General features: G+C 40.0%; 1 protein-coding gene across 2 annotated transcripts; it reads right to left on the bottom strand.

Annotated features, from left to right (window-relative positions):
• Positions 1 to 38695: 38695 nt before the first annotated feature.
• LOC147426676 (transcription factor TGA10-like) lies at positions 38696 to 42337 on the bottom strand. Of its 2 annotated transcripts, XM_086498537.1 has the most exons (4): positions 41257 to 42337; positions 40599 to 40852; positions 39677 to 39761; positions 39000 to 39136 (listed from the first exon to the last, which is right to left on the bottom strand). In XM_086498537.1, the coding sequence occupies exons 1-3, from the start codon at positions 41447 to 41449 to the stop codon at positions 39708 to 39710; spliced, it is 501 nt and encodes a 166-aa protein (XP_086354663.1). In that variant the 5' UTR covers positions 41450 to 42337; the 3' UTR covers positions 39000 to 39136; positions 39677 to 39707. The 2 variants fall into 2 exon arrangements, with proteins under 2 accessions (XP_086354662.1, XP_086354663.1); XM_086498536.1 differs by lacking the exon at positions 39677 to 39761 and having other exon boundaries at positions 38696 to 39136; positions 41257 to 42323.
• Positions 42338 to 72089: the final 29752 nt, after the last annotated feature.

The raw sequence follows: 72089 nt of genomic DNA, 5'->3' as shown, positions 1-72089 counted from the left end.
ACACACACACACACACACACACACACAGAGGGAGAGGGAATGTATGATATGGGTATGATACTGGGAAATGACTGGTATGATACTGTATCATACCGGTATGATACTGGGAATTGACTGGTATGCTACCGGTATGATACTGAGAAATGACTGGTATGATACAGAAATGATACTGAGAAGTGACACACACACACACACACACAGAGAGAGAGAGAGAGAGAGAGAGAGAGGGAGAGAGGGAGAGGGAGACAGTTCAGTTTACAGTAATAGGCAGATATACACAAAATTATACATTATGCATTTCTTAAGATGGTTACAGCTCAAAAGGCATACTATTGTAGATAGACTCACTGACATCAAGTGATATTGTATATAGTTTTGAGTTGCTGGGATGGGGTATCATGGGGATTTTGATTGCCCGAACAAGATGTGAATATATGAACACCTCTGGCTTTTTGTCCAAAAGCTCGTAGGTCTGCTCATTTATCATACGATAGTAAAACCCTTTGATAGCATAGGATCCTCGCCCAATGATATTGCCCCAGTCATCTTCAGCGTCTGAATGAAACTCTTGAATAGTTGTTGTGCATTTCACTATATAGAAATCCACTTTTTCTTCATTGTCATTTGGTGCGGGAACAACAAAATTATCACCAACAATAAGAGCTTGACTGAGGGTGTCATAGTGTCCTTCATATGCTGCATCCTCATTTATTTCGTCGTCATCGTCTTCCCCTTCTTCTGTAGGCTCCAAAATAAGGTATGTCCAGAAAGGAACGTGTGACTTGCTCACACATCTCTTCCACTTTTCCTGTTTACATGCACTACAGAAACAAGACAGTGAACGTGTTCTCAAAGCAGTTGTATCATGCTCTGAATATGCAGAAACAGAGTGCATTGAGCGGGTATTTTTTACACCCTTCACATCCCAATTTTTTCCCCTTTCGACATCTCCCAATTCAATCACCCAAAAAATCCTGCTTACATAACAGGCCTGGGATGCATAGGTGGCTGTAGCACCATCTGACAAGGTCCGTCTCAATAATGCCACAACATCTGTAGCACAGTCTATCTTTGGGCAGTTTGGCTGCAATTGGTATTGAGTTAAAGACCTTTTTATCACTCCTCCCGCACCGTCGTGTTCTCCCTTACCATGTCCGGATCCAAAAAAGTTCCAAGACATTTTCCATCCCGTAAAAACACTGTATCTGCAATTTATTCAATGGATAGAAGAAGATTAATATTCTTGGCACGATAAAATTACTAAAAAAAACACGTATTATAATATTACTGATGTTAGACAAGCATTTTATTACAACTTTACTGCCACTATTATAGGTCTCTATATTAAAACCACCTTCAAATAATGTTTGTTAGAACATGGTATACCTGGCAAGGAAATAGAATGGTCTTCTTGCTTTGAATTGTGAAGCTGGTCCATCAGACCATACCCAATGACGTTTTATATTTAGACCAAATTGCTTTAGCCATTCCGCATGTTTCAGAAAACAATGTTGAACAAAATGTGTGTCATGTTGCTTGTCATCTGAAATGAAGAAGTGAATTGTCTTGTGGATGTCACCTGCATAATATAAAAATCAGAAATTATTGAAGGCTTAATACAAAAGAAATAATATTGATCTAGGGTGATGTCGTTACCTGCAATTCGGAAATATGTTATGTGCACAAAAATAGTTACTTGATTTGAATACCAGTGCATGGACTGAATCTCATTTTGTTCTTTGAAACTATAATTTTCAGCAAAGTCAACAACTGACACAACAACATCTTCTGGAAAGCTTTGTATACATTCCTTATATTGTTCTGCTTGCCATCTATACACAAAATTATGCATTATGTATTTCTTAAGATGGTCTTTGAACATGACTGAGATATCCTGGCATGATAAATTTTCCTTATGCGACAAGACTTTCCTTTTCTTCTTCGGACCGTCATGCGCAGTTCCTACTTCTAGGTCCTCAAAAATCTTCACCACAATCTTTTTAGCAATAAATGCAGCCTCTGCAGCACAAAAGTCAAACTTATCCGGGCCACACCTTTTACATTGACCACTCAAGCAGGCAAGGGCATGGAAGGTGGACATATCTGATTTAGGACACAGTATAGAGTCCAATAAGGCTGTTACACTCTTGATAGGGTTTTTTGGTGCCTTGCATCCACCATTGTCTTTGCATATGTTGCATTGACAATGGCAAGCTTTTCCATGCAGACCGAATACAGAACTTCGCATGTGATTTATGGCATCTTTTAGGAAGGACATTTGAACATGTGAAATGCAACAGCAAGTATATCGGTCTCTCAATTTCCGCACAAAATATGGCTTCATGTACTCAAACGCCCGCTGCCTTATTACAATTTCAGGGTATTGTTCTTTGAAGTTGAGAAGAGCTCTACCTACAATAAAAGACATATATGGTTAAAGAACATTGAAGAAAACTGCAGGTTTTGAGGAAAACTGTTACATTACTATAAACCAGTATTTTTATTTCAAACCACTATGTTTTTTCACTTAATTGGTTAGGTAAACCAGTATATATGAACACATGTCCTTGGTACGTACCAGTGGTATATAAGTGTCAACCAGTGCAAATGTTCTTACTGCTGATGTAAACCAGTCTTTTCATTTATAACTGGTATGTTATTTACCTAACCAGTACAAGTGAGCACTTAACCACGATGTATACCAGTGATAAATAAGTGTTAAAAAGAATGAACACATGCCCTTGGTACGTACCAGTGGTATATAAGTGTCAACCAGTTCAAATGTTCTTACTGCTGATGTAAACCAATTTTTTCATTTAAAACCGGTATGTTATTTACCTAACCAGTACATGTGAGCACTTACCCATGATGTGTACCAGTGAAAAATAAGGGTTAAAAAAATGAAAACATGTCCTTGGTACGTACCATTGGTACGTACCAGTGGTATATAAGTGTCAACCAGTGCAAATGTTCTTACTGCTGATGTAACCAAGTCTTTTCATTTAAAACCGGTATATTATTTACCTAACCAGTACATGTGAGCACTTACCCATGATGTGTACCAGTGAAAAATAAGGGTTAAAAAAATGAACACATGTCCTTGGTACGTTCCAGTGGTATATAAGTGTCAACCAGTGCAAATGTTCTTACTGCTGATGTAAACAAGTCTTTTCATTTAAAACTGGTATGTTATTTACCTAACCAGTACAAATGAGCACTTAACCACGATGTATACCAGTGAGAAATTAGTGTTAAAAGAAATTAACACATGTCCTTGGTACATACCAGTGGTATATAAGTGTCAACTTGTTCAAATATTCTTACTGCTGATGTAAATGAGTCTTTTCATTTAAAACCGCTATGTTATTTACTAACCAGTACATGTAAGCACTTAACCACGATGTATACCATTGAGAAGAATGTGTTAAAAAAAATGAACACATGTCCTTGGTACGTTCCAGTGGTATATAAGTGTCAACCAGTTCAAATGTTCTGACTGCTAATGTAAACCAGTCTTTTCATTTAAAACCGGTATGTTATTTACCTAACCAGTACATGTGAGGACTTAATCACGATGTATACCAGTGAGAAATAAGTGTACAAAAAAATTTACTGGATATGTAAACCACTATTTTCCTTTCAAACAGATATGTTTTTTACCTATCTGACATGACAAACAGTACATGTGAACACTTAACCACTATGTATACCAGTGAGAAATAGGTGTTAAAAGATTTTTACTGGTTATGTAAACCAGTTTTTTACCTAACCAGTTTATACATATCATACGCGTGTGAAAGTATGCGTCTGCAAACGTATGTTTCAACAAACATACGCGTATGATAAAAACTATGTTTCCATTTATATACTCCTTCACATCCAATATTTATCTACTCTTAGTCTAGGACCAAATACAGATTCCCCTTATTTCCATTTATAACTTCCTTCATATTCGATTTCATATCTACTCTTATCAACCCATTTATAGAGAATATAGGTCATGAATGCAAATATTAGAAAACAAAAATGGATATAGTGAAGCAAGTTATTACCTGAGATTGTTCAAGAAGATGCACAGGATGTTTGACATATGAATTTCTTCCAATACGCTTTCTGCACACATCCTTCTTATTGGGTGAAACACGAGTGTTAGACATCCAAAAAGAGAAGATCAACTCTTTCTCATCAAGTGTTATGAAGCCACGATCCATGGGCTGTCGAGCACACAAAGAGATTGGCAAATTGCCATCACCTGCTGCCCTCAACCGATTCTTTGCAGCTATGAAGTTCCTCTTGTGCAAATTTAGCAACTTAGATGCAGCTGAAACATTCACTTTTGAGGTAGATGTACACTCAACATTCATAAGCATTGTGGTGATGAACCTTTTAAGAAAGAGCTCCTGTCCGCTCTTGGGTAATTTGATTGCATCTATTGTGTTGCGTATGGCTTCAACGAAGGTTGTTTGTGCCCTGGGCATTTCAAGGTCTCCAAGAGAAGGATGATTGACAAACTTGCACAAAATATCTGAGCGTGATGCAACATCGAGGGCCTTTGTACGCCGATTGAAGAGCATAACAAGGTCATTGCAAAGTCTTTGACGCTTTGCATCGTCAGCACCATTTTGATCATTATCTTCCTCACGTGCTACCTGCTCAAGCTTGTTCTTAGCATGTTGCTCCCTCTTTCTCCTAGCATGATATTCCTTGACCGCATCAACAGCATACCTAGCACACAGTTCACAGTGAGGCTGAGAGCAGTCACATACAATGTGAGATTCTTGCTCCATGCTAGAGAGGGAGAGATTGAGCGAGGTGATAGGCCTACAGAGAGCAAGAGCAGTATATGACAGCAATAGATGTGTGATAGGCCTACAAAGTAAAACAGCAATCTGTGCTCCTACACAGAGAGTTAGAGAGAGACAGGAAAACGAGAGAGCGGGAAGACAAAGAGCTAGCTGACGTGCATAGTTAAGAGCTACAGAGCCATCTTCTATATTTGAAAAAGAGACGTGGAAATAGTAATGGTGTAAAGAGCTGGCTGACGTGCATAGTTAAGAGGTACAGAGCCGTCTTCTATATTTAACAAAAAGCTGTGGAAATTCTATATTTAATTAAAAATCTGTTCAAAAGAATATATCGAATTGAACTAATAGAGATAGTTTTATGTACCGGTTATAAAACCTCTGTCCGGGACAAGGTTTTTGGTCCACCTATTCATGCATCCACCCAATACATAGCTACGGTATGCTGGAACAACCTCTCCAAAATCTTCTCCCCACTCTCTCTGTCGTAGCTGGGCACAGCTTGACCAACACGATGCCAAAGACACATTATAAGATCAAGCACCTATTTGAATATACAAATTGTAAATATGATGTCGATATGCCTTGGAGTCACACACAAGCGTCCAAGTACGATGAAGCACAATCCCCACTCTTGATGCATCCACAAGGAAATCCCCTATGTGCTCAGCTAAGCACATGGTGACCAAGAAGCCCTCATCGGCCAAATACTCGCAAGCAAGATCCATGCAACCCCTTACTAAACCCGACGAGAAAGTATTCCACTTGGGAATAGTCATGCCCTCTAAAAAATCAAAATGTTAATAAAACAAGTTACTTTCTTGTTACCCTTTAAAATAATAAAATTTTACTTACCCCAAGGGATAGGACCAAGGGCCTCCACCAATAAACTCATAGGAAAATCTGCAAATATCGATCGAGCTACTTCTCGACATGGCACTCCATCTTTGCTATAAAGATGCATCTTTTGAGTGGCAAAAAACTTGTTGATGCTATTTAAAAAACATTTTATAGTCATATATTGGAAAACATACTAAATTTAATGTTTCATGGACATTGCATTTACCTAATTAGAGCAAATCTATCAATTTGGGTCACATCAACAAGTAGAGCATCAACGAAAGTCTGGTACTAGAATCCTGCAACCATTATTTATAGTGGCAACTTTCTAACAATCTTTACATGCAAGTAACTTTAGATTCAAATTCATTTGAGACAACTTACCAACAGAACGTGTCATAGGTCGTCTCTCCCAACTCTCTCGACCTAGAGAGGACTGCAACAAAGGAGGTAGTAGGTGCTAAAGAGACCTCAACCGCATTCATCCACTTTGGATCACTTGAGGTGCTAGGAGGTTCCATAACCCCTTTACCTTTCTTGTCCAAAATGCCAACAAAAGGAGAAGAAGTAGCTCCTGTGGTTGTTTGAGTAGTCCTCACATTGGACTTTGTACCTTGGGTAGCTTTTGTGGCATTCTTACTAGCTTCAATCTCGTCACTTCCTTCGCTTACATGATGCTCCATAGAAGAGGGTGTAGTAAGTGCGTCCAATTCTTTATTACTATGGATCTCTTGCTTGAATCCTACAAGCATCATTGTTTCTATCATCATATGCATGCCTTTAAAGTACACACATACATTCATAAATTAATCTTTCACATGGTTTTAAGAACTTACTCTTATGAATATCCTTCTCTTGCTTTGGGATTACACCAATCAGATAATCTAGCCACCAAGGACGTAATCGTGCTTCCCATGGACCATGGACTCCGCATTGTGACCATGAAGGAAATGAACACTATCTGATTGATGGTCCTTTATCAACCAAATATCTAGTATTGCACACCATAGAGTGTGTTTATGTATCGGACAATGAGAGCTTGGAGATAAACTGTGCAAAGGACACAACAACAAAGCTAGATGATATGAGACCTGCAGATGGAGAAGCGTGTGTGGAAGTATTGCAACTTGATGGTGAATCTGAAGAAATGGAAGGTAGGCCATCTATGTCAATTGTTCATTGGATACAAAATGGAGAAGGGGCACCTCAACTTAAGAAGCTGTTAAAGATGTACAACAATCCTCTACAGGTAGCTGAACTTCCCACCACCTATAATGGTTGTTTGTGTTTTGAGTTTCCTGCAACTTTTGGGAAAATGAAGAGAATGGAAGAGATGGAGCAAAAACACGATAGTGATATCTGGACACGACCATCCCAAACAAATATGACAATAGCTTGTATAGTGAGGCTAAGTTATTGCCTTGGGAATCTACAATGTCACCGCCTCTCTTGTCCATTTTACATGAATGAGAAGAAGTTCAATGACAACTATTTTCATGGTCACTTGGATAGGCAGGTAAGCAAGGGATATCCTACCGGTGAGGGTAAATCAAAAATTTACTATCACTATTGCCAAAAAACCGTGACATGCATTGATGTATGCAAGGCTATGATCTATTATGTTTTCCCTTTGGATGAGAGTATGACTCGAATGGTACATATTGGCAATCATGAGCATAGTGTTCAACCAGGCACATCAAGATCCAATATAGCAAAAGTGCAGAACTTGGTTAGCACAGTTCTTAAAATAGAGAAAGGTGGACCATCAAATGTTAGTAGCTCGACAAATGTTGTTTGAATCTTTAATAAGAGAGGGTGAATAAGTCACAACTAATCGAGGTTTACTTGGTTTTTTGGAGGAGATGATGCCACTACTGCAAAACAACGGGTATGCATGGATTCATGTGTTTTATGTTTCTTTTTTTGGTATGTTATGTCATTCACATTAATATGGATATTGCATGTAGATTTAAAGGTCTAATAACTAAAGAAAAGGCGAAGCAATCTGTTCAAATGGGTGAAGGATATGACAATATTTTGCAGCTACAACGACATTGTATGTTTCCCTTTTCCCATGGCAATAGATTCCTAGGACAAGGCAATGGAAGAGAAAAATGTTACCTTTTCAAGATGCGTACAAAAGTTCATGCATCAGGTGTGGACCTAGTAAACCGAATGAGACAAACTGGGCAAGGACTTGAGGAATGCTTGGGTTCACTTTGATCATACACATAGGATAGATGGATGGGCAACAATGTTGTGTTCTGTGTATGATCCGGGGTAAGTTTTTTTCTAATTATAAATATGAATTATTTATCCTTCAAAAGGTTTGTCCTAACATTTGCATCATATTTGTCAAGAATGCGAGCGTTGCAGGTTATTGCAATTTGTGAAGCAAAAGAGGAGGACGAGGAGTCTCAAGTATTGTTTTGGGAAAGTTTGAATGCTACCATGGCTCAATGTGGGCAAGAACTGCCTGATTGTACAGGGTTCATGTCAAATAAGGCAGGGGCAAACTGGTTGGCAATAAGGACAGTGTACAATGGAGGCCCGGTAATATTATGGAAGGTAGAGAGCGCTCTTGCCTTTTCCATTGGGAGCAGAGCTTGCAAAAGTACACAAGAAAATTTGTGCCTGCACCAAATCAAAATGAGCACATTGGAATGTGTGAAGCATGGAGACTCTCAAAAATTGTAGAAGAGGCTACAATTAACGCAAGGCATACCAAAGCTTGGTAGTTGATTCATGTTCCAAAAGAGAACTTAGAGGCGCTTCAATGATGGTTTAAATGGTGGGAATAACGAATTGAGCATTGGGGAAACATCAACAAGAATGTGAGTTTATATTTTAATTCTTTGTTATCCAGAAAAACCATGTTCAATTACTCAACTACAATTATTTGGATAGGCTAATAAAAGTCCATGGGAGTAGCACAAATTCCAAGTATAAACTTGTCTGAGAGCATTCATGCTAGCTGGTTGGCTGCTGAAGGGGGAAGAAGAAAGATTTCATTATATGATGTGTGTGTTGGCGATGTCTTAAACTCGTATATACAATGTGCAAAGTGTTTGGGGTTCTTGACAGATCGTTATATAGGCACGGGTCCCACACTTGGATCTATGCTCTCAAGAGTCGAGAGACAACAAACTCCAAGTCTAGCTGTCATCGCAAGGGTGGTGCAAGGAGTTGTCGTAGGCACCCCAATGTATGAAGAGCCCACATTGCATGGTGACAAGGAAACCGTGCAACGAAAGAAGAAAGAGACAAGAATAGCTATTAGTTCTCATCGTCCAGAATATGTCATGGAGTCAAAACAACGCAAAGTTCGTGGTCGTCCACGTCATATCAGATTTGAAACCATGGAGTCAAGCAATAGTGAAGAAGAAGAGATTGGAAAAGACTACATGCCTGAAAATGAACATTCGACATTCAACACACAGCAGTCAATCTATGTAGAGGAACATGATGTTCCACGTGAACAATGGGCCTTGCGCAGAATGCCCATTCATTGTAATAGGAAGTGTTTTGGTGTTGTGGGTAGGAAAAGTTATGGTAACACTCTTAATAGTCATGGTAAAGGTTTGGTCGCGCAATGCTTTCGGTCAGAAAGATGCTACAAAGACAAAACCATAGAGCAATATGGTTTTGCAATCATGATGTGGATCACACAAAGTCAGTTAAAAATCAGGTGGAGGAGGTACCAATAGCCCCTATGATCGGGCCCATTGCAAGGGGGGAAAAAGTCTCAAGATAAGAGCTCGCTAGTCTTACAATAGCAGGTTTTCAAGTGGCTGGTATTAACACACCAAAGTACAAGGAAAATAGGGTTTCTTCATTATGTGGAGAAGGAGGTTCAAGTAGTAGGCGACGAAAGTGGAGGCTTGGTATTTCAAAAGAAGCACAAAAAAGGGTTGAAGCAACTGCAGTGATGGCTGGAACCTTCTTAGAGGAAGTCTCTATAATTCAAAAGAAACATATTGTGTTTTGTATACTTACTGAAAGCTGTTATGATGTTCATATCAAAGGCGAGCGAGGCTGTCAATGTCCAGATTTCCAAAAAAGGGTGATACCTCAAAAGTCATTCATTGCTTGCAAGCACATGTATTATGTGTATGTGCATATCTTGGGTCTGCAACCTAAGGAGCACATGGTAATACATCAACCCACACTGACTGCAATGGATGTTGCCTTCATACTTAGTCAACCCCGTATTTCAATCCCCGTGCTATGAACCCTTTACTTTCTACATCAAAAATAGGCAACCCCATTTTGCCCCTCCTCTATTTAGTGAAGTAGTACGCTCTCAGGTTTTTTATCGCACACTGTTGGCATGGTAATGTTTATTTTGTTTAATGATGCAACAACTTATGTGTGACACTTTTCGTGTTGATAATCTGTTGTTCTTTTGTGTATAAACTTACCGGGTGGTTTTGGACATTTTTCAGAACATGTATATTTGCTCTAGAAAATGACTCTAAAAAGCACTAAAAATTGTGCATTGTTTAAAAATCACGAAAATAAAAGCTCATTAAAAAACTGCACTCGACTTTTATATGTAAATATTTAAAAAATTGGCATATAAATGCAACCCAGATTGAAGCTTGACTCACCACCATGGAGAACTGCAAGAAAGAAGAGATGGAATAGATGGACATCAAGCTCGATAAAACAAAGGTGGAAGTAGAGACCATCCTCACAAAGGAGGTCAAGACTCAAGTGCAGGATGTCATCTCTCACAAGGTTGAAGATAATGTGCCATACATGCTACGCGAATAACAACCCCAAAAGGATATTACCCTCAATGTTTGCATTGGTGGGCTTCCAAGCAACTAGAAAGGGGGACCTCAAGCTCAACAAGTATTTTTCTCGCATCCAAACAACAATCCACATGGTACAATGAGATCCATCAACAATCACCTCCCTCACACACGAACATTGCACCAACCATGCAATCCTCACTTGCAAGACCAAGGAAAATCAAATCAAACTCCTTGAGTAGTCGAGGCTTCTCAAGGACCAGGGAAATGGGTAGTTTATCAAGGAGGTAAATCCATTATCTCAACTCCCAAACTAGCTCCCTCCTCACCTACCCCTCCTTAGATTTTGTTCACTTTATCTTATCTTCTCTTGTCCACCACTTGCTAGACCCTTAGTCCATAACTCAGATGTATCTAATAACCCTTCACTCAGAAGGAACTCTCTGTAATGTTTTGTTTTCAGTCCCGTAGGTCATATCTGGCCTCCGCGGACAATAATTCAATCTCTCTCTCTCTCTCTCTCTCTCTCTCTCTCTCTCTCTCTCTCTCTCTCTCTCTCTCTCTCTCTCTCTCTCTCTCTCTCTCTCTCTCTCTCTCTCTCTCTATCTATCTATCTATCTATCTATCTATCTATCTATCTCTTTCTCTCTCTCTCATGTTTTTTATGCATGTTGCTAAATATGCATGTTTTTCATAAGGAGCACACACCATGAAGACTTCCTCACAAAAACTGAGTGGTGCAAACAAGTCATTGGTGGATGTATCATCCATGTCCACTACCTTGTGTTCTAGAAGGAACAAGCCAAAGAGTGGTGCATTATTATCTTCCAAGGACATTGTGCACATGAAGACAAAAAATGAGGACGAGAAGAGAATTGGTAAAGTACTTACCTTGAGATTAATGGATGTTCATGTATTAAAGTTTAATCCAAATATTAACTGTTATCTAAAATTTTAGAGTTTGAAATGATGCATTCATAGTTTCATATGTCTAAGGATATGTTTTTTATTGATTATTTTCCCTTTGATATTTTCCCCCCCAACATTACCTAGTTGAAGGTCTCATTATCCCAAGTATCCATGATTCTATTTTACAAGATATGAGCTTCACAAAGAGTACGGTTTGAGCTTGGAAGTCTGTGCAATATTTAATGCATCTAGCTCAGGATTGGAACGGGCTTCATTGTAGATACGAATGTTCTGAGGGGTGGGCGTCTTCTTCTTCTACAATTGGTCATAATTATGGTTGTGCTCATGCTAAAAATGAACTCTTCTCCCTGTGATGGCACATATGCTTTCTTCACCAACATGGCATCTGATTGGATAACGCTGTGAGCGGGATGAAAATACACACAGCGCCTCTATAATGACCCGACACACACTCTTGGGAAGATACAGACACACACTATGGGACACCACTCGGCTTACACAACACACCTGGCCAAGACAGGGAACACACCTCTGGAGTGAGAGGAGAGAGACTATCCACTTGCCCACTCCACACAAACACACACACACACACACACCCAAAAAAATCAGCTCAAAAGAGGAGAATTTCTGATGTTTAGATACAAATGAGCTTGGGCCAACACCAATGGGGCAAACAGCTCACACAATATGGGTAAAATATGCCAGATACAATCACAAATTGGAGAAGAAGCTTCATTCATAGGAGAAACTTACACAGCAAAAACAGCAAAAAAAGGGTGAGGAATTTGGCAAAATGGACAGCGCCATCGCGGCCGGAACAGCCCAAAACCCCAGTCTACAATGTCAAAGTGCTCAAATCCGACCTCGGATGAGCAATTTACGGCCAAAACAGGCTCCAAAATGAGCAAAAACACACCTGTGGCTGTTCCTCCTCTCTTCTCCACGTTTTTTCTGGTTTTCTCTCTGTTTTTTCAGTTCCCACACTTAGCTTTATTAGTTGGGCACCATTGGCCTTTTAGATGACCTCAAACGGACCCCGAACAGGCCAAAAATTGACCTCGCAGTGCATAGTTGTCACCTTTTTGCATCATCCGCACACCTGACACTCAGCTTTTTTCAATAATGCATCCCGCCACCACGTGAAGTGGCCCCAAAGTATGGTCCTCATGATGACCTTTATGCATAATTATCACAAGAAAACATCCACGTTGTGTCCGTACTCATCCACGTGCAAGTATTGACCCCGTTCGGCCTCCTGACGCCAGTAGATGCCATCTGACGCACCTGCTTACCTCATGTCGTCGGCCCGCGGATAGCTTCCTCGAGAAGTTTTACACGCTACCAACTCCTCCTTATTGTAGAAAAAACACACTGGTACTGGTAATATTGAAAATCGATGCATTATGTACACCTTGTCCTACTTGTACACATGTGGGCCCCACGTAACCACCTGGCTCTGGAAAATGGGCAATTCTTTATTTGATGCACCATGCATGTATATGTACATATGCGCAATCCCTTGCTCCAAAAAACTCCTGACATAATTTGCCCACCCCCTAGCCTGCTAGAGCATTCATGCTCAGCAGCAGCACTAGTAGATGCTCATTCCACCTGGATCAAAAGGCCAAAGGCATATCGCCTGATTCACAAGAAGCATCATAACACCACACCTACATTTGTCAACAATCAACCAAAATGCACCATAGTCATATTCAACTAACACATCCGCCCTGTCTGGAGTTCCAAAAGCATAAATATTGCATGCCACATTCAACCCAACCGATAGAGACAACTCAAGTGACTCATCACCTGGCATCTTGGCTTCACCAGCCATAGAAACAACCTGCAAATCATGCACCCAAGTAGCTAAAAGCATTGTGTGAAGGTAAAGTTGTTGATATCCAAAGCACAAAAGTATCCCCGCAGCACACATATCCCTAGCATAGGCATCCACATAGCTGAGATTGGACTCATATATGCCAAACCCCTTCTCATCATCATAAGCATACTCATCATCACACATAACTTCATCCACATCATAATCATGGCTATCACCACTATCCATAGCTTCTATCATGGGTTCATCAGTCTCCAAGAATACAGATCCCTGCTCTAAACCACAATCATGCTCACAAATTGGTTCAATCACTGCACATACATCAAAATATGGCTTCAAAACAGGCTCCACATCCAACAAATCCACAAAATGGCTCTCAACCTTGCCCTCTTCCCTAATTTCCAAGGAACTAGTATCCAAAGATACGTGCTCATCATCAATAACACATTATGGGCGTAGACCTTCACCAATTTCAAAATGAATATACTCAAGAGATAGAACAAGAGGAGAGAAACACAATGCATTTAAAAGCACTTAATGTGGATTACCAAATTGCAAGATATGTCAATTATAAGAGCAGTTATGCTCACTTTGTCAATTACAAAGTGATTCTGGTCACTTTGTTGCTTCACTGGACAAAGAATTATTTCTTATTCATCTAACAATTGACTTTTATACCTAGGGCTTCTAAAAAATTATTTCTTGGGTCAATTCCCATGGACAATATGTAGTTACAATAAAACTAAGGGATATGAATCCAATTACATCATTATTTGTGAGCTTCATCTATATTTACAATTTGTAGAATCAGAATAGGATTACACATGAGGACTTTAGCAAAATTTGGCTAGACAGGGTATCCATCGTCAACATCTCCAAACACTACCCACTTCCTATCTTGTATCATCCGTTGACATATGGTCATGTCATCCCTTGACATTACCATATGCACATTGGTCTTTGGGCTGGTTGTCTTTAGGTGACATGATTCAAGATCTTCCATCTAATCAAGACATTTTCATTGTTCTCCACATACATTGGTTGTTCATATGTTTGTAATGATGATGGTCTTCTGTGGTTGATGCACCCTGTAAGATATCACAAAACTACCTAGTAACTAGGTGATTGAAATCCACATTTTCTTTTTTATGACAATAGCTACACCATAAACAAAATAGACATAACTATATCATGATCGATCATTTCAAAAAAAAGTGACTGAAATCCATATTTTCTTTTTTATGACAGTAGAGCTACACCATAAAACAAAACTAGATATAACTGGCTTGAGGTAAATGGATTGTGATCCATCATTTCTAGAAAAATTAAAATTTGATTCTATGGTTTGTATCAAGATGATAATTAGATCATTCTTCCATGATCTTTTGGGATTTGGATCACTCGTTTGGATTTTAGGTTAGATTTTAAACATGTTAGATCTCTAAGTCATGGTTTGGATTTTGGCTAGGGTTTTGGCTTCCAAACTTGAAAATATCATAGGGTTGGCTTATCTTGACACACTAGATCCGGTCTATGTATTCAGCATTTACAAACGTTTAAAAACATGGATTGTGATCCATCATTGGTCACGATTGGGGAGGATGAGACTTGTACACATAACTCTAGGTACTATTCTAAGCCTAACGGCGGTGAAGTTCAATACAAATTCAAATAAAAAGAACACGAGTTGGTACAAATTTTGACTATATGACCATAGCTTTGAGTTTTTTGCACTATCTCCTTTTCCTTGACACTTACTGCAAGTGAAATTACTATCAATGATGCATGTCTCTTTGATTACTAATCCCTTGTAGGTAGTTGAATTTTTGTAATGAGCTTGTACTCAAATTTTGTTGCAATCTAATTTTCATTGTTGCTAATTACAAGCTATAAAATCTCACGAACTTGAAGCATTTTATTACCTCATTGTTCCTAATTTTGAGGTCTTAACAACTTTGTTAGATCTCCTCCTTGACTTGTCAATACTTGACAAATGTGGAGATATACATCACACTTGATGTATCTCTTGAGCTTTTTTTCTTCTAGTGTGTGGAGGTACATGGATCACGATCCATGTGCTAAAGCTATGCTAATTTTGATGATGCAACCTAATAGAAAAACATTGAGATGATCCCCTGATGTCAAAATTTTGTATATTTGAGCCTTTGGTCCTATGATCTATGATGATAGTTGTGAGCCTACATATCTACTAGCTCATTGAAATTCCTTCCTTAGCGTGGTAGTCAGCTCATAAATTCTCTCAAAATCAACTCCTGCTGCTGGCATTGATGTAAAAAATCCATGTAGATCTACTCTTTCCAAGTGATTTATGATGCCTTCCTTGCTTGCATATTCAATGAGTTCTCTTGGAATCATTGGCACATCGGCTGTATTTCCTTGTGGATCCTAGAATGTCCCTTGGTATAGCTTTATGCCCTCCGTTTCTAGAGCTTCTTTGTGCATCCATGCTTTGGTCAACTTCAATGTCTCATTGGGAATTGTGGATGGCTTTGCCGCTGCAATGATGTCTTTCAAGGCGAGCCTTTTCTTCTTTATTGGTGATTTATTCGCTTCCATTGATCCTCTCATATTTGACACCGATCGGTGTGTTGTGGGCATCGTACAAAGCCGTAGAAGATCCGCGCGCTCTAGGTCTCTCAAGCTCTCTCTAAGTGTGAATAGTGAAAATGAGCTAGTAAGTGGGGTCAAGATTTTTTATATCAAGGGTCTCAAAACCATTTGCCACAAAATTTTACATGCGCTTCTATCTCATCACAAAACGCACTCTAGGCTCCAAAATTACTCAATTTGGACTCTGTTTGCCCAACTTTCAAAAAAATTGTCATTTTCCCCAAAAACTCTTCCAAATTGGACTTTTTGCAACATTCTCATAATTGCACCCCGAGTTCACCATAAGTTACCCTTGACTTGTTGATCACCCTTGTTATTTTCTTTTGTTGTTGCATCACCATCTCACGTGATTTTTCTATTTTTCTTTGTTTTTATCTTTAGAAAATTACAAAAATAAAAGAAAAATAGCAAATCAATTTTGAAAAATATCATTAAGTCAAAGTAATTTAAAAACAACACGATAATCCACTATGTAAATTTTTTTGTAATATTTTTGGTTGGAATTCTCCATTTTATCATATTCTAGCTTGAAAAACTGTAATTTTTACATTTATACACACACCTAGAGGCTCATGTTTGGCATTTGTCCTTAGATATCTATATAATCAAGTTAAATAAGGGCATAGCTACTCGGGTTCACCAAAAATTTCCGCAATCAAACACAAAAACCCAAAAACATAGAAAACACTGCCCTTTTTTGCACTCTTTTATCCCTAGGGTATGTGTTGTGCATGGGTATCAACATTGTGCTAATGCAGGCCATGTATGCATACTCAGTCAATGCATGGAAAAAATTAATGATGTGAGAGAGGAGGGTATAAGCAATATGCTTATTGGCATTCGATGTTGAGGTTTATTGTTTTTGCATAACCTATTTTAGAAAGGTGAAAGAATAAGCATTCTAATTGTGCTACTTTTTGTGTAATTGACATTGTATGATCTTGTACTGTTGGATCGTCTTGCATCATGGGGTTGCATACGTGTTGAAATCCAAAGACCGAATATGCCGTATGCATGGTCTTTTGTTTAGGAATCCACATATGAGGCTGACTCCCAAGTTGAGCTACTACTTTAGGTAACCATATCTGAGAGGTACCCTCATAGAATTCTTATGATTCAAGTAGCTTTCCTGGAGAAATGTGTTCACTTGATTTGTTGTGTAGTCTGGTAGAATTTTGACTTTGATACCCATAATTAACGTGTTTCTTGTTTCTTTTAAGGTCTTTTCTTTTATTTTTTGTAATTATTATTTTTCCTTATTGAGGTGTTTGTCTTACGCTCATGGTTCTGCTTGTTCTTTGTTGCTAGGGTATCTCCAAGCTATTACCTTTGGTTTTCGACCCAAAAATTAGTGTTTCCATGAAAATAGCCTTGAGGAATGATTGAATCATTAGATGTTACTCACCTTATTATCTTTGGTTATTGAGGTTGTTCTTGTGAATGTATCCAAACTAAACCTTTGCTTTGGATACTAGAACCCGCTTGATTCTTTTTGGCTTTCTTTGAAGGCTTTGTTATCCTGATGGAAATTTTGATAGATAAACTTTTTGGTTAAGTTTCCATTACATTATTGATGGTTTAGGTTTTAATAAGAGGGTTTGTATGGGATTTCATGTGTAGTGCATGATGTGTCAGGGTACTTTTTTTTGGACTGTAATTAAGATCTTACTTTTAAACCTTAGGGGCATGTTTACACAAGTGCCTAATGCTTAGGTAGTTTGAAATACCCAAATTGTCTTATGACTTGTAGAAGTTTTTGGATGTAACCAACGAGCAGTTTACAGTCTTTCTATAGTTGTACTATTGTTTTGGGTCTATAGTTTGATGATGATGATGACTACACAGTGAAGCAGTACCTTGTTTGTCTCAATCATGGTGTTTCTTATTCATATACTTTGCACTTTTGTAACTTAATGTGCAGTCTCTTATAGTCGTTTTCCTTTATATTGCATGTTTCTTGTATAATACCTGTTAGGGTTGTGAGCCCCTAACACTTTGGCAATTCTACAATTGGTTTGAATTCAGCCTGAACCATATGGCACTCAGGAATGCTGTGAGGTGTTGACATGTTGGTTGACATAGACCACGTGCCCGGGGCGGTCACTTATCAAAAGCTTCCTATATCACGTGCATTCAAGAGGTTATTAATAATACCTCAATATATATACTATATTTACACTACGCGCCTATTTAAAAAAACCCCACCCCCCTCTGTATGTATACATTTTGATACATTTTGATCTTTTAATAATCCTCTCCGGTTAACTCACGTGATAGCATACACATTCTAAAAGGTGACCGCCCCGGGACCACGGGCAGGAATTCTCAAATTGGGTAACCCTGCAGGAAGAGTCTGAGGAATATGCAACAAAGATTTCTTCCCGAATCTGATAGGGAAAATCAAAATTGCAGTTGTTGATAAGGTAGTTACATCATTTTTACCTTTTAGTGCTTGCAATTTTCCTTCATGTTATAGTTTGTATAAAAGGAAAGTGTTGGCACGGTATTAAGGCAGAAGAGAAGAAACAATGCATGAGTGGGTCAAGGCAAGGGTCCAATTTACCACAACACTCATATGGCACAAGTTTTAGACTGAGGAGAGAGTTCTCTATAAGGGGAAGACACAAAGAAGAGTCTGGTAGTGATAACCAAGAAGAACATGTAGTAAGGGGGGTTGCTGCAGGATTTAGAAACTATTAAGACAGGTTCCGAACTGCAAGAACTTGAACACAGGCTGCATGAGACCCCACCTGCAACCATGGAGGCCAACAAACAACTCCTCCCACAACAGACCCACTTTTGGGACAATTGATTAATGTACTTCTAACTCAAACAATCTTAAGGGCAAGAAGAAAATTATAGTTTGTAGCATCAAGGATAGGTACTTTACCTTTCAATCCACTCCCAGTAAGAGTACTCAAAACACTTCCAATACCTCCAATGGCTTCACCAAATCCCAAAGTAGGAGCAGCAAAGTTCAGCGGGAAAAAGTCCCAAGATGCGTACAGCCATGTTAGTCAGTTTCAAACAAGGTGTTCTGCAAGTAGATATGAGGAATTACATCCGCATGCAGTGAAGAAAGAGCATTTTGCAGCAACACTGTAGGGTAAGGTCATGGATTGGTCCTTGCAGTATGGCATGGTAGCATTTGCTGATTATAATGATTTGAATCAGAGATTTTTATTAAGGTTCAGGGAGGATAAAACACCTGATGGCATTTTGAATAAGTTGAGGAAATTGAAGCAGAAAGACTTGTTGGTTGAAGATTATGCACAAAAATTTAGAATTTGAATAATAGACTACAAGCAACACATTAGCCTTCTATGGATCAATTGGGGGATTACTTTTGTAAAGGACTCAAAAAGAGTTCAGAATTGCAGTAGCATGGAGACCCCCATTAGCAAATGCACACGATTTTATTGATTTGGTTGAAGCAACTACAACAGCTGAAAAAAGATATGGAGGTAAAGCAGAACTAAAGGTAAAGAAGAAGAAGAAGACTGAGGATTTAGATTCACATTCAGATGAGTGAGAATCAAGAGATGAAGATTCAAATCAGGTTACTAAGGAGGAAGCTGATACTGATGATGAAGATTGGTCAGAAAAGAAGAAGAAAAAGAAGAAGAAGTAAGAAAAGAAAAAGCAAAAGAAGGATAAGGGAGGGTAAGCAAAACAAGGAAAAGAAGCAGGGAAAGCAAGTAGTAACTGCAGATGTAGTCAAAGAAATTTAGACAATTGGAATAAGCCAGTTTGGAATGTCAAAAAAACCAGGGTACAGTTTTATCAGGAGGAATAGAAACTTAATCAAAAAGTACAAGAGTGTTAGTATACTCAGGGAATGGGTAAGCATTACAATTTTGATTGTGTAGCATGTATCCAAATTGAGGATATTCTTGAAAACAGTGGATGCATTGAAGTCATGGTTGTAACAAGATCAAAATCAAAGCCAGGAAAGGCAATCATGCAGGAAAAACAAGATCAGGGTACTATGAATTGGAAGGAGCAAAAAGCAATGAGAACAGAAGCACTCATGGAAGTACGAGAGTCCCAAGAAGGGAATATGCCACCTAAAGAATGGGAGTTTGTTGCAAGATCCTTGGATGACCAAGGAAAAGTACATTAGACAAGGGTAAGACTGTACTGAAAGAGCTCGATAGTGGTGATGAATTTTTTGAAGCTTTGTTGTCAACTTCAATAGCATTTAGTGTAAAGAAAATGTTGAGGTTGGTATCTATATTTTCCCAACAGTTGTTGAAAAGATTGACTAATGAAGTGGAAGGTAGAAATCAGGCAATAGGTAGGGAAACTAAAGAAAAATTTTGTGGAGAAGCATGTGAAGTCCTACCAATGGATGTTGATTACAAGGTACCAGTAGTGGGGGTATCTATTGGAAAGGTGTTTGTTCCAAGAGTATTCTTGGATGGTGGTTCAAGAGTTAATATTCTCCTAGAGTCAACCTACAAATGTTTGAATCTCTTGAAATGGGATCCAACACCTTTTCAGGTGAAGATGGCAAGACGGGTTCAATCTTTGGGGATTCTGAGGAATTTGCAAATCTTAGTTGGGAGACTGCAGTTTGTAGCCAACTTTGTGGTTCTCAGGTTGTAAGAATCTACTTGCTCTTATCGAATGATGTTGGGGGGGGGGGGGGGGGGCTGGTTAAGATAAGTAAGAGTAAATCACCTATGGGGAGCAGACTCTATAGTGATCAAAAGAGGAAAGAAGAAAGTGAGAATGCAAATGGATGCAAAAAAGGTGATACCACCTAGTTTCAGGGCACTACATGTTGAAGGACTACATATGGTAGGAGAAATTGGAGAGGATGCAGAGGAAGAATTTCTTAGAACAAATTCATCAATTGTAACTATTTTTGAAGTGGATGTGCAAAAGATAGCAACCAAATATGTGCTACAGCCAGAAGATGATGGAATACATTCAATAGCGTAGAAACCGGTAATTACTTAGGGGAGTAAACAATCAACTAACAAGATAGGTAATGAGTTGTTGAAGAATCTAAAGATTGAAAATAAAGAAGAGGAGGAAGCCATTGAAGCAGTGAAGCAAGCAAAGAGAGCCTTTGAACATCAAATGGCAAGAATTGCTAGAGTGACTCAGGATGAACTGCAGGAACTGAACCTGAACACTCAAGAGGAACCACAGACAATGAAGGTATTAGTAGATATGGATGAGGAATTTAAACTAAAACCGAGGGAATTGTTGTTAGAATTCAAAGATGTTTTTGCATGGAATTACACAGGTATGAAAGGAGTAGATGCTAGCTTTTGTCAACAAAAATTAATTTACAAGTATGTGAAGTTCCAATTGTACAACAAAGGTACATGATAAATCCTAATTATGCTAAATAGATTAAAGAAGAGATTGACAAACTGTTGGTTGTGGGTTTCATTTATCCTTTGGAGGAAGTTACTTGGTTGTCACCAATTGTTGTAGTTCCAAAGAAAAATGGAAAGATTAGGGTGTGTGTGGATTATAGGAAACTCAATGCTGCTACAATAACTAATCCATTTCCATCAACTTTTTGTGATAATACTGGATGCAGTAGCTGGACATGATATTTATAGTTTTCTAGATGGTTTTAGTGGTTACAACCAAATCTCAATGGCATTTGAAGACAGAGAAAAAACATTTGTGATTTGAATGGGGAGTTTATTCTAGCAATGTGATGACATTTGTCTTGAAAAATGCTCCACCAACATTTCAAAAAGCAATAAAACATGTGTTTTTTGAATTCCTTACAACATTTATGAGGGTCTTCTTGGATGATTTTAGGGCATAACAGATTCTTGAGGTATTTGGCTCATGTGTGCACACCATTAGCAAAGCTTACAAAGAAGGATGATGTTAACTGAGTCAACGTCAGTTAACAGAAGCTGCTAAAGACCAAGACGTACGAATGCACATTGAAGATCAACATGAAGAAGCAGTAAAGATTGGAGTTATACATTTTCCACGTTTTTCCAAAATGATCATGTATTGTAACTTCCCAATTTATTTCAAGCCATTGTAATATTTTAGTGTGTTACGGGCTCAATGGGAGTTCCAAGTCATAAAGAATAGATCAGTTATTGTGCTTAGGTTGCAGATTCAGTAAGTGGTGGCGCCCAGACATTGCATATTTTTACACTAGGTATATGAGGCAGTGTGTAAAAGAAATTAGGGTTCTCAAGCTCATTTTTTGAGAGCACTCTTTGGTGAGATATCTTGAGGTGTGTGGCTATGGAGTCCTTGAGCTTCTCCTTGCTCATGAGACTTGATTAACACTAATCAATGATTCATTCTCTTTCGCTATGCCTCTCTCATGCTTTTTATGATTGCCTATGATGTTTAGATTAACTAGATCTTAACTAATTAGTGGTTAATCCCTCTCTAATCTTGTGTGATTGCCCTCTCTTGCTTGTGTGTGCATGTAGGTTTGATTGGAGTGTGGTTCTTGATAGATCTATGTGTGTGTGCTTGCCATTAGTGTGTTGCATGATAGAATTAGTGTTGTGTACGTCTTGCAATTGTAGTGTGTGTGATTGGGTTGATTAGAGGTGAAGAGAAGTGGATGTGGAGATTGCCCTTCATTGCGGCTTAGCTTCTCCATAGGTCGAGAAGCTCAACCTTGTAGAGTTAACCATTTGTGTTGCCACAATTAGCTCACTAACCGTGTGAGTGTTTCCATGCCCTAGCCGGGTAGCTCATCCCTCCGTATTGACAATTTTGTTGGTCATTGGATCTATTGCAACGATGGGACCCCCAACATTTGGCGTCGTTGCCGGGGGTGATGGCCTACGCTAGTGTAATTGTGGCATAATCGAATGCGTTCCCTCACTAATTTCACTTATGTGTTTATGTTTTTGTGGATTTTGAATGTGTGTGTATGAACCAATGTGTTCATAATTCCCTAATGTGTCACCGTATCTTGTCAATTGTGTGCTTACACACTCTAATTTCACACTAACCCCCTGCTAATTTGACTAATTTTTGCTAACTTACTAATTTGTTATGAAGGATTGGAGCATTCGACCATTCAATTGATCTTGAATGGAAAGGTAATCAAGGTGGTATTCTCAACCTCCCTAGAATCAAGAGATGTGTAGAATTGTGTAGAGATCACACCATGATGATGTAATGTAATGCAATGCTATGTTGATGCAATGTAATGTTGACGCAATGCTATGTTCATGCAATGTGGATTGAAATTTTTTCGATTTTTCGTTTTCACGCCGTCGTAATGCCGAAATTTTTAAGATTTGGTGGCGCATGAATTTGACAAGTTTCAATTGCTAATTGATGATTTTGGATTGCTAATTGGGTGCTTAATTGAGTTAATTGCATGTTTGGATGGTCGATTTCAAGTGTGTGTGCACTAAGATCAAGTGTGTGTGCATTCTAATTGAGTGCGTGTATGCCTAATTTTAGGTGTGTGTGTGTACTATTTGCCCATGTTTGTGCACCTAAAAATCAATGTGTGCGTTATGATTTTTCAATTGTGATTTGTGTTGAGCTCATGACCAACTATTGATTTGTGAAGTCATATTGCAAATTCGACAAATTTAACCCTTTTGTGTGCACACCTAAAGATTGGTAAAAACTGCCATTTTTTTTGTGTGTGTGTACCTAACCTAAAAAGTGTTTAATTTACATGATTATTCAAATTTTGATTGCATAATTGATGTGAGTAATGATTAATTTCTGCACTTTGTGCTCAAAACAGGGATTTACACACTCTAATTGCGTCAAGTTTTGACCTAATTTTGTCGGTAATTTTGTTGGTTTAATTGCCTAAACTTGATTTTATTGATGAAATTAATTGGCAATTGAATTGATGTGATTTTGGCAATTTTATTTGGCTGCACTATTCCCCAAGGTGTGAAGAATTTGTAGAAATTTTTTTGGATATTTTTGCATTAATTTTTGGTTAAGTCCATAAAAATTGATATTTTGTGATCTTTACGAGCCATTTTGTGTGTGCGTATTTACGGCATCATTTTGTTCGCATGTGTGCCCTCTGTGGTAGTCGAGTTTTGAGCGTTTTGCTATTTCCGAGGACCGGGTTGACGATTGTGTTGCAAATCACGTTTTCGGTAAAATCTGCTATTTTTGGTGTGCTTTTGCATACCGGAAATGCTCGGTTCTGAATGACGATGATTTTCTAAGATTTCTAGAATTTTTTGGGAATTTTTTTTATTTTTCTAGCAAATTTTGGTATTTTCTGGCAACTTTTTGGAGTTTCGGCTAATTTTTTGTCTATTTTTGGCCTTTTTGGAAATTTGAAAATAAAAAACTAATAAAAAGGCCGGTTCAAGTTGCGAGGTCTGTGCCTTGCGGTGCATAAGAATTCTTTATCGGATGGATCTTTACGGTCGTTGGGATAATTATCACCGACAATAAAATCCTTTTCTTCTTCTTCTTCTCTCCGGGTGAACACCACCGATCACATACACACACACACACTGCCATCCACTCACTCTCTCTCTCTAATAACTCACTCTCTCTCTCTCTCTCTTCTCTAACTTCCCCTCTCTCCAGTGTTAAATCATAAAATCCCAGTTAGATTTTGAGCTTGCCTTGAAGAAAACCGGCAAATTTTCACAAGTTTTAGTGTAATTACCGGCAAAAGCTTCAAATTTTGACCTAAAAACCGGGAGAATTTTAAGATTGCCCTTATTTTCTTCGATTAGGAAAAATGTTTTTTTCTAGCGCTGTCCCAATGTGATCCCCCTCTTACTCTCTCTTTGTCCCATTATCTCTAACCCCCTCTTATTCTCTTCCTCTTTCTTAACTCTCTCTCTCTCTCTCTTACTCTCTCTCTCTCTCTCTTAACTCTCTCTCCCACGAGCGTACTCTCTCTTTGCACCCTGCCAAGTCAGCTGCCGCAGGACCCGTTGAGCACACACACACGTCCTAGTGTTCCACTACAGCCGGGCCATCGTGTCCTTTCTCCTACTCTAACTCCGCAAGTCCACTGCCTGCAGTGTGCGCCAAGCCAGGCCCATCTTCTCGCTTCTCTCTCTGATGCCCGCCAGTTACGACGCCAGGCTGTCCCACTCCCCCTCTCGTGCCTCGCGCGCCGTGCGCAGTGCTATCAACGAAGGTCAGCGCTTCCCGCCTCTGCCAGGTAACCCACCAGCCTCCATGTAAGCATTTAGTTAGCGTAGGTTAGTTTAGGTTAGTTCGGTTAGTAAAAATTCACATAAAAACCATAAAAACAATAAAAAACAAAAAGAAAATCTTAAAAAACACTTTTAAAAAATTAAAAACGATAATAAAAAAATAAAAAAGGGTTTTTTTTTAATCACAAAAAAAAATTAAAATTAAGAAAAGATAATAAAAACTAAAGAAATCCACAAAAAAATAAAAACTTCTTAGAAAATTTTTATTAAAAAAAGCAAAAAAAATCACCAAAATTTTTGAAAATTCACAAAAAAATTCATAGATTCACAAAAAAATTGTAAAAATTTAAAATTTTTCTAAAAATATTATAAAAAAGATTTAAAATTTTAGAAAATTCAAAATTCCACAAGTAATTAGGAAAAATAAAAAGAGCGTGGTCGTAAGCACAAAAATAGCCCAAAAAAAGTCAGGAAGTGCTAGAAAAAGACAAAAAGTGCAAAAAAAAAAGACAGAAAGTGCCAAAAAAAGACAGAACGAGCCCAAAAAAGCACCCAAAAAGCAAAAAGCAAAGCCAGAAAGTGTACCACGCACACCGCAAAAAGAGAAACAAACTGTGCCAAAGCAAATCCGAATAGCCGAAAAAAAGCTGAAAACGATCAATCCGAAGCCGTGAGGGACAAACAAATTTCTAAATTTGTCAAAATCAAGCTGAAAATCGACAAATCACGGTGGATTGCAGATTAACCTGTTAAAGGCCCAGTTTTTTATCGTGTCACAGTTTTTCATCGTTTCAAAAGGTTGCAATCAATTTTGAAACTTTCGAGTGAGATTGAAGAGAAGTCAACTGCAAAAGTGCTTTGACACAAGCAATTTTATCAAGCCGGGCAGGAGAAATCCTGTTAATCAATACGAAAATCTGCTAGGAGATAGTTTTTACAGAACCCGCCAACATGGACTCAAATCGAGCCGAGAGTCCAAGTATAACAGAGCAAGCTAATAGCAGTGGCAGCACAAGTGCAACTGCAACCGACCAAATTTTGCAGCTACATGGCTACAATGGGGATAATTTTTTGTACACAGATGCAGAAGGTCATAGGTATCTAATGAGCAATAAAAGCAGCACAGGAGCCAAGATCCTGTTGATCATAGTAAAGACAAATTTAGAAAACTCCCAGATGTTCACAGACATCAGTGGCACCAGGTATTGCAAGCTTAAAGATGAAGTGCAGATAGAAGTGCAAAAAGTTGACCCAAGTGTTTATCCAGAAATTTGCACAAGCCATCAAAACATACACTTGGTGCATATGCAATCAGGGTCATTGTACATGGATTACAGTGGTCAAATCTACAGTCAAGAGCCAGAATTGCAAGATCCAATAGATCAACCAACTGAAGCCAATCCAATTGGAGAACCAAGCCAAAGACGGTACAAAGGTCAAGATGAAGCATTCTACAACTTGATGCTCAGTGTTTTAAAAGAAGATGCCGACAACTTGGTTAGCATAGAAACAGAAACTTCTTAGCAAGAGCTTGACATGACAGAACCAAATGAAATACCACCAATCATGGCGTATTGCTCAGATTGTGGACAAAAAGGTGGACATTTTGCTGAAGATTGTCCAAGAAATCCTAACAACAGGGATACATCAACCGCCAAGCAAAGTACAAAGAAAATTGGAAATGTGAATCTCGATGTAAGTGCATCTACCTCGATACTTTTAATGCAATCGAATGATTCTACATTACCATTAGAAGCACCAATAAAAGCACTGCAAGTTCAAAATCAGCATAAAGATGCACAGGCACCTAAAAAGCTTAAAATTGATTCTTTGAACAACAAACTCTTGCATGAATTTAGTCAAGGTGTCGAGATATCACCGAAAGTTGAAAAGACTGTTAGGTTTGCAAATGTTTTTGCATCCAATGTCACAAGTGTGCAATCATTCACGAGTCTAAAGGGCACATCAAACAGAATTATGTTAGCTTTGTATGGTACACATAATTCATATGCACACTATGTAATGGAAATGGCCTATGACTTTGAGAGTAGCAGAATTAAGAATTAGGTGAAGCACTTTTGTGAGATTACTTTGTGAGCATAGTGGGTGGCCTTAATTGATGGTAGCAACATTAACATGGTACTTAGTTAACCTGGCATGAACAATACTTTTGCAAGAGAGAGAGAGAGTTTAGAGAACATGACAATAGTTGAGGACCGAATTCATACAGAGCCGGTCCCCCCTCCAATAGTCATTTGAATTATAGTTTCTCCCACTAAGAGAGACTTGGTACAATACAATCTTTGTGTTCCTTGTGACCTAGGTGATGCAATGAAGATGGAAAGCTTCATGCATCACAAACATAACATAAACTTTGCAGAACACATTAACTATCCCAAGCCTCAGTCCCAAGACCTCAAACACCTTCGAAGGTGCAGAGAGCTAGCGGGGAATGAGGGTAGGGAAGAGGAAGAAGAAACATTCCATAAGAGAAAAAAATAGTTCCTCACTTATCATCACTCTTCTTGCTAGAATACATAATAGCATAGTAATGAAGATGGAGAAGATGGAAAGCTTAAGCATTGAAGCATAGATCTGGGTTGTATTTGCATTCCATAGCTAAGAGTGTTGGTGTAGGCTCTTACTTCTCACAAGCTTGGAGAAGGAGGTGGAGTTTCTCTACTTTCACCAAGTGAGAATGAATCCCCAAAATGAGTGTGTTTGTATGGTGTATATCCCCCTACACCCCCCTTGCTTGCTTGGGGCGAGTTGAAACTTTTCCACATGCTGCAAGTTCATTGGACCCCTCTCCCCCTAGCCAATCACATGCAGCATGCAGTCAAGTACATGGGTAGTCTTTTGACAAGTGTCCTCCTTAACCCTTAGAGAGAGAGAGAGCTTGAAAATATCTAGATATTTGTTGGATGGAACTAGAATCTCATTGGACCCCTCTTTAGCCCAACCAATAGCATTCAAGCACACCATGTGGTTAAGCTTAGTGAGAGTCTGACATGTGTCCCATGTGCCCTTTTAGAAAAGAGGTGCCCTTTGGGTAAGTGAAAGGTTAGGTCAAATATTCCCCTAACTTTGGGACTTTCATGCATAGGAAGCTTCTTAAGAAACTTCCTCATTAAGTTTGTAGGGTCTCTTTTTTACTCAAGCACATTACCCCCCATGCATAGGAAGGTTCTCAAGCAACTTTCTCGTTACGTTTGTAGGGTCTCTTTTTTACTCAAGCACCTTACCTCCCATATTAAGTATGACAAGTACCTCAAGTATCTTAGTCATCAAGCATGACAAGCACCTTAGGTGGAGTTCAGCCCTAGCTTGCCTAAGGTCTTGCCTAAGGTCAAAGGCAAGTTTAGGTCTCAAGCTCAGTTCTAGCTTGCCTAAGTTCAAAGGTAAGTTTAGGTTGGGTTCCCACCTCAAGCTCAGTCCTAGCTTGCCTAAGTTCAAAGGACTTTTAACACACTAACCATTGGAGGTCTTTAATGAAGCTAACCCTAAGGTATTTTAAGCTCCATTAGATGCACATTGCTCTTTGATAGACTACCTCCTTTTGGACCCCTATTGAGATGTAACCATATCTCCTCTTGGTCCCCTTTTGAGGTAAGTCTAGAAGAACTTATTTCACATTTCTCTTTGATAGGCCATCTCATATTGGACCCCTATTGAGATGCAACCATCTCTCCTTTTGGACCCGTATTGAGATGCAACCATCTCTCCTTTTGGTCCCCTGTTGAAATAGGTCTATAAGCACATGTCTCTATTCTATCTCTTGTTCCCGATTATTCTCCCACATTAAATGATCAGTTTAATATGAGAAAATCATTTGGTAAAGTTAGATATTAGATTTATGACATTACCTCTCTCTTGAAATCATAATCGTCCTCGACTATGAGGTAGAGAAGATAAAGCCTAGTCATTAGTCCATGTTTCTTAGCGGGTAGAGGATCCCTTTTTACCCTACGACATCATTTCAAGATGGATGACTAGTCCATTTGGTGCTTGGGAGACGTAGCTGCCGCAAGCATGTCTTCTCCTTAGTCCATATCATACTTCCAAAGTAGAGTGATATGTTCTACTTGGTGTTTGGGAGACGTCGTCACCACAAACATGATTCTAAGCATGCATACTATTTAAATTTGTGCACAATAAAAAGAGAACTAGTCTTATGAGACAAAAACATTTTTCATTTAAAATGCATTTTCATATGCTTACTCTAGTGCAGCATTGTAAGCATCGAGAAGGTTCATATTATCCTTAAGCTAGGTTCCTTGCATCCATTTAGCATTTAAAAGGATAATTCTTTAACTTAATAAGATATCATCAGATAATCTTATTGTTTCTTAATACCTTGTCTTCATGTCATAGGATGGACTTAGATTGAAGTACTTCTTCTTGATCTTCAATTTGTGGAGGGTCTGCAACTATTGGTTCTTTTGATGGTGCTCCTTTGTAAGACTTACGTAGGCTCTCATGGAAATCATTGTGTATGAGCCAATGGTTGGGCAACTTTAATTGATAAGCCATCTCATTGATTGGCTTAAGAATTTAAAAAGGACCATAGTATCTTTTTGCTAGTTTAGCATAATACTCTTCGTGGCTCGAAGGATTCGTGCCTGTAGTATGCCTTAGATGAGCCTTGATAAACTTTAGCAAGATCCAATCATTTTTTGTAAAGGCTAAGGCTCTTCTATGCTTATTATCAGCATCCCTTTTTGCCTTTGCTTTGAGATGGATATAACCTCTTTAATCTTTGGAAAAGATTCTTGTGAGTCTTGGCTATATTCATCAGTAGGCGAAGATCTTCCCATGTACTTTAAGTAGTAAGGGACTTTTGGATCTTCCCTCTCTAACCTCGAAAGGTGATTTCTCCATAGAAGTATGTACAATGTCATTGTACGCATACTCTATAAGAGGTAGGTACTTCTATCATTGAGAACGTTGATCTACTTCCATGACATAGGATTTTAGTAGATTCAAAAATCGTTAGATTAGTTGTTTCACTTTGGTCATCCATTTGTGGATGATAGCCCAAAAGAGAAATTTAATCTACTTCCTAGATTCCAAAAGAGACCCTTCTAGAAATTACTGGCATTCTAGGATCTTTGTCCGACACTATGGATGTTGGAAATCCATGATGTTTGAAAATTTGAGATTTGAAGAGGTTTGCCATTTGATGTGCCTTAATAGTCTTTTTGACAGGCATAGAGTGTCTTTTCTTGATAAGCCTGTCGACTGAAACAATCCAAGTTGCTTTCCTTGATCAAATTTCAACTTTTTGTATACCATGTATTTTGAAACATACTCGTGTATGTTTGCTTTTCATGATAGAGCAACAAAAATACATTTCTTCTCCTTGAAGAGTAGACTATGGAATCCCTGTTTTCCCCGCACAAGAAGAAGTATGGGATTCATACATGACTTTCTTATTGTATGGGTGGTTAACACATAGCCTATTGCCATCTGAAAGATAACCATCCTTCAAGGTGAATGGTTCTTTTTTCTTCCCTATTGCATTAAATTCCTTGCAGAAAAAGCATTTATTATAACCAAATATGTAGCTATGAGTCCTATTCTTTTGCATAAGTTGGAATTTGATCAATGTAGGAGATAATTGATCTATCGCATTCTATTTCTTATTTTGTTGATCTTGACTTTGTTAAACATCTTGTGCAAAACTTGGCAGCATTGCTTCTTCGTGCGCTATTAGTTGTGCATAATTTGGATCTAGAAAACAATGTTGCTGATTCTTCACATATGTTGATGATGGAATCTTTATGTTGGTGCTCTTCTCCCATGCTTTGTTCTTTTGAAGCATGATCCATGCAATAGTTGTTTGTCCTAGTTTCTCTACTCTCAAAATCATTCAAAACTCTAAGCATAAAGTTGGGAAAAACTATGTCATAGCCTTCTTTGTTGTCATCTCGACTCCCCTCAATTTATTCTAGCTAGTTGGAGAAAAAAATGTTGCATCCATCATCGTCAAAAAACTTGGTAGGGGTTATTTTATTTACATAGACATCCAATGTAGTCAGTATTTGAGTCCACCCAAGAGGTTCAAAAAGATGCTTGGGGATGGGTTACAATACATATGTATCATCCCTTGCTGTCCTCTCTAACTTTGAATCTTGATTGAGCAGGTCACCACAATGAGATGCCCCATACATCCAGAAGTATTATATAGAAATGATCTTTGAGGCCTACTCTTGTAGTCATTTTGTCTTGCTAAGTAGATGTGGTCATAACCCCAATAATGAACCATTTTGATCTATTGCATGAATGTACATCCCAAAATGACATTCAAATTGTTGTCCTTTCCAAAATCCAATAATTCAAATGTATGTTCAAATTCGGCTCCACCCCATAATGTGACTACTAATTTCTCTAGCACCCCCATAGGCTTTTCAACATAGCTGTAATCGAGTTGTAATTTCATGCCGATTTTCTTTGAGTCTACTTTTTCCAAATTTCCTTGGTAGCTATGGCTACACCCAGTCCACTATCAAGAATAGCTAATGCTTTGTCAAGTTTTTGTATTCCAAAGGAAATATTGTGTTTTCTTTCTCTCCTTTACAATAATCACCCACTTTGTTTAAAGTCATTGGCTCTGTGTTCTTTTGTCTTTTGTGTTTTGTTTCCTTCAGCTCCAATTCCATATTTTTGAATGGAAAATTGATTCCCAATTTTTCTAATTTCTACCTACTTTGGCCCACACATGTGGTCTAATCTTAAGCAATTTTGCTAGCATTATTGTACATTGGATAGGAGTAGACAATGATTCTTATAAACTCCTCAAATTGATTAGATATGGCATTGCTTTCCATTTTGAGGTTACAACTGTCACTTTTGATTTGGATTCATGCTCTCCCATGTATGATGGTAGGGTTTTAAATAAGTGTAGTTTATTCTCTTTGGATGCCGCATATCCAATGCATGGTACCATAAAATTACCGAATGTTTAGGTTTTGATATTCATGTTCTAGTTTTATCTCAAGAATAGGAGCATATTTGTACATTATGCTTTCTTCCTCAAAGCATATTTTTACATTATGCTTCCTTCCTTAAATCTTCTTATCACTTCCCATAACTCATTTGGCCATGGATCCTCTATTTCTAGGATAGGTGCGATAAAATGTGATCTCAAGTTAGTATTTGCAACCACTCGATCATCTAGTTGACATCTAGTTCATTGATTCTTTGTGGTTGAGTATTTATTTCTGCTTTTTTTGTGGTTTTGTTTTGATTTTTGTTTGAGGGGATGTTCCAACCATCTTTGCCTTAGGTGTTTCAAGCTCAACTCTCTACTATTTTTTTCTAGAGACTAGAGGGATGATAGATGCTCTTTCAATGCTTGGGAAGTCTTGATTAGTTTCTTACACAATTTCTAACTTTGTCTCTCAACTTTCGGATAAAGATAGGTCAATCATCTCTACTCCAATGTTTTTATCTAGCCTTATATACTTGTTGCAATAAAGCATCTAACAGCCCTAGGACTTTGTGGCCCGAGGGCTTGCAGAGAGTTGTGCGTGCAGATCCTGGAGTAGTGTTTGTTTTGGGTTTGGTGTCCAAGAGTTGAGGGATGAGCCTGGGATGCTGAGAGAGCATCTTGTACATGTGGTTTTGAGTGTGACCAAGCTTCCATAGCCATTTCTCGAGCATCATTTCCCCTGTCCCCTTCTCTACTTCTTCTGCTTTCATGTTGTGGTGCCGATGTGTGTGAGCAAGTGTGCCCCTTGGGCCATTTTCTACGCGCATAAAGAGAGTGAGAGAAAAGTGTTGTCTGTGGGCAGCGGTCCGTGGTCTAAAATGAGCTATGAAATGTATGTGGGTTGTTGATCTTGACAAATGTGGATGTATGGTGCCGACTATGTACAACAGAGTTCAAGTCATCTCGTAGAGAGAGAGAGAGAGAGAGAGTTGGTTTGTGTGCAAACAGTGGTTTGCTAGTGTAATTTGTCTCTTGGGAAGGTGTTTTTGAGGGGACATGGGTGTTGTGAATGCCCTGAGTGGCAGTCTTTGTGTGTTTTGGGTGTGTTCCCCATTCCCCCTCTCCAATGTACATGACAACGAGTACGTAAATCATGGTAGTCAAGAATGCACTCAGGTTCATGCGGCTAGGGGGGAGGTTCAATGAAATCAACCCAAACATGTTGGCAACATTGCCATGCCTATGCAAGAATTTATGTAAACAACTTACATGACAAAAATTATGAATAGGAGAGTGTGCAAGTAAAGAAAGTTTATAGTCCATATCCAACTCGCTTGAGTCTTTTAAATCACAATATCTAGGAGATAACTTAGATGTTATGATGAGTTTTTAGACTTTCTCAAAGGTTCTAGAACATGTAAGAATACCTATGCAAGAATTTATGTAAACAACTTACATGAAAAATCGTATGAATAGGAGAGTGTGCAGGTAAAAAAAAGTTTGTAGGCCATATCCAACTTGCTTGAGTATTTTGAATCACAATATCTAGGAGATAACTTAGATGTTATGACGATTTTAGGCTTTCTCAAAGATTCTAGAGCATGTAAGAATACCTATGCAAGAATTTATGTAAAGAACTTACATGAAAAATCGTATGAATAGGAGAGTGTGCAAATGATAGGCACAAATGTTATGTATGGTTGAAAATTATGACACCAAAAAGGGCACCCATTTTTGTAGCTGTTTGCATCATTCCCCGTTTTATGCTTGCATGGATAGAGATCGGCCATTTTTTAATTTAGAGGAGGACATTGCTTATATTAAAGGCAAAGATGTTATTGTCTTTGGGGATATGAATGCTTGCACAAAAGCATTGCAACATGATACTCAAAAATTTGATATGCCATACATTTCAAGGGATTTGGAGGAAGTTCACTTATATCGTCATATTTCAATGGATGAGGAAGAGCCATATCACTATAAAAGCTACTTTTACACATGTGCGGTAGCATGAGTATGCTCATTTCCAATGGTATATCTTTGTGGAGTGGAACTGATGGATTTACATGTAGAAGACACAATGGGGATAGTGTGATTGACTATATACTAATCTCAGAAGCCATTATGTATTGTATAAAGAGTTTTATGCTTGGACAATGGAGAAATGACTAAGCATGATAATCTCGGACAAAGGGAAGAGAAGTTATCTCTTCGTATGGATTTTAAATGGGTACTGATGATATAGAAACGGTTGAGCAAAAGTTATCGATGACAAATCTACAATATGACCACCATTGAAAACTAATGGGAAGCTTTCAAAAAAGTTATTTGTTCTTGTGTCAAAGAATGCTTTGCCATATAGCATATCTAGGGTATCAACAAAGGTAGATCATGCAAAAGGTGGTTTGATAAAGAATGTCAAGATGCTCGAAAGTCCTTGATAAAGCTAGATGCAACTATGGATAAAGACAACTATCAAAGTCATTGGCATACAAAGAAGACATTGATTCAAAAGAAGAGAAGAACATGGGAAGTCAAGAATCAATTTTTTCAAGTCCAAGAAAAGGCACGCGCATGTGAAAGATTTTAGAAAAACTTGAAGAACAAGCGGGTTGAGAGTTTTGCTGACTTGAGTCTTATGGATACGTACACACATTGTAGCATCAATATGAGAAATCAAATGCTAGAAAGATATTGTTTTATGGTTCACTTTCACTCACATGTATGTCCTCTTTTTTTCATTGTTGAGGATGTGTGCGGTGGGCTCAAAAAGTTGGACACTCGCAAAGGGGAACATTTTCAAGGTATCAAGCCAGAAATAATTAAATGAACAGGAGATTTTACACATGAGTGGATGTGTAATATATTAAACCTTGCACTTCAACATGGTATGCCTTGTGATTAAAGTACTAATTAGATCAAGTCTTTGCATAAAGGAGAGGATGTAAAGAATGTAAACAACTATCAGACTATAATGATTGGGTCTCTTATGGAAAAGTTATTTGGGTGCATAATGGAGATAGAATTGTGTGATTGGTTTGAAGAAGATGGTAAGCATGCAAGAGGACAAGCGGGTTTTTGTCGATGCCATAGCACCATTGATCATCTTGTCACTCTTTGTGTTCTCATGGAGGAAAGTAGGTTAAAAGGCAAGCGATTGTATTGTTGCTTTGTGGACTTCAAAAAAGTCTTTGATATGATTCCATGTAGCAATTTAAGAATGGAAGAACTCCAAGTGTTAAGTGAATTTATGCTTGTGATTTCTCAAATCTATGAGAAGGTGATGTGTCAATTGCACATGATAAGATGTCCGTTGTCACCAACTCTCTTTGGTCTATGCATCGATCAATTGGAACAAATGATACTTGACTTTATGCAAGAAGAAGACATTGAAGAGGTCACTATTTGCAATGCAGTAATCATGTTGTTGTTGTATGCATATGATGTAGTGCTTCTAGCACACACTTTAGAGGATGCACAAAAGCTTATCGTTGTCCTTGAGAACTTTTGCTTACATAGTGGACTAATTGTGAATGAATCCAAAACAAAGGTTATGCTTGTGAAAATCAACCATATATAGAAGCCATGCATTGTGTACAACAATGAGACACTTGAAGTGCCTTGGCATTGAGATTTTGGCCAATCACAAGTGGCATGATTGTGCTTTGCTAAAGATGCCTCACATCAACTTCCTGCGGTTGCATGGAAAGCAAGCAAAAAAGTTCAAAAGATGCATAAAAGCAAGATCTTGAGCATGGGATGGATGCAAGACATAAAGAAGTGGTTTGGGAGATGGGATGCATTACACTTTCTACATGATGCCTCAATAGACTCCCAAGTGAATGAAGCTTTTCTACAACGCCAATGTATTGCAACTTGAGAGGAATCCGGTGGGTCACATTTCATACATTACTCCATCCATCCAATTACAAAAGCATGTTCTTCGCTATCCCCTTGTCAAAGATACGGACTCTCGCAATCATTCGGCTTAGCTCCCCCACCCTTCAATGTGAGATAGGGCGTTGAGACGATGGATAAAAGTCAAATCGATTGTGCACATTATGGTCACTGCAAGTTTGAGAGTTTGAGTACCACACACTACTAGAGTGCTCAGCTTTTGGTCACATCCGAACTTGCTTCCCTCACATTTTCAACCATGACTTAGACCTACACACTTTCCTCTCCTAGCCACAGTGTGGGCTCTCCATTGCGACTCTCATCACCACAATTTAAGAGCATCGAGAATCACTCATCAACTGCACACATACTACATCGCATGTAACCTTGGTCCCATAGGTCATGTTTGACCTCCGAGGACGATAATAAAATCTCTCTCTCTCTCTCTCTCTCTCTCTCTCTCTCTCTCTCTCTCTCAACATGCATCATCTATGCACATTCACACTTAAGAGACACTATTGGAAAAGGACAATAAGCTCTACCGTTCTCAAGCATTTCCCAAATTAAATATTTTCTCTTTAAACAAATACATTTTTAAAATAAACTTAATCAAGAAGAAATGAGCTCCACCTCTCAATGCCATTTTTTTCAAAGTAGTCAGCTATGTTTGCATCCTTTTATAGGGTAGACTACCCAATACTATATTTTGAAGAGAGGCTCTACCAAAAGGCCATACAACCCTATGAAAAAATGACCATAGGAAACTCTCTGCAAAGCATCTTCCAAGGATATATTGTAGACCTTGGAAAATACCTGTTGGCCAAACTCATCTTGCAACTCACATAAAAAAATATGCATCCATCATTAAACTTCCCTCGTCAAACATTACAACACCCATAGGAATATATGCATATGTATGCATCCTAGTGCCAAACTCACCCTATCAAGTATTACAACACACCTCCTTTAATGAAACCCCTTATTAGACATTACAACACACACAAAAATCTATGCATAGGAAAGTATCTTATGGCCAAATGAACATAGAGTTTTTCTCATTTACCTCTTATTATCATAGACTACATTAAGCCTAAATTATTATATTTTTAGAGAATATACGACTAAAGTGCCACAGGATCCCCTTTGGAAGATTCTTGTAGCTAGGCTCATATTTGATCTTCATTGTAGGTGCTCTAAAGGGCTCTGTGTACAATCAGTCACCGATACACCTCCCAAATTATTTTTCTATTTATTATAATCATAACAAGAGTTTTAACTAGCTCTTAGGAAGCACCCTATGACCATATAGCCACACGACCTGGACTCACTCTAAAGCAGAGTTTTGGATAGAACAATAGTTCAAAGGTCGAACTTGTAAAGTTCAAAGATCTAGCCTAGTTACACAAAGTGTCAAATTATACAACCAATGTGGTTGTTAAGAAAAGGAAGGCTTGAAAGTTTCTATTATGCAAATTCTATGCAAGTAGAAAGCATGGAGAACAAGGTCAAGGCAGAAGCTAATGCAATAGTTTGTGAACAGATAAGTGACATGGTAGCCACCTTACCATTAAAAATTAGTGAAATTGGTGTGCAAATTGTCTATACTAGATGTGAGAGAAGCTCGAGACATGTGTATGCGGAGCATAGTGAGCAAGGCATCAATTAGTCACTTTAGTTAAGAAAATTGCTAGGGAGATGGATGATACTAGAATTTCTCATAATTTAAAGGAAAACATTGTTTAATTTTCACAAGTAGCATGAGTATAGGATGACATAGACTATGCTAGCACTTACACTTGATCTATTTGCTATTCCTTAAGTTGCTTACAAACATCCCCAAAACATAAAAGCTTGAAGCTTTCTGCTTGGTACTCTGTTCATTTACGACATTGACTGATTTCTTGAGATTATTGTTAGAAAGGCTCTAAATTGAAATTCAGCCACTTGCAAGTGGCGATGATGTACTGGATATAATAAAGGAGACACAAATGTCTTACTTTGATTTTTTATTGACCTAGAGATACAATGGATGCTAGCCATGTAAGAAGCAAAATCTGCCATTCAAATAATCCAAGTACAGTAGCCTTATTCAAGCACCTAGCCCTTGCCACAAAGGCATCTCAATTTGATTGACATTTTTGTTGATGATACTCTATATGAGAGTTGTGTAAACCCTTCGAACTATTGTTCCACCCTCGATTGATGCCAATGAGAAGACAATTCTTTCATGGGTCAGCTGCTACCTTACTTGGAAATCTTCGAACATTTTGGCATGTATGTGATGTAATAAAATTCACACAATATTGACAGCTTCAACACTAGTAAATCCCCCCTCCCCCCTTCTTTTGGGTGATATGTGACATTCCCCAACTGGCAAAAGCTTTACAATTTGCATTCAACCCCTTTGCTAGGGCCCTTAACAGCCAGAACAGTAACTAGATGTTCAATTTTGTAGATAGAAAAACAAGTACAAAATGCAAAGCACAATCTCTAGCTACAGAAGAAGCCCCTTCATTTTGTACATGTATAGAAGCAACATATCTCTATCGACAATGGGAGGGCAAATGATGAAAATTTTCAGCATTTATAAACAAGGTGAAGGTTCACATTGGCATTATCAAGAATAAAATGAAAGGAAAATCGAGCCATCTAAGGCTGTGAAATGAAAAGATCCATCAATTGACAAACTAAACAAAACGAGTTTTCGTCCAATCAATAAGTAAAATAATAAAGGGTACCCTCAAGATAAACCCTTTTTTAGCCTGGCTTAATTGATCACATCATCATTAATATACCTGGCCTCTGCTGCAACGACAGATAGATTTATATGTACTTGGATCTTCGTTTCAATAAGATTTAAGCAACACATCAATTCACCGATAACCCGCAGATTACAAGAGATTTTATGAAGATTTTGAAACCTTGAATCCTTAAGAGACACATTTGCAAGACAGGCACCAATCAAACCCTCATTGAAAAACTTACAGCAGAGTGTCTCCTTTGCACTCACACACAAACCTTTTATTACTCTGATGGGCCGTTTACACTTGGAATCTATTTTGATTAAAGGACCAAATTATTTTCTGTGTCAGTATTTCAACTCCGATGTTAGCCAACAGAAAAAGTTACATATATGCAGTTAGAGATCGTAATGAAAACACAAGCTCAAAAGCTCTAACAAGGCAAAATGCACCTTGAGCTGGAGTAAGAAGATCCAAAAGCCCTCTCAATGTATGTAACCGAAGATCATCAGCCTTTAGTAGAAGACTCTGCAGATCCAGAAGTCTTGCATCTACCAGCTTTTGAAAATCTGACAAATCGTTCATATGATCACTCTTCGGTTGTTCTATGTGTAGCAAAGTCACGGCATTCTGCTCTACCAAACGCATCTACATCCGAACAGACAATTAACAAGCGCACAAGACCAGAAAGAAACCATAAAAATCAATAGACATTCCGCTAAAAACTAGTGAAAACCAGTCAGACAGATCACGTGCAAAGACCAGCTCATGGTGTTTAGTGAATTTGAAACGAGCATGCCATGTAAAAGCAGAAAAATCCACTTGACTAAAGTGGGTGTAGCATGTATGTATTTACACACATACATATGTATAAATACATCTTCGCATGGCCTCTTCACTTATTTGTCAGAAGTGATGCATTTCACCTCCTTGCATATACTCATTTTCAAGAAACAAGCCTTTGCATATTTCACATCCTTGCATATACTCATTGGTATGAAAAAAAGTTTATGCCCTTATGGCCATTGGCACTCACGGATGGAGAAAACATGATTGACCACGAATATGCGGTTGGCTTTTTTGCTGATGGGGAGCCAGCAAACACACAGCAGGTGCCAATGTGGAGAGCCTCTTTGAACACCATCCTCTTCAAGTATTTAGACAACCACTTTGCCTCCAACTACTTACCACGATTGTGAGATTGCACTTTGCATGCCCTTCATCGATGAGGCATATTCTCTCGCAATGTAATTGCAGTGGCACGTCCGGACACCTGAGAGTACTTGAGTAAATATAGAAACTACACAGCATTGTCAATGTAGAGAAACATCGACGACTACAAAACAATGAACATGTATTCAATGTAGAGCTAGAGATGGTGGATGGAGAATAATGTTGCCTCCAACAAGATAGACAATGAGGTTTATACTCTTAAGTATCTCCTTGTGGTTGCAACAGTCTTGCATTTTATGAACGGTGCAAGAATTAAGGTTGGGTTCACGTCAAGCGGCGGAAGCTCCGCTGTGAAGGTTCCAACCAATCACAGCTTAGGAAAAGGAATGGGGTTCACATAAGGCGGTGGAAGAAACAAAAGTTTCTGCCACGTCATGGAAGAAAGAGCTCTTCTTTCTCCCACACCAAACCCCCCCCCCCCCCTTCACTCTTCCGGCCTCCCGCCCTAGCCCAAACTCTCTTCCACCCCTGACACAGCAAAAAGGAGCCAATGGGATTGCCTCCACCATCTCTGGCCCACCATTAAGAGCATCTCCTTCCTCCACCCTTATGTGAACACTAGGGTGGAAGAAAGAGATCTCATGGCCTTCCGCCTAGAAGAGGCTCCAGCTGTGCTTTCTTCCACCCAATTGATGTGAACCCGGCCTAAAAGACATCATGAGCCGCTAGAGGCAGCCAAGCAAGCCCAAAAAGCCAAACTTTGGCGCCAACAAGTTAACTGACACACATTGCACTGACAAAGACAAAGATGAAATTCACCAGCACCAAAAGGCAGTAAATGGACTCATACAGCTGAAGCGGAAACTCAAATAAAGACTGATGCAATTGTGGACAGAATGTGGCATTACCATAATGCAAAGCAAGCAGTGTGCCTTACCTGGACCACAGCTAGTTGCTTCGATAACGTTGACTCAGCCTGGAAATTATGCGCTTGAAGAGCATGAAGTTCAGAGAGCTGCTGCTCATTGAGGGTATGTCCAAAGGTGGAATGCTGGACTGCATTCACAGGACACCCCTTTGCCACTCCTACTGGATCTATTCCCATCGTGGAATACACAAGAATTATTGCTGACGTTGGCCTCCACCTTCCCATCCACATAAACGCAATTTCAATAGGGGTGCACCCATCACCTACATTGTTAAAGAGATGATTACACCACAAGCACATACTCGCTTGCCAGAGAACAACCAAGTGCTTCAAGGCCGTATTTCGGTGTCCTTGTTTCAGCATTGCTTCAGCACTACCATAGCTTAAGTCGAAGTGAGCAGATCAACTTGAGTACCTAATTGCTTGCATTATCAAGCGTACTTATAGGTTTCTATGCATGTACAAAAAAACAGAGACAAGGTATACCTTGAAGCACAAAAGAATAAGCTGACAACAACTGAGAAATTTACCAACGGCATCCCAAGCGACACAATGCGCCAAAAATCACAGTTTGCATGATGGTGGTGAGATGGCCACACCAAAAACTCCAAACAAAAAGAGATGAAAGTTCAAAGAGATTGGAATTTGTATTTATTGAAAAACTTGCCTGAAATGACAGCAAGAGCTTCATCTTTAGAGGTTTCATGCATATGCTTCTTGTAAGCATCAAAACAATCGCTCAGAACCTTTTGAAAATCTGACTCCAAGCTGTTTGACATCATTGTAATTCTTATCTTGTTGATGTTAGACTGCCATGCATCCCACCACGCATCTCTGGAAGACCTCTTCAGGCATGCCATTGGGAGATGCGAGAATGTGAGAGTTCTTACTTGCACAAGATGTACTTGTATGCATTCACGTGGCTGAGCGTGTGCACGCACATGCACACAATGTATCAAACTCAGCTTTAGCTGCGGTTGAGGCCGCTAACTCTCCTTCAGAAGGATTGAAACCTCCCAGTGAAGACATTTCCCACATAAGCTTTGTTCTGGCCTTTGTTCATTCAAAGGCGGGGCAATCTGGTTAGCCATGCTTCGTCAAGAAGGGCTTATATTGTAGCTTGCAATATCTGTGCGGACAACTGGAAATCTCATGGTTTTGTCGTGAAAAGAGGCCAAAGGGCAGTTCCCTTTTATCATAATGTCAGGCATGCCATTGGGAGATGCGAGTGTGTGTGTGCGCGCGCCCGTGCGTGTGTGTGTGTGAGAGAGAGGTATTTTAGTAGCCCATCGCCAAGCTCACATGATTATGAGAGCTTTTGTTTTCTTCTGCTCTCTGCGTTGATGATCCAGCACTAGACTCTAGAGTACCAGTTTGCATGGGTCCCCGCCTCCGATCCCTCTCTCTCTCTCTCTCTCTCTCTCTCTCTCATTAGAGGTGGGCGCGCACGCACACGCATATCAATGGGTCGTGACTCTCGCTAGAAAGAGACGGTACCCTCTTGCAGAGGCCGACAAGAAGAAAGGTCAAACAGGTAAAACCCTGAGTCCCGAGCACCTCTCTCTCTCTCTCTCTCTCCCGCCCACAGACACACACACTCGTTGACACTGAGAGAGAGAGAGAGAGTTTCCTCTTCGTGCCGCGCACGCTAGACTCCTCTGCAGGCGCTGCTCTGCGACAAACTGCATTTCGTATTTCATACCTGCGACTTATCGCGCCTTTCAAGCTGGCCAGTGGCTTGCAACTTGCAAGTTGCGGGCTGGCTCTCTTTGCAAGCTGGTGTTGTGCAACTTTCACTCCTAGCAACTTGCAGGTGTGCAAGTTGCTCTAGTGGTCCTAGAGGCTGGTCCCATTTTGTGAGATTTGAACAACTAATAAGGCCTATGTCGCATGGACACAAAGCCAAGCCATATTTCATCTTCGTTTATTGCAGGATGACCTTCCGGCCTACGACTCATGTGCCACCTTGTCTGAGATGCAACGCGGAGGCCATTCCCTCTCTTAGATTCTCTATGCACAAGCGCCTCGAAAATGTTCATGGCAGATTGATAATTAAAATCACTATGTAATTCATCTTTTCATAACATACCCCCTAGTTTTAAAGGAAATGTCCACAATTGTATGGCCTAACTCGACAATTTTGCACAAGTTAACAATATTGCTTCAATTGGCAATCGACACCATATTGTTGCATTGGTGATTTTGTGTGTATTGATTGTGTTGACAAAATCAACAATGTACACAAGAATGAGTATTGTTTCAATTGGCACTCTACACTTTATAATGACAAATTTTGGGAATGCAAAATTACAAATGTGTGTTGCCTTGGTAAGTGCTCTACACGAGAATTAATCATACATTGTCTCACTAGGTGGTATTTGTGATATATATCTTATGTGTGATTGTGATAGGTAAACATGCTTGATGAATATAGATGAGCAAGAAGTGGTGCTTGAATATGTTGAGCTTACTTAATTGAATTCTTTTTAAACATTATCTAATATCTAAGATGTGAGGCCTACGGTTGGGAAAGGCTTAATGGGGAACCAACATTGGGGATGTCTATAAGAATAGGCATGAAGGCTAGGTGGAGCAGAAGGTTCCATGGCCCTAAGCCTCTCATTGGTATCAGAGTTTGAGTGAGACTAGGGTGTGGAGGTTGCATGCATGTAACGGTGGGAAGAGGACCATGCAGAAGAAGGAGAAGGTGGAGCATAGCACGCCGCGAGAAAGCTCCCTAACACAATACACGTAGGCGGGCGGGAAACCTTCTCTCTCTCTCTCTCTCTCTCTCTCTCTCTCTCTCTCTCTCTCTCTCACACACACACACACACACACACACACACACACACACACACACACACACACACACAAGAAGAGGAGCAAAGGAGGCGTGTTGTGTGCTTTCTTACACGTAAGGATTTGTGGCCTCAAAGAACAAGATAATGTTGATAAAGAGGTAAAAGAACTCATGACTATGATGGGGGTTAATGAGCCAACGCATATGTCGAGGGCCTAGAGAGTGGGCAATAAGAAAAGTGGAAGCAAGGGGAAACCTCAAAGGAAAGGGCACTTATTTTTCGTTTCCCCTCCATGGAAGCGAAGAAAGACTTTTTGAAGAAGACGCCAACTCTTAAGAAGACGGGCATCTTTCTTGGAGATGACCTCTTGCTCTTGCAGATTGCTCATATGCTGGAGGTAATGCCGGATATTATAGCGGCAAGGGAAAAAGGCTAGATTTCTTTTTTACCGAGATGGAAGGGTGCTAATATTGGAGCGACGCTCCGCATGATGGTGTGAGACCTATGGGACCACATTAAAGATGGAAGCATGGAATTGTAATGGGTCACTTCACCTTGATGTAGGGGCATTTGAGGACAGCTTTACAGGGAGGGACATCGTCTTTTACTCAGAGACACACCAAGCTCCAAGACATCCTATGCCACATGTGACGAGCAAAGACGAGATGATAGCACAGGGGCAGAGGGTCAGGAGGAGTAGGAGTCCTATTCAGAGAGGAGTTACAGTCGCTTGTGCACATTGTTCGAAGAGATGATCAGGCCAGAGCATGTGGGTGAGACTAATGGATGAGACAGGAAGATTCTTGTACATTGTTATATGATACTTTGCCCCTAGCACATCAGTGTGTGTCGCATCTAGAGGATAGTCCCTTTCTCTGAATTAGACAAGAATATAGGGGAGTTCTCCAGAGATGGTGACGGCATTCTCTTGGGGGACTTTAATGCCCGCGTGAGAAATCATTAGACTACTTTTTATGATATCTCAGATGAGATACTGAGAGAGCTAGATACCAGCGAAGTGGGGCTTGAGAGATGCTTACAAGATGAGGAGCACTCCAAGTATGGGAGATATCTGATGGAAATGGGGGCCTCACATATACTTAATGGAGTATAATATTTCGTGTCGCAGCTGGATTTGCTTGTCTCCCACACATACATGGGGCCAGCATAGTGAACTATGCCGTGGCACAACTGAGCTTCATCCCCTGCATTCAAGATTTCATAGTAGGACCCAAACCAGTGGGTGTAGTAGTGGATCATGCTCTCTTGACACGTTCAGTCTTCTTTCAGTACAATACAGCTCACGTGTTAGGAGGGAGGACACATAGCTACTATACATTTACAATATAGATTGACTCCATTTATAAAGAGGAGATCTATGGTTGCCTATGTGCAGTAGCAAGGCCAGGACTCTCAACATAGGAGATCACCATTTTACTGACTGAGACATTGCATGATGCGGCAATAGAGGCATACCCACACACTCAGTCTAATTAGAAACGCCGTCCTAGAAGCATGCCTCAAAACAATTGGTATGAAGAGGAATGCAAAGAGATGAGAGCATAGCTTCTGAGAGATCTTCTCCTAGGGGACAGTGAGTCCCAGTCGGCGCGTGGTGCAATGGAAGAAGTGAGCATTCCTAGCTCAAATGGAGTGAGACTTATACCATTTGTTCTTGAGTAGAGACTCAAGAGAGGCATGGTGTATCTTTCGTGAGCACTCTCCTCCCCGAGTGATTACTTCCCCTGATGTGTGGGTTCAATATCCAACTTCCTTATATACAATCCCTGGATAGATACCCCTTCCAAATCCTCATGAGCCATGCCCATCTACAATTGCCTTCTTTACCACTGAGATGGTACAGACGGCCATTGAGACAGGATGAGGACCAAGAGGGCATATAGTCATGATGGGCTTGTAGCAGAGCACCTTATACATGCTAGAGATATGTTGGCAAAGGTTCTTGCAATTCTATTCAATCATGTTATTTGTGAGGGTCTACCTGAGACTTGGAAATCATCTACTATTGTGCCTATCTTCAAGGCACGTGATCCTATGGAGCATGGAAACTACCGTACTATTATGATTGGACACACACCGACACAATTGTATGCATCTATACTTGAGCAGTAGTTGAGCGGGTGGGCAAAAAATGAGGGCATATGGGGGTCACTTTTGTTAGGGTAAGCCCACACTTGTGGCACCACATGGGAAAGATCCCTTATCTCTAGGATAATTGAGATGATGACATGGTCCAATAGAAAAAGGATGCAACCTCTCTAGCCAATGGATATAAACTACCAAGCCTATTTAAGAGGCTATCATGTAATGATCAATTGCACTTTGAGCTATTGTTAGAAGCTGGACACACCCTACGGAAAATGATTGCTCGGCGTAATTATTTATTATTGAGAAAACCCGACACTTCACCTTTGTAAATATTGGGGCTTACAGAAGTTTTCAGATTGTATCCCAGTTTTGACATTTAGATTGAGTAGATGGTTAAATTGGAACATTAGGGTTTGAGATTGTAAGGTATTTATACCACTTTTTGACCTTAATGAAAAACCTTTTGTCATTTTTAAAAAGTTTTTGTCTCCGTCAGTGAGCGTACTGTGGACGAGAGAGAGACTGAGAGTTTCATCTTGATGCTACGCGCATATCGGGGGTCGAAATCGAGTGCAGAGAAGTGCAACGTGTTGCCCCCGACGAGAGCTACGCGCCGATACCTACATTGTGGGCGTACAGTCCGGTTTTGCGCGCTCGACCTACAAGCTTCATTTGGTGATTCGGTGAGCATAAGTTATCCGTTTTCGCATTTCAGCATATCCACGCGTTCGCATTGAGTAGAGCTACACATTAGGCACTTTAGTTTTCAAAAACAATGACCTACAAATTTTGACCAAACATCCTATGTGTTTTTGCACTAGGTGTTTTGGGTTGGGATTTTGGTTCATGGACCTTAGGGAGAGCGACCTATTGGTGTTAGTAGGGTCTCCTTCAAGTTCTGTGGCGTTTCGAGACCGTTTGATGGGTATTTGGCTCTTGGAAGCGTTGTAGGAAATCTCCTCTTAAGCACTCCTGAATGTTGTAGCTTAGACATTGGGTAGAGACCTCTGTAGGAATTAGTCGAGAGTCGGTCGAGTGTAGATTGACACCCAATGCTTGCTTCCATGCGCCTGCGGGTCGAGCTTCGTCCTTAGCTGACAAATCTTGTTAGGTGAGTTCTCGCTGTGCTGACGTCCGTCGCGGCGTATCCGTTCAACATTGGCACCGCTGCCGAGGACGAAAACCCTAGGTAGGTGATCGAGACTAGTCCTTGAGGATAGGGATTCTCTGGCTTGCTAGAGTCTCGTTTTACATTTAGATAGGATCAGAGAGTGGAGGACTCTCTAGGTCTTAGAGGGAGTCTAGGGAGCGTGTGTCTGGCCGAGATCCTTCGACTTAGGTCGACTTAGGTAGACTGAGATAGGTTTAGGTATTAGTTGAGTTGATGAGTAGGAGTTGGAGTGGTAGAAGCGGTGAAAGGAGAGCTTGAGAGTCCAGAGAGGCCAGAAAGCAACCAAAACACCATTATCACCATTTCACATGATGAGTAGGAGTAGGGTAAGTAGGACATCATGATTCATGATCTAGAGCACTTCATGCATGTTATACTTGCTGTTATGATCATCACAAGGTTGTAAAAGAAGCAAAAGAGTGTTTGAAAGCTGAAATGAAGTTCAGAAGTTGTTGTGAGTGTTTATGATAGAGCTGCAGAGCATCAAGAGCATTTCTGTCAGAAAAAAAGTAAATTTTTAAGCCAGGAGACATCCTACGTGTAGGATGTCTACAGGCTGATCTGGTGGGAATTTTGAAATTTTGAGTTGACCAGTGTGTTCAGAAGGCAGGTTTTACCCTATTTTCACCTGGAAAGTGGAAATTTGACCATATCTTGACAGGATAAGGCCAGATAGACAGAAATTGCCAGACATCCTACCCAAATTGTGCCAAGGCATTATTTTAAGACCAAAAGCATAGGACGGCTGCATGAGCATGATCTGCATGATATATTGAGTGACTGAGAAAGGTTTCATCTCAATTGGGTGTGAAAATTGAGTTCTAAGCAGACTTTAGCATTTTTGACTGAAAAAGGCTAGAACAACTAAAATCGGGGTCTTTTGAAATCCAAACCAAAATCTAAGCATAGCACTGGGTTTCTGACATCAAGGGGAAGGTGTGGCACAAGTCTGGGGTCAAACAGGCCAAAAAGACATGCTACATGTAGGATGTGTTTTGGGTGATCTAACACTCCAAACCCATATTTGAGCATACCAAAGTGATCAGCATCCCAAGAGGAGTCTGTGCTTTGCATTTGAAGCCATTTTGAGCAATAAGACATGCTACATGTAGAATGTCTAATGCATGAAAGTTAAGCCAGAAACTGACTGAAGGCATAGCAGGGTGTTGTATAGCCTGAGGCAAGCCTCTTAGTCAATTTTTGGTCCAAATTGGAGTTGATTTGACTTGTCAGACCAACAGCAGGCTGCTGGAATAGATTTCTGATCCATTGACCAGCTTATAGGTGTCCAAACCAAAAAGTAAAAACAGTTGTGGACTCAGCACATCAAGGGGAGTCTATAGTGCAAAAATCCAGGCAAAACAGAGCGGGAGACATCCTACACGTAGGATGTCTACTGAGGCTTAGTGAAGAGAAAATTTGACTAAGGTTATACAGTGATGTTCCACTTGACTTAAGAGTTCCAGAACTTCTTTCAGAAGTGAATTTGGACCTTGTTTGACCTTTTGACGGAGCAAAGACTGAATTCAGACTTTTCATGTAAATTGACCAACATCCGAGGGAAGTACAGTTCCAGATTAGTAGACCTAATCCAAAACATCAGAAGTGTATAAAATACAGTAGTGGTTGAGGTTAACTCTCCAGTTACACCAATCATTACTAAAATCACCTCTAGCGGTTAAATGCTTTGATTCGATTGCCGAAATTAAACGCTTGTGTACAGGTATATTCAGCGGCAAAGCAAGAAGTTGTGCGGAAACTGATCCTTTACCAGTTGCATTGCTAAGTTTGATGAATTTAAGATCAGGAAGATACATTTTTAGAGACCAAAAGGTGGCAGGTGATCAGGGTAGCTTAGTGTCCACCGAAGAGAGTGTATCTCAGGCAAGGCTAGATCCACTAGCATTGATTATTGAAGAGGGTAGTGATACTGACACTTCATCAGACAAATCCTTCTTCATGATGGGTAGTCAACAGCCAAGAGGTTTCACCAATGACGGACCAATGCCAGGAGGAAGCACCTCCCTAAATCCTTTGAACGATTCCAAGTTCATTGTAATCTTCTTAGAAGTAACAAAATCGAGAGGAGCCCTAGTTTATTCCGACTATCAAGGACGCAAGTGTATTTGTATTAAAGAAAGGTCGGCTCAGAGACTGGAGATAATTCGAGTCTATGATGATGGAGATAGATTTCGAGACGAAAAGGGAAACCACTATCTGATAGTTAGTAACCCTGAGGATTACAATAGATATGGAGATAACGTGGCGAAAGGAAAAATGGTTTCAGAAACTCAAGAACCACCTCCAAACATTGATAGACCTGGAGCGCTTTTTATGTACGATAAGAAAACAACCAGGGTCTCTACATATAACGAGAATGTGGGAATTTACAAGCATGAGAGTGAGGGAATAGTCTCTTACTTTCGTTGCAAAGAACCCTACCCAAACGAATTAAGCAAAGACAAGATTCTTTACTTATTCTCTTATGAAACTGCAATGGGGAAGGATATCATTTTTGTTGATAGGTACGGGCAACAATACTAACGTATTCTCCCAGAGGAGGTAGAAAAGGCAATAGTTCTAGAAGCATCAACATATGCCCCCGAAGAAGTGCCAAGAGACACCTATACCCCTAGCAAGTAGACAAATCCCTTTTCAGAAGAGTATGACGCAACCTCACATTCTATCCGACAACAGACGTTCAACAACCAGAGCCAACCAGCAACCCAGCCATCATTGCAGGCATGGCTTCGACAGAGTGCAACATTAGAACAAGACCGAAACCGAGATGGTTATCAAGCCGCACGAGGGCTAAGGAATTTACAAGAACCACCACTCTATTCATGGTATCAGGGTGAGAGCAAGCCAAAAACTCAAGGGTCAAGAGAGCTTGGAAGACCACCCACAGAGCGAGTTCGAAGAGATGAACCATCTCTTACAAGAACATTTAGAAATTATGGCTTAGGAGCACTAATGGGAGAGGAACCCGCTTACTACCGAATGCCAGAGGAGGTATATCGATTAGGACGAGGAGATCCAATGATGAGATTTGTAGACCATCGTAGAATTAAACCTTCTCAAGTGCAAAAATGGGTAAACAAGAAATACACGAGAAACAGAGATCCTAAGGATCATGTAGCAGCCTTTGTGCGTGTAATTAGAGCTGAAGAGGTGTTAGACTTCCCTACCCAATTTGCAAGGTTTGGACTAACCCTAGAGGATGACGCTGCTACTTGGTTTGACTCTGTGGAGTGTAGAGACTTTGAGTCTATGGAGGAGGTGTTTGACGAGTTTATTGAGGAATTCTCACAAAGGGGAATAGCTCATAATACAGTCTCACAAATCCATAAATTCAAACAGAAAGATGGGAAATCTGTGCGAAAGGAAGCCCTACGACTAAAAAGATATGTTAAGTTCTGTCATGTGGAAGAACTACCAACTCAGTCCAGACTTATGCTTATATTTATCCAAGGACTAAGGAATGCAGATCTCCAAAAGGACTTACATATGAAGAGGAGTACGACGTTAAATGAGTTAACTAAGGAGGCTCTTTACCTTGTGGACAATTGTGCGGTCTACAAGGAGGGTGAGTTCAAGGATCTTGATGACGATTCATCCTCACAACAAAGTGTAAGCAAGTCCGCTAAGACAGCACCGAAAGGAGAAGTAGCTGTAAGCCAGGAGCATGTAGAAGAAGTGCTAAAAAATATTAACATGTACGCCAAACCTCAGGCTAAACAGCCCAAGTGGTGTGCTATTGAACAAAAATGGACAAACCATGGGACGGAGGAATGTTATTATAACAAGGGGTATGCGAGAGAGAGACCTTACGCTCCCCAAGCTCCGGTAGCATCTCCTCAACTTCCATCGATGCCTAGATATCAAGCAGGCAACCTACCAGGACATGTAGGTGTAGAAAGACCACAACCAGTGTTGGGGCAGCAACCACCCCTACCAGGATTCAGACCAGTTGGCATAAAATACACACCAACAGTAACCGAACCAGAAGAGAAGGCTTTGGTGCCTATGCATGCATATTACGAAGATCCCAATGGATATGATGCAAGTACTGCCTATTATCCACCGCAAGAACCCCCAACGCTAGAATCATGGAGCATGCATGATAGAAAGTGCAGCACCACCAACAGCTGCACAGGCAGCAGGAGAAGGAAAATATAGATTGGATGAACGAACATTGTTGTTCATAGCCAATGGAGGCATGGGCGGGCAGAGACATGCATACTAACAAAGAGAAGCTCAAGGAGCACCTCAACAGCCTAAGGGACCCTGCTACAAATGTGGTGGAGACCATTGGCTAAGAGACTGTCCTCATGATGAAATCATTAGAGTCAACGCATATTGCACCGAGTGTGGAGTTACTCATTTGATTCCCGATTGCCCTAAGAACCCGAGCAAAGGAGCAAAAACTACCTTGAACATGCTGGAAGCAGTGCCTTCTAGTGGAGGGTCAGAAAACGAGACAATAATACCTATTCAAGTAGTGACACGAGCCCAAGCTCAAAGAATGACGAACGAACCCATAATTGAAGAGCCAAAAACCGATGCCCCAAGTTAAGAAAGGAAAAATCAGAGAAGCACTTGGAAAGCTAGAAAGGCGCGTATGAAATCCAGGAGAGAACGAGAGCAAACGGCTCTATCCGAGGAGTTAAAACACACCAATGATAGATTAGAGCGGTTAGAGGATCTAGCTAGCCTAAGCTCACACCTGCGGCAACCATAGCACCCAAGGAAATAGCAGAACCCAAAAGTGCAGGATCAAGAGGATCACTGTTGGCAGAAAAGTTAAATGAGCAGTTAGATGCACTTCTAAAAGCTTACGAAGCCAGACTCAAAAAGAACCAAACCCAAGAGCAAAAATGGATGACTTATCCGTATGCTGAAATAGAAAAACAGAGGTTAAAAATGTGTAGAAAGATGATTGAAACAACTCAATCTCTGATAGAAAACCCGCTTGGTAAACCTGCAAGTTGACATGAAGTACTAGCTCCAACCCCTATCAAACCAACTTTAGAGAAACAAGTAGAAACGAAGGAAAGACTCACGAATGCCTATGAGTCTAGGGGAGAGCCTATCATAGTGCCCAATACAACAGATGAGGCAAGTGAGGGGTTCCAGCTTAAAACATTGGTAGAAATGGGTAAGGATTGTAATGGTCTAGATGACCTGTGGAAGCAAGTCTGTGATGCCAATGAAGCTAACAGGGTGAGTTACCACATGAATAGCACAAGAAAAGAGAAAAATGAGATCTTACCTCCTATTGAAGAATTTGAAGCAAGATCACAAATGAACTTTGATATGCATTCACAAGGGGGAGACCAGGGATCAATTAGTTCGGGGCACAGCCAACCAGACTCACTAAAAACTCTACCCTCTTACCTAGGAGAGTATGAAGCCAAGTCGAAGGTGAGAGAAATCCCATCTCAAAGATTTTCTTCTAACAGAGTGATGGATTCACGAGGGTTGATTGAGTTATTGTCCATCCTTGTGGCATGCACAATCACATTAGCCGAACTCCTAATGCTACGACCAAACATGTGGACCACCGTAGGCAAATTCTTAGAAAAATTTGAAGTGAAAGACCCCACCTCGAAGCTTCAAGAAGGGATCAGAGAATTGGACAGGCCTCAACTAAACACAAGGCCAGTACCTTTAAACAAGGTTGGAGAATACTACGAGGGAGAAGATGGAAACACCACGCTACCAGTAGAATTCCAACGAGTAGTTTCCAAAGCTATTCTTGACAGTGGAGCAGGAGTCTCTATTGCCACCAAAGAAATCTGGAAAAAATGGGGAAAACCGGCTTTGAGAGCTACCAGAATGAAATTGCAATTGGCAGATGGGTTCATGGAAAAGCCTCTAGGACTCTTAGAAAAAGTAATTGTCACCTTGTGCGGAATCGAGTATGAGCATACATTTGCAATAGTCGATTTCGACAAAAAGAACAATTACGAGATCATCTTGGGAAGACCATTCATGCGACAATTAAAGATGGTCCATAATGAAATTGCAATTGGCAGATGGGTTCATGGAAAAGCCTCTAGGACTCTTAGAAAAAGTAATTGTCACCTCGTGCGGAATCGAGTATGAGCATACATTTGCAATAGTCGATTTCGACAAAAAGAACAATTACGAGATCATCTTGGGAAGACCATTCATGCGACAATTAAAGATGGTCCAGGATTGGGGTTACGACCACATATACCTCAGACATGGCGAGACTACAACCAAAATTCACTTGAAGGATGTGAACCAGACACCAGTGAAAGAGTTTGATTCAGCTACATTGGCAGGGTCAGAACTCCCAGCATGGTTAGGGCAACAAAAAGAGCTATGGATGTGCAGAGCTTCACATTGTGGGAGCTTAAAAAGAGAGGAATGCGTCTTAGAAAGAGCGATTGAGGACAAGGATTATATTCCGGAACCTTTTCCTGAAGATGCCTTGGAACCTCTGGGATGGGAACACATACTAGCAACATTGGATGTCTGTATCATTACAGATAGCCCAACGACAAAATTTTGCGATAAGGATGGTTATGATGTGCTACCCTATTACATGGTAAGCCTTATACGAGGAGGAGATGAGAATGTAGAACCAACAGAACAAGAAGAGTTTTATAACTCCTCTGAGCATCTGGAAGTAAATGACGATGCAGATAACGAGTGTTTAGACAGCTCAAGCGAGCGTGGGGAGAAAACAGCGGATATCAAGTTCTATGATTTTGCCAATCACCACCCTAGACGCCAGGAACGCTATAGGAAAAAACGAGCAGAAAACAAAATGAGAGAGAACCTGATGCCCATGATAAAAGATAAAACTCACTATCTAATGCTTGTCAAAGCAGAGGATTGTGTAAAAGATCAAATATCAGGCAGATTCTCAAGAGTTCAAAGGGAAAGAACGCGAGAGAAATTAAAACAAGTACGGAAAGCTAAAACAAAAACACAATCAAAAAAATCTCAAAAATCAAAACAAGAAACAACAAAAGACCCAGAGTGGACCAAATTGGAGCGTAAAAAGAAATACCAAGAACTAAAACGGTCTTTACGGGAGGTATGGACGACTGAGGGAGAAAGTGATGGTAAGGAGGAGTCAGAAAAAGGAAACATGAATGTACCATCACACTATCGGAAATTCACCATCCAAGACAGAAAAATTATAATGACACCACCAGTCAAGGAAAGAATAAACCAGGAATCTTATGATGGGCCGAAAAATGCAAAATGGATAGACCTCGCTGAACCAGGTGAAAAGCCTCAGCCGGTCTATATTGCAACTGATTTAGAGCTTGACGAAGAAGAACTGCTAACACAACTTCTCAAGAAGTATAAAGATGTGTTTGCATGGTCCTACAAAGACCTCAAAGGAGTTGATCCATCGATATGCCAACATACAATTCCTTTGAAATCAGATGCCAAACCTAGCAAACAGCATCCTTATACATATAATGACACATTTGCTAAACAAATCGAAGATGAGATTGACAAGCTGATGGATGCAGAATTCATCTATGAAATCAAACATAGAGATTGAGTGTCACCCATTGTGGTTGTCCCCAAAAAGAACGAAAAACTGTGAGTGTGTGTGAACCTCAAAAAGGTAAATGCAACCACCATAAGGGATAATTATCCCTTGCCGATCACAAAACATGTACTTGAGAGGGTGGCAGGGAAACAGGCTTATTCCTTTCTTGATGGGTTTTTAGGATATAACCAATTGACAATTGTAATAGAGGATCAACACAAAACAGCGTTTGCCACAGAATGGAGAATCTATGCGTATCGAGTTATGCCTTTCGGCTTAACTAATGCCCCAGCTATCTTTCAAAGGTTAATGACTCATGCGTTCAAAGAATACTTGAGAATATTCTTAGAAATATACATGGATGATCTTTGTGTACACTCTCTTCTACGAGAGGAACATATAGACCATTTAAAAAAGGTATTTGAGAAGTGCAGAACATATCGAATCTGTCTTAACCCAAAAAAGTGCATTTTTATGGTTAGGCAAGGCCGCATCTTAGGACCTATTGTCTCAAGAAATGGCATAACCACTGATCTAGACAAAATCAAAGTCATAGTAGACCTACCCAGGCCTACTAATGCGAAACAAGTGCAATCCTTCATGGGACACTGCGGATATTATCGAAGATTCATATATATGTATGCAGTCATTGCACAACCTCTGTATCGTTTGCTAGTCAGTTTCAATTGGACTGAGGAGTGTGAAACTTCATTCCAAAAGCTCAAGGAAAACCTTGTATCAGCACTTGTACTTAAAGCACCAGATTGGGAAAAGATATTCCATGTTCACATAGATGCTTCTGCATATGCAATTGGGAGTATTGTGGCTCAACCTGGAGATGGAACAATGGATTTCCCAGTTTGTATGCAAGCCGACAGTTAAATAGTGCAGAAAAGAACTACACAACCACTGAAAGAGAGGGGTTAGGAATGATTTATGCTGTAAAGAAATTTCGGCATTATTTGCTCGCAAACAAATTTGTGTTCTTCACAGATCATCAAGTTCTTTTGTATCTGGTAAATAAACCATGCAATACTGGGAGAATTGTACGTTGGTTTATTATATTGCTAGAGTTTGATTTCACAGTGGTTGTCAAAAAGGGTAAAACTCATCTACGGGGGGATCATCTTTCAAGGCTGCAAAACGGGGAAGCTCTTGAAGGAGTAGATGATGACATACCTGATGCGTATCTTTTCAATATTGAAATGATACCCAAATGGTCTCAGAAAATAGTTAGCATTCTTTCCTTTGGAGGTAGATTTGATAACAAGGAAGACATATCCAAACAGCAAACAATTCGATAAACAAAAAACTTCCAGTTGATTGCAGGACAGCTGTATCATCTAGGATCGGACAAGATTCTACGATTATGTATAAATTCAGAGGAATTCGAGTGTTATCTTGAAGAAGCACACGTCCAAGATTGTGCATTTCATTGTTCAACAATGAAAACACACCAGAGACTGAGACAATTAGGGGTTTATTGGTCAACTATGTATGCTGACACACATGTATATGTTGACAATTGTACTATATGTAGTGCCAAACGACCAGTGGATCACGTGACATTGTTTCAGGTAAACATTGCACCTGCATGGAGTCAATATATCATTGATTTCTTAACCACAAGGACGTTTCCTGAAAACATAACAAGAACACGGATAAGGGCTATAGAGCTGGAGGCTCGCGACTATAATTTAATTGGGAACCAACTCTATAAGCGAGGAAAGGACAATCAACTTAGAATCTGCGCAAGTGAAAGTGAATACTTGCTGATTCTAGAACACGGACATGGAGGCATAAGTGGAGGTCATTTTTGAGGCGATAAGACAACAAAATTGTCTTAACCGCAGGAATATGGTGGCCTACATTGCATATGGATGTTGAAGAGTTTGTAAAGCGATGTGACGCATGTCAGCGCACCAAGGTGCCGATAAAGAGAGATGAAATGCCACTACGTTCAATGATGGGAGCAAGGGCATTTGCAAAATGGGGCATTGATTGTGTGGGGCCTATTTCACCCCCTGCATATCGCACCCACACCCAATATATCATTGTGGCTACGGACTATCTCACAAAATGGGCGGAAGCCAAGGCAGCACAAAAAGCAGACGCAAGAACCACTGCACAATTTTTGTATGAGAATGTCTTTGTACAATACGGGTTACCAATAGAAACTGTCAGTGATCGAGGAACACATTTTCTTAATGAAGTCATTGAATATCTGCTAGAGGAATTCATGGTCATACATAGAAAATCTGCTCCATATCATCCACAGGCAAATGGACAAGCTGAGGCCACAAATAAAACAATATGCACTATTTTAACTAAAATTGTATCAGAGTCAAGGACAAATTGGGACCAGTAGCTACACTCAACACTATGGGCATACATGGTAGCTTACAAAACATCAATAGGAACAACACCGTACAACATGGTGTTTGGCCTAAATGCTATATTACCCATAGAGTTTTTAATTCCAACTCTACGAGTAGCGAAACGCTTAGAATGGACAGGGCATGAGCTCTCTTCAAGAATAGACGATCTTGAAAAGCTAGATGAACTTTGCTTACGAGCTGTAGCTTTGATCTATGCTAAAAAGAGAAGACAAAAAGAGTTTTTTGACAAGCATGTGCGCACAAAAGAGTTCAAAACAGGTGATTATGTACTTGTTTATACCTTGAAGCAACATGCCAAGAAACTTAAAAAGCAAGGAATGGGACCCTTTGTGATTAGTGACTTATCACAAAGCGGAGCTGTCAAGCTTGCTACATTAGCAGGTGAAGAAATGCCAAATTGGATTAGTGGGTGTCGATTAAAAAAATATCATTTGCCACTAACCCAGGATATGCTTCAACAAATCCATCAAGAAAAACAACGGATGGAGGAGAAACAGAGGGTACAAAAAGAAGCCCAAGCAGAAGCAAAAGAACGCATTGAAAAAGAAGGCTTCTACGACAACAACAACAATGTGGATCACCGTTGTGAATGCCATTCGACTAACGAATTTTGATGACGACACAGTGGAGCCAATAATTGCAGTCAAAGTGGGTAGCAATCAAGTTGAATTGACGACATTGCTTGATTCTGGAGCTCAAGCAAATCTAATCTCTTACAACTTATACAAAAAGCTCAAGTTCAAAGGTCAACTACATCCTACACCACAAGTGCTGGAAAGTAGTACATCACATTCGCTGAAAACATTGGGCTGGATTATACTGCATGTACAAATACATCAATATATTTACCCACACAAGTTTTATGTGGTTGAGGATGAAAGCACACAATACACCATGTTGTTGGGACAACCTTGGCAAAAAGAGTACAATGTGCGGATAGATTGGAATGCGGATGCAGTCAAGATTCAACATGCACAAGAACAGCAGGTGGTAGCCTTTGCTCAGCAACCCCTGAAGAATCAGCTGCTAGCAATGCAATCACTAGATAAAGAACCAAAAGAATGGGGGCCACTAAAGAACAACATGGCAAACAAACAGGGAACTGCCAACCATGTTCACTACAAACATAAAACAACACAGACCACAGTGCCAAGATCAAGGTTAGCAACCCATGACAAAAAAGTATGGGTGCGGAAGGACAGAGGTGACATGGCAGACAAACCACAATACAACAGCAGCAAGAGTCAAAAGGAGAAAAGAGTTCAACCAAAAACCAAGGAAATAAAACAGATCTGGATCCCAAAGAGACTGCTCAATAACAACATAAATGCGACTCGCATTTGGATCCCAAAATCGAAGCAACAGGAACTCCCTTCAGTACAAGCAAGATCGGCATGCAGACAAACATAACATAGGAAACCGGCAAACCGATCCATGTGGGTGCCAATCAACAGCAAAACAATGAAAACTGCGAAAGTAGCAATCAACCTGCAAAAACCACTAAAGCAAAGCTACAAATGGAAAGCAAAGAGACAAAGAATACAGCCAGTTCCACCAAGACAATTCTCTCCAAGGAGACAACTACGGCCATATCGACAATGGCGGCAATAAAACTGACTTTTGCAAGAAAGACGATCAAACAACGAGCGGTAGAGTTGCAAATTTTACTTACAAAGAAAATCTGCCGACCAAATCAACAACAAACAGGAAACCTCGACGGTGAATGCCAATAAGCATGTTGCTTATACCCCCTTCTTGCACAACATTAATTTTTCCATGCATTGACCGAGTATGCATCATTAGGGCCACATTACACGGCCAAGCATTAGCACAATTTTTTAATCCATGCATGGCACATACTCCAAGATGATACCTTGTCGTCCGAGAGGACTCTGGCTAGGAGGGGGGGAGGCATTCTCAAATGCGGACCCAATGGCAGAAAGAGCAAAAAAGGGCATGTTTTTCGACTATTTTAAAGGGTTGTCGTTTGAGTGTGAAATTTATTGGACTAATCCAAGTACATATGCCCTTATACAGCATGAATCTATAAGTATATGGGGCCAAACGCCAAATCAAGCCCCTAGGTGTGTGTATATAAGTAAAAATAGTCATTTGTCGAGCAAAATAGTGGTAAAACGGAGAAATCCGGCCATAAAAATTGCATCTGAGTGTATATAGTGTTTTTGGTGATGTTTTTGATTTATTATGATTTTTGGGGATTTTCTGGGTTTGATTTGCTATTTTCCTTGTAATTTTACTAATTTTCGGCAAAAAAACTTCAAAAATACAAAAAGCAGGTGAAAAATGGTCATAATGAAAAACAAAAAATATAGGGATGATCAGTGACTATTGGACAACCTATGGTACAATGGGGGTGCAATTATGAGACTGGAGCGAAAAGCGTGTTTTGGCCAGATTTTGATCGAAACGTCAAATTTCTCAGAAATTGGGCAAATGGAGTAGCCTAAACCGCATCTCGCAAGAAGTTGGGAGTACATGTCAAATTTCATGAAAAGTGGTTCGGGGACCCCCATTATAAGAAATTTGCACTTCAGTTTAAGCTCATTTTCACTATTGACTTTTGAGAGAAAGCTTCTGCCACCTAGAGCGAACGGGACTTCCAGCAGCTTCTACGACGCGCACGACTACCCGACAGGCTCCAGACATGAGAGGTAGGCTCACCACCTTGAGCTTTTCGCGCATGTTTGTTGTTTTGTCGCGAACACTAGCGTAGGGTTCACACAAAAAGCGAGAGGTAGAGACCTACAGTTAGTCGCGACCACCTAACGGCTAACCCAAAATCAATGAGGCTTCATCGGCAGATTACCCTAGTATAGGAGACCACTTTTGGATGCCCACAAGCAGTAGAAAACCATCAGGAAAAACCCTAATTCCTAGAGCCCCGCAAGAGGCCACCAAATGGGAAATCGGCGGAGAGGCGCCCAAATGCTACCAAAACTCATGGGTGGGAGCATCTCGACATGCTCGACACGTCTATATAGCCACATGACCATACGGTGACCCGAAGCGGCACTAAACTTCAGAAACGGCATCAGACACAGCCACATTTTTAAATCCAAATCACCTCATATCCATACACAGGACCATGCCTAGAACCAAGTTGCACCAAAAAATATTCATTTTGATGAAAAGTTTAATAATCGTAATTATTTGCTTTTTTGCCAAGATGGGGGAAATTTGCAACTTTGCCATCATAGATCCAAAGTACATGTTGTAATAAGCCCACAAGCCAAGTTTGAACAAATTTGGAGCTCAAAATCTCAAAAATTTCTTTACATCTATTGTTTCAGAGACCTAATGCCTAAATCTGGCACCATTTTCATCTTGTGCACTCAAATGAGCCCATATTTCACTCAGAGTATCTAACTAGTATATACTTCAAGCCTATAATTGCCAAATTTACAAAAAGTTGAAAAAATTACTCAGCTGTAAATAATCGCGATTATTTACTTTTGTTGCAATTTTTTGTTTGGACTTAATAATTTTGCTCTTTACATGTTTTTATGCATCTATGCATGTTCAAAAATTGATTTGAAGCAAATTAGACTCAATTTGTCAGCATTTTCGACTGAAGGACATTTCAGAGAAGAATCTGCCAAATTTGCTAACTTTGATACTCTATTCACTTAATAGGAGCCATGCAAGCCGCAGACAGGGCCAAGAAGAAGCTCTCGCAAAAGGAGAAACTACAAGAGCTACCACCATATCAATTGGACCCCAGTTCAGTTAAAACTGCCAAAGCTATCTATCAAGAGAACAGTTGAAAGAGAATAACACCACAGTGTTCACAAGTAGATTCAAGAGCGAAGAAGGACATCAGGTAGAACTGTAACTTCTACCAAAAGAAGTTTATGATCTCGCCACAAAGCCCGAGACCAAAGAAGCCAACAGAAGGCTTAGACTCAGAGAGTTTTATGAACAAGAGCCATGTGTAGTGGACTTCCAAAAAGCTTATGAGCTCTTGTCCATGATCAAAGAAGATGGAACCGCCCAAACCTCTGACCAGCAAGGGAACAAAGTTGAGGTGGTGATTACAAAAGACATAGTGGCAGAAGCTCTAAAACTGCCAATAGAGGGAATGACAATGAGGGCAAGAGATAGAAAGATGGCAGGAACTTTCACCAAGGAAACCGCCGCTGCCGCATTTGCCGGTCTCATCCAAAAACAGGTGGAGGAACCTGCAAGATTCTATCATCAACACTTCCACTTCCTCACCAAGAGACCGCCAAGGTATACGACACCCAATCATGCGGTTGCCACAACATTTTACACAAGCTCTCAAATCAACAACCAGGCAACCAATTGACCATGCACAATATATGTTGTCCACATTGAAGGGGACAAAGAAAGAGAGAAAAATAACATCTGGGAGCACCAGAGGTTCTAACCAGAATTACCTACCATGCTATCGGCATGGCCGACAACTTGCCGCCTGCCCCAGATCAGAACACTTGGATCTTGTCAGCACAACCTTCCCCTTGAGCCACAAGATCTACCAAGAGAACATACAAGTCTGATGAAGAGTCTGTTGAGAGCTCGCCAGAACGACATAGTAGAGTGAAAGCTCAAATAATGAGGAAAAAAGAGCACGAAGGGAAGAGATGAAAAAAAAAGCCGTGGCAGCACATCAGGAGGAGCCACAACAAAAACAAGCTAGATTTGAAAGAGAAAAGCACTCCTACGAACACAGCCGCCAAGCACAAGGCAAGGACCTGGCAAAGTGGGTACCCATTGAACTCAAAGGGCCAAGAACAAAGCACCATGCCAGGAAACAAGCCGAACATCCCACAGAGTTACTGGAAAAAATGTATCAGGAGGCAGAAGATTTAAAGCTGAAAGAAGCCCAAAGAGAGGAATAGAATGCTAAAGAGCCAGCGGAGCAACAAAAGCAAGCAGAGGAAGCAACTGCACAAGGAGAAGCACAGCATGATCAATGTGATATATCTCCCCGACCTTCTTCACCTGCTTCAGAACAGCATGATCACCCTATGCCAAGTCCACCACCTTCACCAGCAGATAAAGCCACAGAAACTGAGCCTATAAAAGAGACAGAGCCTGAACAAAGAGAAGCAGCCGAATCTACACAACAGGCCACTACTACACAAGAGAAACACAAAGAGCAAGAGCCAGAGCTAGAAAGGGCAGCAAGTCTTGCACCAGAGGACACCACAAAGTTTGAACAAACAAGAGATCAGGATTTCAAGGAAACACCTTCTACCTCTACAGAACAAGAAAAGGTCGAGGCATCCATGAAGCCTTAGGATGACACAACAGAAGAAGATCAGCCCATAGCCTCAAGGGCAAAAACAATTAGTCGCCATGACGCAGTTGAGAGACACACAAGACTGCCGAGACATCTACGCAGCTAGCAAGAAATGAAGATTGGAAATCAAACAACGAAGTAATCCTGCAAGTCTAACGAGTATGCCAAGCAAATATAGGACATGACGGAAAGACTCCGAACAGCAGCACTTAGCCGCAGCACAAAGGCTAAAGAACTAGAGATGGTGATTGACGCTCTCCAAGGGGAGTTAGATGATAGATTAAATGTCATCATCTATCTACAAAGACAAGTGTAGGAATTGAAAGCTAAAGCTGAACAACATCAACTAGCAAGGGATAAACAACAAAAGGAGATGGAGGAGCTCGGTGACCTACTTACAAAGTTGTCAGATGCTTGTAAAGCCAAAGATGAACAACTGACAGAAGTTACCAACGAACTTCTAACTACAACCCTGTTAGTTCAAAAGATGCAAGTACAATTAGATGTAGCGAACACCTCCCTACAATACTCAGAGCAGAGAATAAATGATCAGGCAACTTTCTTGCGGCAAATACGACAAAATCCCGCAGTAGCCTCGATCAAAGAAACAGATGAGGTCTACAAAGTATTAGTAAAGACCTTGAGCTGGAGCTAAAATTGGAGCAGTCTCAGTGTAGAGACCTGGCTTTAATGTGGGTGCAAAGAGAAGACCAACTGCTAGAAGAAATAGCTGAGCTTAAAAGAGTCAACCAGCTGTTGAGAGATGGACGACCAGAAACGCAAGAAGAGGTGGGAACTTCAGAGAAACCACAGATAGAGATCCCCTCAGTTTCATTCACTGAGATGGAGACACAGCCAGCAGAAGAGCTAGGTGGCGAGGATGAATTCCAGGTACAAGTCACAGAAACTGATACAGTGCCAATGGTCCAACTGTCAAAAACTGAGAAAGATGCATTGAAAGAAAAGATTACACAAGAGGTAGATGAGCAGTGGAAAGCAACGATGGATTGGGAGTTGAGAGTTCTTCACTTTGTCAACGTTACACAACTCACTCCCAGTCAAATCAATGTGCAATGGCATCAACAATCCCTGCCATACCCTTTGATAAAGGTAGAGTTATTCCAAGTCAAAGAGAGGATGTACAAAGATATGCAAGTAGAAGGCGCATATCAAGACCACCCAAAGTGGAGGCTGAGCTGGTTGAACAAGAATCCAAGGTATTTGATTCTGTTTACAAGAGCACTTGCGGCCCTACAAAAGGATCCTACTTTTTGTCATGTACCAAGAGTAAGGACCTGACAAGCACATGAGGCAATAACAAAGAAGCGGCCAACCTGGCTGAACTACCCGAGGTTGCCTGATCCAGAAAAGGGACCACCGACAGAAGAGTACATGGTGAAAATCCTATAGGGTGCCATGTCCTTCTTCAAAAGTCTTCCCGATCTATCATGTACGATGCTATATAAAATCTGTCGAATGCTGCTTACCTGCATCGAAGTTTTCCATGAGCCAGAGCAAGCGGGCGCCCTGTGGATGTCATTCCTCGATGGTAATAAAGGTTTATGCTACGATCTTAGTGGCCAACCTTTCGAAGAAGTCCTCTATGGCTTCTACGCCAGATGTATGTTCTTACCTTCTCACAATATGCTGGCGTTTGAGGAAGCGTTCTACACAGGGTTCTTCACTTGGCGAACAAAGATATTTGGGCCAATGATCAGCAACCTGACATCAAGATTTGTAGGCTACTCCGCAGTAGAGCTGAAAAACAGAGTCAGTATGTAGTTCTTGCAGGTGCCCGATAAAGAAAGGAAGATCAGATACGAAAAGGCCCTAAATGCGCTTAAAGACCGCCTCGCTAGCCGTCAACCTGAAGACTACTCTAGCCCATAAAGCTGTGTCAAGGGACGACACAGGCGAGGAGGGGAGAATGTTAGCAACAAGCTAACTCAAATACAATTTTTTGGAGCTCTCATTGTAAAAACACTTATTATTTTGATAAATCGGGAATATTTAACTCCTTTTTTTTGGATAAACCTTTGTAATTGATGAGCACGGGCTACAAGCTTCTAGATTGTATCAACCTATCATTACCCATCTTTAGTTAGAGCTCCCGGATTATTAGTTTTGACCACCAAAAACCTTGGCTAAGGTATAAAAGCCAATTTTTGTAAGTTATTATTAAGTTTTTGATAATGAAATACACAGCGTGAGCTAACGGCGCTCACTACTCTCCTTCTCGCGCTTCTTACTCCCTCCCCGGTTGTCACATTGCAGTCGCGTTTGTTGCATTGCAACCGTAAGTAAGAGCTCTACACATTGACGTAAACACATCACGGTATTTCGTAGATTTTGGCGTCGCCGACACGCGGCTTAATGTCATCATAAGTAAGATTTTACACTTCAAAATAAAAAACTAAGCATACGCGGGGTATTGGGACATCATTGCTAAGCATTTACGTGCATTCTAGGTCGAAAACAACTAGGTCAAAAGTCCACTGCTGTTAATAATCACGATTTTGGCACTTGACCTAAAGTGGGATTTGAGACCATAAGCATGTGTGCTTAGGCCTTATATACATGTCCTAGAAGTTTCGTTACGTTTGGATGTCATTTGATACTGTAACGGATGTGATTTGTTTGCCGAAGAGCGATTGGCTTTTGATGATTTTAGTCACTTGAGTGTAGCTTGAATTAGATACGAGTTGTTTGTTTTTTTCGAGAGATTGATGACCTCTTGTAGTCTCTATGCACTAGTCGAGTCAGCTTCGTCCCATGGATTGACAATTTAATTGTGGTTGTCGCTAAATCTGCAATAAGATAGGATAATGAGGTTAGACACACGTCACACACACACGCGCACGCACGCACACACACACACACACACACACACACACACACACACACACACACACACACACACACACACTCACTCACTCACTCATCACCACAAGCACTGCGTCGAGTCTCGACTAGGGGCCAACCCATCACGCAATTATGTTGCCCTCTGCCTACGATGTTGACCTTGATGTCAACGACCTACAACGATCAAGATTCAATTGATGCCGAGTCTCCAATGCTACAGACCTTCAGATTGTGGCTGTCTCCAATGCTACGGACCTGCGGATTGTGGTTGTCTACATTTTGCAATGATCAAGATTCCGAGTCTCCAATGCTATGGACCTTCAAATTGTGGCTGCACTACCGACCTGTAGATCGTGGTTGTGTTACCATGACCACGCCTTGTACTAGCTTTGTGAGTGAAAGGAGAAAGCGACGCTTCAACTTCAAGCTTGGCAAAGGTGAATTATTTGAAGGTTTTCACACTAACTTTCTCTCTATTATGTCGACATAATGTATGATGGACTAACGACTTCATTAACCTTAGTAAAAGTCACATGAATGAAGGAGTTGGGTAATATCTAGAGCTAATTCTAATCGAATCTTGCCTTCCTAGTAAAATGCAAGCAAGAATTTTTGACCCAGCACCACTAGGAACAAGGAAATTGGTGGTTTCGACCATTGTAGATGCTATGGACATCAATGATTTATTTCCCTTTGTTTTTATGGATCTGCCACCTCGATAGGCTCTAATATTGGACATGGAAGAGCTCTACACTTTAGGAGCACTAGATAAGGACTTTTGAAATAATTGGGAATAAAGATGATTGAGTTTCCTTTGGAGCCTCCTTTATAAAAAATGCTACTCACTAGGGCGGATGTAAGTTGCAATGATGAGACTTTCAACATTATTGTAATGGACATAATGGTTTGTAAGTTAGCCACATCTAAAGTCTATCTTGGCCTTTCCAATTTTTTTATTTTGCAGACCATTGATTTCTCTTCATTCTCACCTAATTAAGATGGTAGTGTCCGTAGCCTTTCAGCTTTTGTAGATTCTAAATGTGCCAATCCCCAATCTCCGTACAACGACTATTCATCTAGTTTCATGGGTGATCTGTCAAATCGAACTTCTTCTATTGGTGCTGATTTCAGAATCAAACTCCCATCTTTTGATTTCGTAACCCATTTCCACAAGTAGTTTGTCCAATCGTCTTCAACTATCGGCACCCTATCCCATCCTTCCAGTTTAGGTGGTTGTACTTCTTCGTTCTCCCAATTTTCCAGCGTTTCCTTTTTTGTTGTTTTTTCTCTTAGGGTTTTGGTATCAGCTTCTTTCGGTTCTCTACATCTCCCTCTTGAGGATTCTATTTTTCCATCAAGGCTTGTGTGATTTGCACCAGGTTTCTGTAAGCTTCTAACTTAGCTGCTTTCATTTCAGGCGTTGGATAGTTTTCCATTGGTTTTTCAATGTTTGTCCTCCTTTTAGTCTAGCTCGAAAGGCTTGTAAAGCTGCATTGATTGGTTTGTAGATTTTGTCAACCAGAACAGATCCAGTTCATCTTGGTTTGGGTTCCTTAAAGTCTATTGAAGGAGTTTGTATTTTTTCCTCTATCTCCTTCAGTATCTTTTTTTCAATCTCCTTTCACCGTTTTGTCTCTTGCTATATCAGTGGGTGCTTGGCACATCGGCTTGATAGGAACTGGAGCAGGTTGGTTATACCAATCTTCTTCTATCTCGTTGTTACTGAACTAGTCTCAGGATATGGAGTAATGGGTACTAGCACCTGTTCCTCAGTTTGTTCCTCATACACCATGTACTCGATCGGTATAGATCTATTCCCTGGAAGTGGAGGTTGCTGAACTAATATTGGTTGAGGTCGCTCCACATTCATGGGTGATCTTTGCACAGGTGCCATATTGGGAGTGTATCTATACATGGGTTGCCCTTGTGGCCTCATTGGCACATACTGAACATTTCCATCATATTTCGGTTTGTAGTAGCACTCATTTGTCTCACGATTTGTCCGTTTCCCTTCAATAGCACACCATTTTAATTGCCTTTTTTGTCCCATAGGTTGTCCCTGATTTTGTCCTTGCATTGGGCTTCGCATTGGCATTCTTTGCATGTTGCTCATCATATTGTTCATTCTTTTAAGCATGTCCTCTATCGCATTAGTAGGAGCTGTATTTGTTGATCCTACTTGTGATGACACAATGGATGTGTTTCACTTGCTCTAAGTATCCTTAGCTTTGCCTTCCTCATTGATCTCACAATTATCACTCAAGTCAATCACATCTAAACTACATGCCTCCCAGGTCATTGTTTCTTAATATACAAAATTGCATGCAAATCTTTGTTTAACAATCCCTCTAGAAACAGTGAGACTAGTCTTTCCTCGGTTGGAATCTCCAATTCCGAGCATCTGTCAATGTACTGTCTCATTCGACTCACACTATCTCTGACAGTTTCTCCTTGTTTTTGTTTGAAACTATAGATTTGTGCCACAATGCTATGCTTTATGCCCATTTTAGAACATGTAGCAAAAAATCTAATGGACAAATTTGACACATCAATGATTGATCCAAGAGGTAAGTTCTTGAACCAAGTCAAGCCTTTACCCTCCTAGGTCATCCCAAATCCATCAAACTGTGTATGGAAATTGGTTATGCACTTAACTCTCAAAACCTTTCTAAAGCTGGCCAAATGGTCATATGAGTCCCTTGTCCCACTATATTTTTTAACCAACTTCTGGAAATCTGTTGGTCTGACTCTACGATTGTGTTCGGCCCCCATTCTCTCCCTTCGAGCTGGTGTTTCTCCCATTAATCCCTCAAACCAACTATTTGGTAAGTGTGACTCATGTGGACCTCTTCTTGTCCTCATGTCACCCATTTCTCCCCTGTTATAGGTGTTTTCCGCCTTTATTTCTCTGTCGGTACCATTGACTCCTTGCTGTGCTTCCTCGTTGGTTGGCCATGTTGTCATAAGATCTAGCATTTGGATCCACATCCCAATCAATTTCCTGTGAGGTTTTCATGATCACTTCATGGATTGAGTGTCCCTGGTGCTTGGTTTGTTCAATCTCCTTTGGAATCATCATGACAAAATTATTGTTGTAACAATCTCTAAAGAGATGAGTGGGAAGTTTTGCTAGTCCCTTTTCCTTGATTTTGAAAATGTACACAATTTTCAAGGGCGTCGGTTGTCCTAATCTGGCATGGGTAGTCCATACCAAATCTTTAATATTGTTTTCTTCCCAGCAATAAACTCCAAGTCTTGGGTTATCAGTGGGGATGCGTTTTAATGGTTCAACATCTATTACCTCATACCCTTCTAATTCTAACATTAGAAGTCCTTCCTTTACATCCTTATCTGGTATTAGAGTATCAACCTCTAATCCCCATTTATCTACTGAATCAAGGTCTTGTATCTTGCGATATTGTACTCCATTTTGGTCTACATATAGATCATCTTGTTTGTTGGCCCTAACTTCCTCTTCAAAATCAATGGCATGGTCATCTATCCTCACTGCAAACTACTTATTTGGGTCCAAATAAATCTTGGCTTCCTACTTGTTGGTCTTGAAAAAATTCAAGATGTGCTTGAACTTGAGAGAGGTCCCAGTTCCCGATTGCGTTGAAAAAGAAGACGTGTCCAAGCTTGAATCTAAGTAAGTCTGTGGCACTTCTTCCGCAATAGTTTCTAATGGTCTCCCTTGGTTTACACTCTCTTCTGTGGACGCTCTTCTCCTATTCTCTTCTTAGTCAATTGAGTTTTTCAAAACTCTACCAGACCTCAGGTTCATATATGAATTTATGCAACTCAATTGAACTCATATTTCAAACTTGGAAGGTTGCCTTTGGTTTCAAGCGCAATCCTTTGCCCTTTGCTCTCCTGTTCTTCACAAAGTCGCAATTCCCTGCACGACAACATTTAAAGCCATATGTGATTCCACAATTTGTCAATCCTTGACCACAGAATATACAAAATTCCTTTTTCTAGTGCCCAATAGTCCTTATGTGCAAAAATGGTGAAATTCTGCCCAATTTTATCTTAGGCGCGCCTAAGATAATTGCACCTAGCTGTAGGGTCTATCTCAACTATTATCACATAATTGGGGTTAACATATCCTAACAAAGTTAATCCTGGTGTCAAAAGGTAAAAAATGCTTTCCTGGTGGAAGATGTATCTTCGATGCGCTTAAGATAAAAATTCTCTATTTCAACATATTTTTGATTATTGTGACTTGGAGTGGATTCTACGTATACTTTCAAGCTCGTACAATGAATTTCACAAAATTTGGACAGTTCACCAATGTTTTGATCTTTGTTTTTTATCCTGTGGCTTGGTTTTTCAGTTTTCTTGGTGTTTGTATCCTTAGACAACTCTAAATTTGATGAAACTTGATCAGGAATTGTCTTATGGTTTAAATAGACCCTATGAGTTGAATTTTGGCAAAATACCCTCTGTGGAGAGTTTTCTATCTTCGGCGTGCCTAAGATAATACTCTTCCAGATTTACACATTTTTCATCATTTTCTTTACAGATTGATTTCCCACAAGTTTTAGAATTTATCCACACCCTGGTTTGTGTTTAGTGATCCAAATGTTTCCAAAATCAATGGAGATGTTCTAAACAAGTTGTTCTACCACTTACAAGTTCAATTTCTTAGTTTCAATCCCAAAAACCCTTGTCTATCTTAGGCGTGCGTTAGTAAGATAAATCTGACTATTTTTGTGGTTTTTAAAGTGCCACTCCAATCAGATTCAATCCTGATGGTTTTTCTACTTACCCTACTCCTAACGATCATGAAAAAACAGTACAAAAGGTAAAAATTTCGACTTTCAGTCCAAAATCTCTACTTTCTACTTAGGTGATACCCTTACCAACCACTAATTAGTCTCAAGGATCTTCACCTAATCCGTCCTACTAAACTAAACCTCTCGAGGTCCTTACCGAGAATCTCTACTCTCAACCATCTCTCAGCCATGATAAAGTCAATATAGGTGTTACTCTCAAGAATTTCGCTGCCATGATAAAGTCAATATAGGTGTTACTCTAGCCGAAAGTAGAGGAAGTAATGGAAATTCAAGTGAATTCTTTGGGGTTTTCTCTAGTCTAGGTTGCCTCATCCCTGACAACAGTGCTAAAATGTTGGCCGACTATCAAGCCCCACCATATCAATGCTAGCAAAGCGAGAACCACATACATAAAAATTGTCAATCCATGGGACGTAGCTGACCCGACTAGTGCATGGAGGCTACAAGAGATAGATAATCTCTCGAAAAATCCAAGTCTAAACCGTTCCTACCAATCTCAGTCTCAAATGTGTGTCAGACATCAAAAGCTACTTTCTTTACCGCAAGTTTCTAATGATTTGGTATAGCTACGAGTTTTCGAATGCAACGAAACTTTATGCCAAGCATGAGCAAAGTATCCTTGACACTCTCGTGTACTCAAATGTCATTTTTGACACTCGGAAAAAATCGCACCTAAGATAAATAGCCTATTTCAGGTTAGTCAATTTCGGACTTTGAAGCACTCTATAGGTCTACCTATTCCTAAGGTCAGAAACTAGTTCTGGTGTGTGTATGGTGCATAGGGAGGAAAATCACCTTGTAGACAGCACGACTAAAATCACACTTTCATCACAAGAAACTTACATTAAATGAAAGAGCTTTCACCTGCTGCAAAAGTGTTGGTATGCTCAGAATAGCAATGCCACATCAGAAAACAGTAGACTCACATTGAGCTTTTGCAACAAACGCTTACTTTCATTATCCAAAACTTAGGTTTTTAATTACAAAGGTTGGCTTTTATACCTTAGCCAAGGTTCAAAGAATGGATTTCTAGCTATTTGGGCTCAATACAAGGCTTAGAAATTGCATGTGATTACAAACTTGGATGCCCTCAACCCCTTTAGACTCATTGACAATCAATAGTATTACAACTGCTTTGGACTTTGCGAGATTTTTCAGTGATACAAAGGGATTTCATACATTCAATTGGCTCTTAAAAATGAGTGGCACCCCTCTTGATGCTCTTTCTCTTGCTCTTGTTAGCTGAGCAGCTAGCAGCACGATCCACATATCTATCATTCAAATACTTCATAATTGGCTCTTTAATAATTTCCATCAAAGAATGATCATCAATTTGACAAACAAAGTGATTATAGGGATCTGCATAGATCCTTGCCCCAAACTAGTTGTCGAATTGCTACACTAAGGTCATATTGTAATCTACTACCTTCAATGGCACTCTGCTAGAACTAGCTATCTCAGGTCCTTTCTCGGGTAGATCAAAATCCATTTTGTAGAACTAGAAGATTTTGAAGTCATATCAGACATGTAGTCCTCAATGATAGGTTCTAAGCTCTACTATCAATTACAGATTGATTCTCTTGTCTAATGAGACTCTACTCTCAATCTCTCTATCTGACGTAACCTTCAAGTTATAAAAGCTACCAGATCTTGAAAGCATGAAATAAGAAACAAGCTGAGTGTTTTCTCAAACCCAATCTATTACCTATTAACGCTTTCTCCAAAAGTTGCAAAAACATTGTTCAACTTGTCCGGAAGCTATTGAGCTCCTTTAAATCTTGTGTTCTTATTTAGAACCCGTGTGAAATCTGTGTATACTCACAAACAATAAAAAAAGTTAAGCAAAACCATAAATTTAGCACTGGTTTGTTTTCAGGCAGTGTTATGTTGGAAACCCCAACTCTTCTTTGTTCCTAAGGTCTTATCTCAGTTAGTCCAAGTGGTTAGGATTAAAAAAGTTCAAAACTATGTCAAAAACTTTGACCTTTCTCTCCCAAAACTGTCAAAAAGCTAGTTTCAACCACCCTTGAGCGAAAATGAAAATTTGAGGTCTTAAATGACATTTTTTCAATCCTCTTAACGTAAGTGTTGCCGTAGATCTATAGAGCCACTCACAATCTACGTTCTGATAAAAAAAAAGTTGCAATCGGAGTCCGTATGTGAAAGTTATGGTTGTTTTTGTGAAAACTAGTTTTCACTTCAACACAAAACTGCTTGTAACTTCAGCTCTGCTAGGTATTTTAAGCCCAAACTTAATCAATGCAATGTACATGACATGCATAACAATATTACCAAGTCTTGTCAAGTTCTGAGCTTTATAGCAAATGGACATGAAAAAATTATGATTTTTTTTTTTTTTTTTTTTTTGCAACTTTTTTTAACTTTTGTTGAGTCCACTGGGTTCCCCACTCTTAATATACCCTGTCTATTATGTTTTGTCAAGTTTTGATCTTTTTGGTTCAAGGAAAACATAATATACCCTGTCTATTATGTTTTGTCAAGTTTTGATCTTTTTGGTTCAAGGCAAACACA

This window comes from Adiantum capillus-veneris, chromosome 24 (assembly GCF_014529385.1).
Source record: "Adiantum capillus-veneris isolate H3 chromosome 24, ASM1452938v2, whole genome shotgun sequence".
NCBI lineage: Eukaryota > Viridiplantae > Streptophyta > Polypodiopsida > Polypodiales > Pteridaceae > Adiantum > Adiantum capillus-veneris.
The sequence above is the reverse complement of the archived record's forward strand: the minus strand, read 5'-3'. Positions and strand labels throughout refer to the sequence as shown.

Coding starts and splice junctions, on each gene's coding strand:
- LOC147426676 (XM_086498536.1), bottom strand. CDS start 41,449: ATGGCATGCCTGAAGAGGTCTTCCAGAGATGCGTGGTGGGATGCATGG. Junction 40,853..41,256: donor AGCTCTTGCTGTCATTTCAG/GCAAGTTTTTCA, acceptor TTAACAATGTAG/GTGATGGGTGCACCCCTATT. Junction 39,137..40,598: donor AGCAACTAGCTGTGGTCCAG/GTAAGGCACACT, acceptor GTTCGGATGTAG/ATGCGTTTGGTAGAGCAGAA.